The sequence below is a fragment of the Balaenoptera acutorostrata genome, chromosome 1 (assembly GCF_949987535.1).
Source record: "Balaenoptera acutorostrata chromosome 1, mBalAcu1.1, whole genome shotgun sequence".
NCBI lineage: Eukaryota > Metazoa > Chordata > Mammalia > Artiodactyla > Balaenopteridae > Balaenoptera > Balaenoptera acutorostrata.
In genome coordinates, this window is record NC_080064.1 from 32467192 (window position 1) to 32528139 (window position 60948).

General features: G+C 50.9%; 2 protein-coding genes across 2 annotated transcripts; both read right to left on the minus strand.

Annotated features, from left to right (window-relative positions):
* Positions 1 to 13329: 13329 nt before the first annotated feature.
* Positions 13330 to 35077, minus strand: NT5C1A (5'-nucleotidase, cytosolic IA). Its single transcript, XM_057529263.1, has 6 exons — positions 34870 to 35077; positions 27885 to 28052; positions 27289 to 27418; positions 25578 to 25700; positions 23141 to 23325; positions 13330 to 21097 (listed from the first exon to the last, which is right to left on the minus strand). Exons 1-6 carry the CDS (start codon positions 34993 to 34995, stop codon positions 20732 to 20734), a joined length of 1098 nt encoding a protein of 365 aa, XP_057385246.1. The 5' UTR covers positions 34996 to 35077; the 3' UTR covers positions 13330 to 20731.
* A 4736-nt stretch (positions 35078 to 39813) lies between these two features.
* On the minus strand, positions 39814 to 51532 carry HPCAL4 (hippocalcin like 4). Its single transcript, XM_007164719.3, has 4 exons — positions 51421 to 51532; positions 45544 to 45713; positions 45199 to 45414; positions 39814 to 43864 (listed from the first exon to the last, which is right to left on the minus strand). Exons 2-4 carry the CDS (start codon positions 45703 to 45705, stop codon positions 43667 to 43669), a joined length of 576 nt encoding a protein of 191 aa, XP_007164781.1. The 5' UTR covers positions 45706 to 45713; positions 51421 to 51532; the 3' UTR covers positions 39814 to 43666.
* Positions 51533 to 60948: the final 9416 nt, after the last annotated feature.

Below are 60948 nucleotides of genomic sequence, written 5' to 3' on the forward strand. Positions count from 1 at the left end.
TCCCCACTTTGTAAATGAGAAAAAAAGGCACAGAGAGGTGGAGTAACTCTACAGAGGGTAAATGGAAGGGCTGGAATTCAACAAGGTAGTTTGATTCCAGAGCCAAACCACCTGACTTTACTACCTGTATAGCTCTTAAACATCAGGCTATAGTATCTAGTACTGAGCCTAGAGCTGTGCCATCAATACAATAGCCACGAGACACATGTGGCTACTAAGCACTTGAAATGTGCCTGTATTGAATTGCTTTGTTAGTAAGTGAGATACCCACCAAATTCAAGAAAGAAAGAAAGAGATAGAGAGAGAGGAAGGAGGGGAGGAAGGAAGGGAGGGAGGGAGAAAGGGCGAGCTCTCATTTATATTTTTAATATTGATAACATGTTGAGATTATAATATTTTAAAAAATTAATTAATTTATTTATGGCTGCGTTGGGTCTTTGTTGCTGCGCGCAGGCTTTCTTTAGTTGCTGTGAGGGGGAGCTACTCTTTGTTTCAGTGCGCCGGCTTCTCACTGCGGTGGCTTCTCTTGTTGCAGAGCACGGGCTCTAGGCGCGCGGGCTTCAGTAGTTGTGGCACGCGGGCTCAGTAGTTGTGGCTCATGGGCTCTAGAGCGCAGGCTCAGTAGTTGTGGCACACGGGCTTAGTTGCTCCGTGGCATGTGGGATCTTCCCCGACCAGGGCTCGAACCCGTGTCCCCTGCATTGGCAGGCGGATTCTTAACCACTGTGCCACCAGGGAAGCCCCGAGATTATAATATTTTATACATATTGGATTAAATAAAACATATTATTAAAATTAACTTCACTTGTTTTCTTTTTAGTTTTTTTTAAATGAATTGTTTATGCTCCTCCGCATTCTATTTCTATTGGACAGTGCTAATCTAGTACAGGGGTGTCTTGACCTCAGTCCCATTTGACATGTCGGGTTGGAAAATTCTTTATCGGTGGGGCTGTTCTGTGCATTGTTGGATGTTTAGCAGCATCCCTGGCCTCTACTCACTACGTGCCAGTAGTACCTGCCCCAGTCGTGACAATTCAAAATGTCTCTAGATAATACCAAATGTCCCCTGGGGGAGAAATCACCCCCGCTTGAGAACCACTGGTCTAGAGAAACCCCAAGATTTAGATGTTGAGTAGAAGAGAAAGAGCTGCCAGAGGAGACTGAGAAGGAACAGCCGGGAGGTGGAGGAGAGCCAAGGGTGGGAATGACAGGAGCCAGAGAGCGTTTCACGTACTTGGTCATGATCATTTAAAATGTCAGTCAGATCACATCACTTCCTGCTCAAAACCAACCATAGACTTCCCATCACATTCAGAATAAAATGCCAACTGTTTACCGTGGCCTATACATAGGGTGACTCTATAATTTATCATCTAAGCCTGGGGCACCTCTGAGAGTGAAAGGAGGCAACACTAACTATGCCAGGACAGTCCAGGGCATTACTGGATGTATGTCCACCCTAAGCCCTGGGCCCTGCGCCTGCCCTCCTCACTCAGCCACTAGAGCCTTCCTGCCCTTCCACCAAAATTTCCTGCTTGTAGCTGCTGCAGGACTTCGAATTCATTGTTCCATCCATCTGGAAGCCTCTTCTCCTTGATGGTCTCAGATTAATTATCTCACTCTCTTCAGGTCTTGGCTCAAATGTTACATCCTTAGAGAGAACTCTCCTGACCCTCTGTCTAAAACAGCCACCGATTTCCTGCTCACTCTGTGTCCCCTGCTTCACATCATTTTATTTGGTTTGGCCAAAAAGTTCGTTCGGTTGTTTTTTTCCGTCAGATGGCTCTAGTGGCGTTTAGTTGTCTTTAACTTCATTCGAAACAATTTTGTTAGATTGTATTGTGACAGCTGTCGTATCAGCGTGCATTAAAAAAAAAAAAACTTATCAAAATTGGTGAATTTTTGTGTAGCCATTTTATGAAGATGGAAGAAAAAAAGCAACATTTTAAGCATATTATGCTTTATTATTTCAAGAAAGGTAAAAACACAACTGAAACGTAAAAAAAGATTTGTGCAGTGTATGGAGAAGGTGTTGTGACTGATCGGACATGTCAAAAGTGGTTTGGGAAGTTTCGTGCTGGAGATTTCTCACTGGACGATGCTCCATGGCCGGGTAGACCAGTTGAAGTTGATAGCGATCAAATCGAGACATTAATTGAGAACAATCAATGTTATACCACGCGGGAGATAGCCGACATACTCAAAATATCCAAATCAAGTGCTGAAAATCATTTGCACCAGTTCGATTATGTTAATCGCTTTGATGTTTGGGTTCCATGTAGGTTAAGCGAAAAAAAACTTCTTGACCGTATTTCCGCCTGTGATTCTCTACTGAAACGTAATGAAAATACCCCAATATTAAACAAATTTTGACAGGCAATGACAAGTGAATGCTGTACAATAATGTGGAACGGAAGAGATCGCGGAGCAAGCGAAATGAACCACCACCAACCACACCAAAGGCCGGTCTTCATCCAAAGAACGTGATGTTGTGTATATGGTGGGATTGGAAGGGAGTCCTCTATTATGAGCTCCTTCTGGAAAACCAAATGATTAATTCCAACAAGTACTGCTCCCAATTAGACCAACTGAAAGCAGCACTCGACGAAAAGCGTTCGGAATTAGTCAATAGAAAACGCAGAATCTTCCATCAGGATAACACAAAACCACATGTTTCTTTGATGACCAGGCAAAAACTGTTACAGCTGGGCTGGGAAGTTCTGATTCATGTGCTGTATTAGCCAGACATTGCACCTTTGGATTTCCATTTATTTCGGTCTTTACAAAATCCTCTTAATGGAAAAAATTTCGATTCCCTGGAAGACTATAAAAGGCACCTGGAACAGTTCTTTGCTCAAAAAGATAAAACGTTTTGGGAAGGTGGAATTATGAAGTTGCCTGAAAAATGGCAGAAGGTAGTGGAACAAAACGGTGAATACATTGTTAAATAAAGTTCTTGGTGAAAATGAAAAATGTCTTTTATTTTTACTTTAAAACCAGAGGAACTTTTTGGCCAACCCAATCCTTTATAGCATCTATTAATCTCACTGACATTATATGTTGATATATTTATCATCTGTGTCCTCCACCACAAGGTAAACTCATTGAGGGTAGACACTGGTTTCTCCTTTTCCCTGCTGACTCTCCAGCACCTAGCACAGTGCCTGGCATGCAATAGGTGTGCAATAAATACTTGCTGAGAATAAACTCATTTAAGAAGCTTGACTGTGATGGGAAAGTAAGCTAGGACAATAGCTGGAGGGAGATGGGGAGTCTGGGTTTGTTTGCTTTTGCTTTTGTTTTGTTTTATTTATTTATTTCTTTATTGAAAGGGAATTAAAAAAAAATAAACTTATTTATTTATTTTTGGCTGTGTTGCATCTTCGTCGCTGTGCACGGTCTTTCTCTAGTTGTGGAGAGCCGGGGCTACTCTTCATTGCAGTGTACAGGCTTCTCATTGCGGTGGCTTCTCCTGTTGCAGAGCATGGGCTCTAGGCACGCGGGCTTCAGTAGTTGTGGCACACGGGCTCAGTAGTTGTGGCTTACAGGCTCTAGAGCTCAGGCTCAGTAGTTGTGGTGCATGGGTTTAGTTGCTCCGTGGCATGTGGGATCTTCCCAGACCAGGGCTCGAACCCGTGTCCCATGAATTGGCAGGCGGATTCTTAACCACTACGCCACCAGGTAAGCCCTTTGGTTTTGTTTTAAAATGGAAGTGAGTAGGGCATGGTCCAAGCAGCAGGAAACCACCCCTCTGTGGGATTTTATGAAGAGGCTTCCACCTTGACTGTGAAGTTCTTGGGGGTAGGAATCATTTGTGTTGTTCATTATTATGTCCTTCAGTGCCTAGTAAAGTGTCTAGCGCATAGTAAGCATTTAACATGGTTGTGAAATAAATAAATGATAATAATAACAGCAATAAAAATAAATTCTTATTGCACCCTTACTGCACCATGTACCAGGCACTGTACTATTTGACATGTATTAACTCATTTAAACCTCACAACAACCCTATAACAGAAGTTACTATTATTATCTATTATAATCCCATTTTACTGAGACATAGGGAAGTTAAGCAACTTATCAGAGATCACACAGCTAGTAAGTGGTAGAGCTGGGACTCCACCCAGACAGGTTGGCACCAGAATCTTTTTTTCTTTTAAATACAGTTTTTTAAAAAATATTTATTTATTTATTTATTTATTTTTGGCTGCATCAGGTCTTAGTTGCCGCACGCGGGATCTTTGTTGCAGCATGCGGGATCTAGTTCTCCCACCAGGGATCGAACCTGGGCCTCCTGCATTGGGAGGGAGGAGTCTTACCCACTGGACTGCCAGGGAAGTCCCGGCACCAGATTCTTCCTGGTAACTGCGGCATTGTGCATTTAGAGTGGGGTAGACCAATCAGAAGCCTCCTACGATAGGCCAGGCAATAGGGACTGGTTTAGAGGGGAAGAATACAGAACAAATCCACGTGATGCTGGGCTCCTGTCTGGATGACTGAGTGGGTGAAGGTGACAGACAGCAATGGGAAACACAGGAGAAGGTAAGCTCAGTGTGGCCATGCTGTTTGTGAGACCCATGGGACACCCAGGAGGAGAGCCCGGGGAGATGTCTGGGCTGGAGTAGAGATTTGGGGTCTGGTAGCTGAAGCCACGGGGTACACGAGGTAACTCAAGGAGCTAGTGCAGAGCAAGAAGGAGGAGAACCTAGCATAGAACCCTGAGAAAAACAGCCAGAGAAACCCTGGGAGGAGGAGGAAAATTGAACAAGGATAGAGCACCTTGGGCTGAGGTCAGAGAATGCCGAGTAAAGGGCTCGGTGGCCAGTCCAGGGACTCTAAGAGGAAGACCTGCAAACGTGAGGTCACAGAGACCTTGGCAAGAATAAAGGAGTCAGAGGCAGGGGCCGTACCCCAGGGATCTGGAAGTGTCTGTGGAGGATGCAGAAGCAGGTTTGAAGAAGGAGCAGGTCAATGAGAGAGGGCAACACAGGCAACTGCAGAGGCCGGCAAGTCCTTAGGAGGGATTTGCTTGCTGATGGAGAGGGGTCAGGGGGAGGCAGAGGGCTGAGCCCAGAAGTAGCAACTAGCCTCAGCCCAAAGGGATGGAGGCAGAGAGGGAACCTGTACCCTCTCCACTTCCCTCATCCCCCCGCTCCAGAGCAGAATGAGCAGGAGAGATTTTCAGGGGCAGGTCTCAGCTCCAGTGACACTTTCTCAATCCCTGATCCCACACTAGGTCAGCCCCCTTCTTCTCCCAGGGCTGGTATTCAGATTAGTAGACTCACAGCGCCTGGGTGCCGAGGGTTGGGTTGCACGTGGACCATATGTTGGAACAGGGTTCCAGAGCCCTTTTCTGGGCCAGACACTGAGCACCTAACTGCTGAGTGATGGAGGTATTGGGGGTCCCAGAGGAGAGGATGGTTGTCACAGAGATACTCCGGGCAGTCGTTTGTAGTTATTAATTGTGCAATAATTTATGTCTGTCTCTGGGACATAAAGGCAAAACCCAAGCTGTTTGCTCCCCATCGTCTCCCCATGCCTAGCAGTGTTTGGCATGTAGTAGGTGTTTGGTAAATATTGGCGAGTGACTAGTGATGGGGAGGGGAGCTGGGGGGCTCCTGAAGGCCTCTACCTTCTCTGTGGAGGAGGTGGTGCCCAGTCCCAGGGAAAACAGCAGAGTTACAATGGGCAGAATCCTGGCCCAGGGCCTGGGGAGAGTGGCTGGAGCACCTGGGTGCCACTCAGCTCTCCCTCTGTAGGCCCTTGCCCCTCTCCTTGTGTCTGTGGACATTGAGACCCAGAGAGGGGCAAAACATCCTTAGGGCCACACAGTGAGGCAAGAGGTGAGCCAGGATAAGAAAGGACTTCCTGTGCCTTGGTTTTCTCATCTGTAAAATAGGATGATAACAAAGCTACTCACTCCATAAGCTTGTTGTGAGGATTAGATGAGGTAAGATGCATAGCACAGTGCCTGGTGTTTTTTTTTTTTATTTTTAAATTTATTTTTGAAAGTTTATTTTATTATATTTATTTTTGGCTGCATTGGGTCTTTGTTGCCATGTATGGGCTTTCTCTAGTTGCGGTGAGTGGGGGTGCTACTCTTCTCATTGCAGTGGCTTCTCTTGTTGCAGAGCACAGCCTCTAGGCACGCGGGCTCAGTAGTTGTGGCTTGGGGGCTCTAGAGCGCAGGCTCAGTAGTTGTGGCACACAGGCTTAGTTGCTCCGCGGCATGTGGGATCTTCCCGGACCAGGGCTCGAACCTGTGTCCCCTGCATTGGCAGGCATATTCTTAACGACTGCGCCACCAGGGAAGTCCCGTGCCTGGTGTTTAGAAAGAGCACTCGGTAATGTTAGCATTTGGGCCCAGCCTCTGTCTCTATGTGTTTTCTCGCTAGGTGATTCATCTACTCCCATGCCTTTACCTCCTATAAGCCAATGATTCCCCAATTTTTATCTCTAATGCAGACTTTTTCTCTGAGCTTCAGACTCATATATCCAACTGCACCGTCTTTCTCCTTACACTCAGTTTGGTCCACCTATATGCCAAGACCTAACCGGGTGTGCCAGGCCTGCCCTGGATGTCCCCCAGGCTCTCTTTGCCAAGGCCCACACCGACAGGGCCTCCAGCCCAGATGTCAGGTACCCCCATCACCACTTTCCTGCTCAGTGTTCTGTCCTGAGAACAAACTGAGCCTCCTTGCCTCACCCCCTCCCTGACCCCTGCTCCTCCCAGGCCCTTCCTGTCCTCCCCTTGCCCTCCTCCCCTGCTCCCCTGGGACCCATCAGTGCTCACTCCCCACCTCCCCAGCTGCCACCACAGCTGGTCACTGACGGAATGTGCAGCTGCTGAGAGCCACATGTGCGGAACAGGTGGTGCACATCCACCCCTGGGGCCAGCGGGGGTGGGGGCTGGGACCATCTGTCTGTGTCTGTTTGTCTGCCTACAACACACACACACACACACACACACACACACACACACAATGCACAGCTCCTTGTTCAGGGCAAGTGGTGGACAGTATTGCTTTGGTTCCCTTCCCCATCCCCAGGCTGCAGAATTCATGGGGGTCTTGCTCCATCTACAGGGGTCCAGCGGCCCCAGCTCAGGACCCCTGAAAGCAGACAGGCTGGGCTGGCCCAGCTGTCCTGATGCTCATATATTCCCCATGCCTGTGTGCAGGCAGCACAAAGCTCCACAGAGGCTGCCTGGGGCCAGAACGGCCAGCTGGGTGACTAGGGCCTTCCTAGCTTTCTCAGGCCCTGGGGGGTGGCCTGCAACAGAGGAATCCGGAGACCTCAGACACATCCCAGAGCCCCCTTGGCAGCTTCCAGAGGTTCCGCTGCTGGGGTGGCGCCAGCAGCATCTGTCCTGGTTCCCACACTCTGGCCTTTCTGGAATCTCCACAGATTTCTCTTCCGTGTGTACATGATGTCAGCAGGACAAGGACACTGGGAGTGGAGGGAGGGGAGGGACTGGGGACACCAAGCTCCCTGGAGTCAGATGGCCATGAGGGGGTGGCGTGGGGGAGAGCCTGGTCCTTGGTACTGCCCACCAAATAAGGAGTGGACGACTTGACCGGTGGCTCCCAAGCCTGACTGGGGCCTGACACTGCCCCGTGCGTTCCCGTCACAGCCCCTCACCATCTCTGGGGGCCTCAGTTTCCTCATCTGTAAAATGGAACTAAGACTAACATCTACTGTCTAAGGGCAATATAAAGGCTGTAAAATCCTCAGCCTTGATGGAGGTCCTTCATAGTCTGGGCACAGCTCACTCACTACTTCCCTGACCTCCACCCCAGTCCTGCCATTTCTCTTATGTTTTAGGACACATAACATAGGTTTATGTCTCTGTATGAGTCTTTGTATTCTGTCTATTTTGAAAGTCTTTCCTTTGTCTATCTGGAAAACTCCTACTCAGCCTCCAAAGCCCAGCACAAAAGTCTCTCTCTCTAGGAAGCCTGTCCAACCTCCCCTGGGCACTGGTACTGCCTCCTTGTACTTCTGTGTTTCCCTCCCCATACCGCTGCTGTCTGCTTACCTCCCCTGACTGTGGCTCCTCAGGGAGCTGTCCTTCCTGGGGTGGCCTCTCAGGAGCCCAGGCACAGCACTCTGCAACCTGCGGGTGTCAGACCATAATCAGGACATGGCTCTAGGCCTGGCCTCGGCCCTAATGCTGCCGGGTAGAACTTCCCACCTGTCCCTTCTGGTCTGGTCTTAACAAGCAGAAGAAAGAGCTTAGTCCTCACCAGCTGCCAAGGCATTTCTTAAACCCAGGGCCTTTAAATCCCCCTTCTCCCACCCAGGCCAGCCAAGCCAAAGTCCCACTGTACAGATGGGGACAACTGAAGCCCAGAGAAGGGAATTTAGCAGCAGGGACAGGATTAGAACTGAGGGCTCTTACCCCAGTCCAAAACCTCGAGGCCCTTTTCTCTACCCTGAACCTCCCTCCTGGACAGAGGATCTGGAGGCTGGGAAGTGATGATGGGGTCGAGGCAGGGCATGGGTTGGGTGGGAGCCCCAGGCTTGGAAAGCAACTGTCCCTCACCTCTGGCTATGGCTGGAATTGGATTCCACCATGTCCCCTGGTGGTGACAGGGAAACCACACTTCTATTCTGCCACTCAATAATGATGGAGAATTGTTAAGACCATCAGACAAGCTATCCCAAGGGGCAGATGGGTGTAGGGCTTACGGCCCAGAGAGGGTGTGTCATTCAGGTCTTCTAGAAGACAGATGCTAAGGTGAATTAGAGGTGCAAGAGATTTATTGAGGAAATGGCTTGTAAGGATAGAGGGAAAGAACAGGAGGAAGCAGGAAGAGCCTTCTGACCATGATGGAGGTCTGACACCTGTGAAGGGGAGGGAGCAAGAAGGAGGATTGGGTAGGAAGAGCCCCAGACTGCAATGCAGCTCTGAGAAAGTCTTGGTCAGGCCCAGGGTAAAAACTGTGCATTAGAGGAGCCCCATGTAGGGAAGAAATAGCCCCAGTCACTGACCCAGAGCAGCCCGGGGAACGCAAACTATATGCAGATCCACCGAGAGAGCAGCTGAAGGAGTTAATGACACTCCTTGCAGCCAGTCCTCTTGAAGGCGGGTACGAGTGATGCACCCTCCTGGTAGCTGCAGCGGGTATGTGCTTTGCAAGGTCACCCAGCCCAGCAAGCAGGTGACAAGTTCTCATGTCTGGGCTGTGGCTGCACTATCCTGACACAGGGGTGAGCTTTAAGGCACTTGGATCATCACAGGGCTTCTAAGGGGGACTTTGTCAGACAAATGAAAGAATGAAGATTCGGGTGAAGTTGGGTGAAATTATGGTGTTTCAGAGAGAATAGTGCTGAATTTGGAACAACAGCCTGGCATTAAATTTCCTTTTTGCATTCACTGATATGTGTCCTCAGACAAGTTGCTTCCTGTCTCTAAGACTGGGTTTTCACTTTTTTCTTGATGTGGTTGGAAATAGCTCACCCATGCTTCTCCTGCCCAGATCCAGAAACAATGGGGCAAGGGGAACCAATAGCTTTATCTTGGGAAAGATAGCTCGGCTTCTTACAGAGGCACCCATTAAAGACCAATTCTCAAACTTTTCCCCTGGAGTAACCCAAATTATTTGTACTACCTCTGAGATTCAGGGTGGCATATCTCAAACTAGCGATGTAAGCTCTGGGAATCCCTGGCTGTCCAAGGGTTAGGGCTCCGTGCTCTCACTGCAGAGGACCTGGGTTCAATCCCTGGTCAGGGAACTAAGATCCCACATACAAGCCTCGAGGCACGGACAAAAACAAACAAACAACAAACAAACAAAAAACAATGTAAGCTCAAATTTTCTTATGTGTGTTTAATCTTAAAATGTACATGAGAGAGTCAATATAGTGTAGCACTTAAGATACACAGTCTGGAGCCAGACAGCTTGAGTTTAAATTAAGCTCTGCAATTAACTAGCTATGGACCTTGAGTGAGTTACCTTACCTCTCTGAGCCTCAGTTTCCTCATCTGTAAAATGAGGATAACAGTAGTAACTGCTTCATAGCGTTATTGTGAGGATGAAATGAATTGGTTTGGATTAAGTGTTTAAAACAGAGTCTATTCTGTTCACTGTTAAGACATGAATTTGTAGTTTTATTTCTTGAGTGACCTGTTTATAAAAAATGGGTTTTTTTTTAAATGACTCATGGGAAAGTAAAACTAACCACCAATAAGAAAAAAAAAGACAAAGAAAGAAAACACATAGTTCTCAAGTCTTGGAAGAGCTTTGCAAGTGGAAAAGGGGGCGCACAGAGGAGGAGAAGGACTTGTGTCCCCGATTTCTCCATCCCATTGCTCCTTCTTTTTCTGTTCTAAGCCACAGCCACATCTCTACCATATTATGGGGGTTTTGCTCCCAAATCTGGTCCAAGATCATGTCAGAAAATAGAAGATTTAGTTCTGGCACCAGAGGGTTGAGTCTGTTCATCCAAGGTCCGGGTAGGAAAGGGTGTTAGGCCACCACCCCTCTCTTCTCCCCTCCCTCCACCCCTGCCTTTCCCCTCACCTTAAACATGGTCCATTGGCTACAAACCAGCGTAAGCAGCTCTGGTACCACCGGCCTTACGGACATTATAAAAACTTCACAGTGAGACCAAGACGTCTCAGAACACAAAGTTTCCATGACTTTCCCAAGTGGGTGACCCAAGGGCTCCTGAAAGAGTATGCTGGATGGGAGGTATCAGGAAGGAAGAAGATGAAGAGTCACATTTCTCCTTATCCCTGGTGACTGGGTGGGAAGTGGGGAACTTCAGGTTGGAGAATCAAGGAGGCACTTTTGGGTCTAGTCTTTATTTTTTTAAGTATTTTTAAAAATTTTATTTAATTTTTTGCATTTGGGTCTAGTCTTAACCAGCGGAAAGGAAATGATTAAGATAAATGTAGAGGCCCCTAGTTATACCAGGCTGATGGGGGTATAATAATACATGGGAGCCAGTCTCCAAGACAGCCCCTGATTATCTCCACTCCCTGGCATTTCATACCCTTGTGTCATCCCCTCTCACCCTGGATCAGGTTGCTCTTTGTGATCAATAGAATATGGTAGACGTGATAATATGTCACTTCTGAGGCTAGGTCATAAAAGACAGTTTTTTGTTTTTTGCTTTTTTGCCTCTTCAAAACTTTTTTTTTTTATTGGAGTATAGTTGCTTTATATTGCCGTCAGTTTCTGCTGTACAGCAAAGTGAATCAGCCATACATATACATATATCTCCTCTTTTTTTGGATTTCCTTCCCATTTAGGTCACCACAGAGCACTGAGTAGAGTTCCCTGTTCTATACAGCAGGTTCTCATTACTTATCTATTTTATACATAGTAGTGTATATATGTCAATCCCAATCTCCCAATTCATCCCACCACCACCCCCCCTTTTCCCCTTGGTATCCATACGTTTGTTCTCTACGTCTGAGTCTCTATTTCTGTTTTGCAAATGAGATCATCAATACCATTTTTCTAGATTCCACAAATATGCATTTAATATACAATATTTGTTTTTCTCTTTCTGACTTCACTCTGTATAAGAGTTCTAAGTCCATTGACGTCTCTGCAAATGACACAATTTCATTCCTTTTTATGGCTGAGTAATATTCCATTGTATATATGTACCACAAAAGACAGTTTTTAAAAGCAAGTTTGCCTTGCTCTCTCTTGGATTACTCTGGGGGAAGCTGACAGCTATGTTGTGAGGACACTCAGGCCATCCTGTGGCAAGGACTGAGGCCACCTGCCAATAGCCATGCGAGTGCACCATCTTGGAAGCAGATCCTCCATCCCCAGTCAAGTCTTCAGATGACTGCAGCCCCGCTGACAGCTTGACGACAACCTCATGAGACACTCTGAGCAAGAACCACCCAGCAGGACTTCCCTGGTGGCGCAGTGGTTAAGAATCCGCCTGCCAATGCAGGGGACATGGGTTCAAGCCCTGGTCCGGGAAGATCCCACATGCCGCGGAGCAGCTAAGCCCGTGTGCCACAACTACTGAGCCTGCACTCTAGAGCCCACAAGCCACAACTACTGAGCCCACGTGCCACAACTACTGAAGCCCGTGTGCCTAGAGCCCGTGCTCCACAACGAGAAGCCACTGCAATGAGAAGCCCGCACACCGCAATGAAGAGTAGCCCCCGCTCGCCACAACTAGAGAAAGCCCATGCACAGCAACAAAGACCCAATGCAGCCAAAAATAAATGAAATAAAATAACTTAAAAAACAAAAAAAAAAGAAAAGAAAGCACACTGCCTTAAAAAAAAAAAAAAAAAAGAACCACCCAGCAAAGCTGCTTCTGGATTCCTGCCCCATAAGACTGTGAGATAATAAATGTTTGTTGTTTTGAGCAGTTAAGTGTTGGACTAATTAGTTACATAGCAACAGATAACTAATTCACTGTAAGACTCCCATGCCTTTGGTTTACTTTTTAGAGAGATATTCAAAATACTTTACAACCAGTTCAGAAACGACATTGGCTGCAAAGAGCTGGACCAGTCCTATCAGCTCTGAATTCAATCATTCAGTTATAGGCAGGTTGATTCACAGCCACTTAGTCTGGCTCCCATAACTAATACTCTGTTGGGCTATGGGAGAAAGAACCGCAGACCTCAATATTGTTCAAGGGAGGAAGTGATCTGTCCCTCATGATACACAGAGTTTTGAGGGAGCCTAGTTGAGGAAGTTGTGTGTGAGATGAGCCTTGACGGGGCCTCAGCGGATGGAGGTGAAGGGAAGTGCAGGAGAAATGAGGGTGGTGGACAGAATGGAAGAGAGGTATCGGCCCTAGGTTGGGTTTGCTGTGGAGGGGGCTGAGGTGCCGGCGGAAGGATGATGTGAGGGCTGAGGCTGGAGTCTGAGTCACCCCCTTCCTCCTCCAGCTCACATGCTTTCTCAGCGCCTCTTCTTCCTCCCACTCCATCCCCCTGCCCCTCCGCCTTGGTAGTTCCAGATGGGGACGTTGAGTCCACGCCAAGAGCACTGCTGGAGGAAGCTTGCCTTCTGATGGGCTCAGGCTGCCGTCCATCACAGAATCTCCCCTCAGGGTGGTCTTCGTGTGGGTGGGGAGGGTCTACGGAGAGACACTGGCACCCACGGATGGAACCAATCCCAGGCCTGCTCACTCCTTGCGTCCCCAGTGGCATTTCTTTTTTAAAAAAATTTTTATTGGAGTACAGTTGATTTACAATGTAGTGTTAGTTTCAGGTATACAGCAAAGTGAATCAGTTATACATATACATATATTCACTCTTCCCATTGGCATTTCTTAAAGGGACCCTAAGCCAGTTTGTGAATACAATTGTGAGGGGGGACAAGAAGGCAACCTAAGTTTATTTTAAAAAGTCTTCTATTTATTTGAATGGCTTTTAAGAAGCAGAAGGCCAGGCTGTGACATTAGGTGTGGGACAAGCACGAGTAGTGAGGGGGATCCACACTGACCAGCACGTGGCATCCTTTATTGTGTGAGCTGGTAAATGCCGCAGAGCCGGACAGAGCTGGGGCCTTTGGAGGTTGAGGGCAGACCACGGAGGGACCAAGCTGGGAAAAGTGTGAGCAGTCTCACCCCCAGGCAAGGGAAGTCCCACAGATGAAGAAACACAGGGCCCAACTGTTTAAGGAGGCACTTATAGGTTTACCATGGAAAGCAACCCAGAGAAGTTAGGTTATAAGGAAGACCAGGGCGGCCCATGTTCGCAAAAGACAGAAGTAGACCTATCATAAAGCAAATGGTATAAAATAGGGCTTCTGACAGGTAGATCCAAGCCTACTATGTGTAGAGACTTCATTTTAAATCTTGTGCTAAATTGGGGGTACAGAGATGCTTTTAGGTAGAAACTAGAACTTAAGGATATGTGTGCTGTTAATGAAAAAGTTTGTATGTACACAGTTTAAAACACACAAGGAATGAACTAGGTTATCTTTAAGTTTTCTTAAAGATCCAAAGTTCTGTGAGTCTGAGTGTAATATCCTCATACTCAATTACTCAGTTCTGAAAAACCCCATTCACTGGGCCTGGGTCAGAGGGTGCACAATGGAAATTCAAAGGCCGGATTTGGCCTGTAAGATGTGGTTTATCTGGCATGCACAGTGTTTTCTAAATTCAGAATTCAGTTGCCAACATTTAAAAGTCCAGATTTCTAGCCTCTCTTGGAAAATGGGGAGGAATATCTGGCACCAGCAGGCCACATTCCCACACGGCAGCAACCGTGTCGGACTACAGCATATGTGTTCCGCATTTTGCTACAGCCCTTGCCTAATCCTCTTCGCTCATTGATGTTTCCCGCCCAGCCCTTGGAGGCATCAGAGTTTGTGACCTGGCACAGGTGTCCAGTCTATGGCGACCTCACGATTTTCTACCTGGTGCAGCTATAAACCTAGACTTGAGGCTTCTACCCTAATTCCATAGCAGAGCCATCTTAACAGCTGGCCCGTGAAGGCGTACTCACCAGCAGGCCAGGAGTGTGGGAATCAGCGACCCCATCTGCAGAGTTTTGGTTTGTCTTACAGTAACTGAAAGTAATTTCATTTTCATAAATGGAACCCAAAGGCCTCTTGGGGATGGCCCATCAGGGAGATACTTCCTGATCAAGGCCAAGGGTAAGTCACTTCTGGGCCAGACTAGAACACCCAAGCAGAGGAAAGAATCCCAGCCTAGGCTGGGCTGGGGCAGGAGGGCAGGGAAGAAGGCAGCTTTCCTAGCCATGGCCATGAGATGACCAGGGCAGCTGGGTACAGTTGGCAGCTTTTATAGATGCCTAGGAGGTATCACTCATGGTGTGAATGGTTCCATCTGCCTTTGTTCAGTGCACAATCTGCCCAACTGTACATGTTGGACTCAGGACTGTCAAGGGGAGGGAAGAAATAAATGTAGATGGTGAGGCAGGTGCAGCCAAAAGTGATTCTACCACTTTGTCCCCAAGGCTGCAGGGATAAGGGCGGGGGAGGCAGAGGGTTAGGAGCCAAGACCTTGTTGGCCAGAGTCTAGAAGCTGGAGAGATAGATAAGGGCCTCAGAGAGCCCCGCACTGCATATGTGCAAATGCCCATGAGATGATAGGAAGAGCCAGAACTAGTCCCAGGAAGCAGGGCTGGCCATCAGTATGTGGGGTCCAGGACCCTTAGTTAGCAGAGATAACCAACTTGTATACACACACACACACACACACACACAGTCGTCAGCAGAGATATCTGCCCCATTACATACACCCAAAAAAGCATGCATACATGCAGTTTTAATCCTGTTGCACACACTCATATGAGTGTGTCAATACATGCAATCACAGTGGCTGTTGGTAAGAGCTGTCAGCTCATCACACAGTTATGTTTAGCAGCACCTAAAGTCCTTTTTGGCTAAGCTACTTGCGGGAGTCCAGCACAGCACCAAGTAACATGGAAGGAGAGAAAAGTAACCAGGGAAGAAAACCATTAACTATGGCCAGCAGCGGAGTGTTGGCCTGCAGTGCCACCTACTGGTAGGAGGGGTAACTGAAAAGTTGCCAGCCGTATTGTACTTTGCTTGAAGACCATGAAACCTGGGACACTGCTTCTCAGGCACCTCTACTAAGGAAGCCACCAACACAGGATGCCATTCTTCCTCCTTTTTGTGTTCTGCCTGAGTGGGGTGAGACCCTGGCATCCTCAGAGTTGCAGCACAACATTGGGGAATGAACATTCAGGGCCTTGCACTCCCCCCTGGAAAGCAGTATCCAACACCAATAGGGATGGCAACATAGGTTTTTCATCTTTCATGCCAACTCCAACCCACTGGTAGTAGCTGCCTGGAATGCTGGGTTGAGAAGGATTCCGAGGTCAAGTCTGGGCTTAGCGTAGAAGAGTATCCTGATGGAACAATGCCAGCAACCATGGCGGTAGGTAGGACCACTTCTACACTTGCCATTCCCTACATTGGCAGATTCCTCCTGATTCACTATTCCATCATAAGGGTATGCGTGTTTGTTGCTCACTCCCTAATACCACAAGAAAACTGTCATTCCAACTTTCACTGGAGTTTTATCTCTCACTTGATCAGTAACTTCTGAGCCAGCTGAAGTCCTCACTGGGACCGTCTTCGTGAAGAGCTTGTTCTTGCTTCCACAGAGAGCATATGGATGACTTGTTAGATCTGTGTCCTTAAGTCAACGTGGGGCACTTCACTTTATCCAAAATTAATATTTACCTAAGGCCCATCCATCTACCAGCACTTACTACTTCTCAAGATGCCCCTCAAAGGCAATGATGAGCTGAGAACAACATAGCCGTGCTGAGCAGAGGCCAGACAGCTGGGCTCAGCCCTAGCCAGGGGCCCCGCTCCCTGCCCCTCACCCAGCAGCTTGGGAGAGCACACTAAAATCAAATGTGTGCATCAACATTCCAAATCACAACAGGCCATGGGTCATTTGAAAATGGTCAAACTTTGAAATCTTCAATCCTCAGATGCCAAGGGTCTGCTGGGTTTAGCATCAAGGTTCTCAGCTAGTGCCTGCCATCCCTGACAATGCCTGCAGATGGGCACAGAGACGTCTCGTGCTGCCCCCTCTGCAAACGAGCCAGCCTCTACCTCCGAATGCTTAGGTGGATGTAAGCTGGACTCTCCCACAGAGGAGCGGGCCAGGGATGTTTGCCTTAACCCAGGGGTCAGCAAACTCTTTCTGCAAACAGCCAGAGAAATATTGGGTCGGCCAAAAAGTTCATTCGGGTTTTTTGTAGGCTGGAACTGAAAAACCCGGACGAACTTTCTGGCTGACCCAGTATTTTCAGCTCCTTGGTCTCTATTGAAACAATTCAACTCCATTGCTATAGTTTGAAAGCTGAAGACAGATGTAAACAAATGGGCATGACTGTATTCCAATAAAAGTTTCTTTGCAAAAACGTGGTGGGCTATATTTGGCCAAGGAGCTGCGTTTGCCAAACCCAGCATTAGCCCAATAAGAACCGGGTTCCACAGAACTTGGGGTTGTCTGGAGGTGCTTTAGAAGATCTGCAAATGTTTGGCCCTAGTCTAAATTCCTCTTAGCTATTTAGAAAGCTATAACAAAGATGTACCCTCTCAAGTCTATTATAGTATCTTAACATGCAGGGGGTCAACATGTTAACAGACTGTCAAGGGAACGCCATTGCTATGAAGCTTCTCTTGCTTCGTCTATGCACATATGGGCCGTATGGCAAAAGAGTCAAGGGCCTGAGTCCCAGCATCAGACAGACATGAGCTCGAGTCCTCCCATTGCCACTTACCAGCTGTGTGACTTTGGGCAACTTACTTAACCTCTCCAAGCCAGCATGGCCAGGGGACCCCCAAACAGAGTGGACAGTGGCCATCATGCTGGCACAGACTCCCGGACCCCCTTTTTGCTGGATCGTGGGAAGACGAAGGGGCCAGGGCAGCTGAGTCCATGGGGAGGGGGAAGTCAGAGGCTCAGGCCAGCGCTATTTACAACTGTTATGGAGGCATTTCAATATTTTACTCACTAGTTTAGCTGCTGGTGCACACCAGTTGAGTATCATTATAATGCTGGATCCAGCTTGGATTTACACTTCTTGCTGGTTTCAACTCCTTCTGCTACATCCCCATCATTCTGATTGGGCTCTCAGAAAGCGGAGAGGGCTATTTTGCAGCGACCTTGGCAATCTCAGTGCATAGTAACAGGGCTTCTGTTTTTCTAAGTGGCAGTTTCCATTGGGTCTGGGACTTGGCTGGCAAGAATTGCCTGGGACGTGCTCTGCAGGCGCTGTTGGGGTACCATGCTTTGGGCTCCAGGGGTTCTGCATGTCAGGAGCTGTGGCTCTTCTGGCCCAGTGCTGCGGTCCATGGCTGGGCCTGGGGCTTTGGTGCTCGCATGGCTTTTTAATTTGCCTGCTGATACAATAAACGATGTTCTTTTCCCCAGGACGCCTCCTCATCACTTGAAACAATCAGAAGGTGTGTCTGGCAGCTGTCTAAGCCTGCCCCCAGGACTTCTGGCCTTTTATTCCAGACACTGAAAGCTTTTTTCCAGGCCTGAAATGCTCATTTATGGTTTCAATAATAGAATTTGGACCCTGGTGTCTCTCATCGCTGAGGGCTGTCCAAGTCTATTAACAGTGCTCCAGTGAAATACACAGCTTTTATGGCGCCTTATCTTGCTGCTTCCCACATCACGTTTTCCTGGTTCCTGAGAGACCTGGAAGAATCAGGGGTGTTTATCGCGAGGCCCTGGGGGCAGGACCTCTTGGTCTCAGCATCCCTCGGTGCATCTTAATTAGGTGACATCTGGTGCTGCCCTCGCAGAGCATGTGTCCACCCTGGTCACACAGCCTAGTGCCATGCAGTGAGCCTCAGCTGTGCTCAGCCTTGCAGGCTTCTCATGGCTACCAGCTGGCTCTGTGAGCCCTGGAGGCTCACCCAAGGGGTGATTCTGACCCAAGAGGAAGGAGAAGCAGGTCTTTGTGTGGTTCGGCCAAGATCAAGAGTGACTGGGGTTGAGTTCCTTCTCTCACTTCCTTTTGGTTTCCTGGAGGCTGTCCTTAGGTCTCACAGTATCTCTGTCTGGGCTGGGAGCTTTGGCAGAGGAAAGAGTTCCAAACCAGATCCTCTGCCCTGAGGCCTCCTCTGTTGGCCAGAAGGATCCTGGCTGTTGATGGGATGACCCTGTGCAAGGACATCCTCGTCACCTGCCCGTCCCCTGGCGGTGCCCAGCCACTCAGCACAGCCTTGCCCTTCCTCCCCACGGCCAGCCTCTCAGCCGCTCCAGCACTGACAGGACAAGCCCAGCCCAGGACTCTCTTCTCACCCAAACTGTTGCTCATTTCCAGAACCACCTCAGTCTTCTGACTTCGTTCTCCCTCCTGCGTTATCTTTCTGACATTACGATCCTGCCCTCCACTGCCCAGAACCTGTGCCCATTCAGACACTGGGCTGAGTCCTCCAAAGGATAAAGGTCAGGCCCCACGTGGCCTGTCACCCCTTTTCCTGCCCCCAGAAGTGTTCCAGCTCCCCTGCACACACCTCCGATGATACCTTTGGCTTTCTTCATAAAGTGATTGCTCTCAGCTGGGATTCGCCCGGGAGGCTGGGCAATCAGTCCCCACCACTGACATCTCCTCACCCCTTCTGGGTCTTCCTGAGGGACCAGCCTTTGGAGGTCCCACCCTCTCTCTGGAGAAAGCCAAGCTGGTCAGCAAAGGAGGAGGCTGACTCATCAAGCAGTGAGAGTTCTTCCCTGGAAGTGGTGACAAAGAGGCTGCAGGGGCTCCTGCAAGGATGGAGAGTTCACCAGTGCACCGCAGGGGGAGGTCACCTCATCCTGGAGTCCCTTTGACAGCATCCTAGTGACGAAGAGCTCGCTACCTCCAATCACAATCCCATAGCTGGAGAATCTTGCTAATGCACATTGCAGCTCCTTCCTCTCTAACCAGTCACTGCATCAGACCTGACCTCCCCACACTTCCTATATCACTCCAGGCAGGCCTTCCCTTGGGCTCAGCCTGAACCACCTCCCACTTCAGCCCCTAAGGTTTCTCCCCTTGCATTTGAGCTCACAACAATAAACACCAATTCTCCACCTCTTCCACCCAGCAGGGCTGCTTGGCAAGCAGAGTAGGACACAGTCATTGAGGGAGTGAGGGTTGAGGTGAGGGGGTTGATAGGCAGGAACAAATTAACTTTGGCTAAAAAGCAAAAGTGAAGGAAGCACTGAGCAGGTCTAGTAAAGCGCCTTCCCAGGGAGAGCCTGCAGTGCCCCCTGCTGGCAGGAGGAGAGTCTGCATGCAGGTTAAATTCACTCCCTCCCTCCTTCCACAAACCCTGCACCTGGCAGCTGACCCTTGATGACTCAGATTAAGGCATCGCAGGAAGTAGACAGGTCATCTCATCCAGTGGTTTTCAAACGTGTAAAATTATAGGGATGGTTGCTGTGGATGATTGTGTGCCTTGCCCATTTGACAAAGGCCTCTGGGCTGAGGAGCCGGTAGGGGCCAAAATCCAGCCTATAGCCTGCTAACCAAGCTGTGTGCCCCAGCGTGGTCCGGGTCAGCCCAGAGGAAGGGCAGTCTTTTCACAATTCATTCTAGAGACGGCATCCTTCTATAATTTGTATGAAGGTGCCATATATATCAGGAGAAGCCCTGGCTCAGAATCCTTCCTTCAAAGAGGGCAATCTTATAAAACCAAGCCTTTTTAGCTAAAGGAGAGTTTGAAAACCCCCTAAATGATGGGGAAACTGACTCATCAAGCAGTGAGAGTTCTCCCTTGGAAGTGGTGACAAAGGGGCTGCAGGGGCTCCTGCAAGGATGGAGAGTTCACCAGTGCACCACAGGGGGAAGTCACCTCATCCTAGAGTCCCTTGCAAGGGAACTTAAAGACATGGACAATGCCTGGACAAAGCTTAGAAGCCAGATCCCATCTCTCTCAAAGCAGTGTTCTTTGTACTACACTGAGCTAGTTTCATAAGCCCCTTTTGAGGCACCCTGCTGCTCTGACCCTCTCACCCTTAGTCCCATCAACTTCCCCCTGAAACCCAGCTTTTCTGCACAGTCTTACTTTCTGAGCCAGGATCATGGCACAGTGTTTGCCCAGAAGGGGAGCTGGTGAGAATGCCGGACCAGTCTGCATAATTTCCTACAAGTACCTCACTCATAGGGATGAGGGCGGACATGCAGAAGGGCAGAGAGGTGAGGAACTAGAAGGGTCCATTGGGCGACGTGTATGACATGGAGCCATGCCTGGAGCAATGTGGGTCAGCAAAGCTGGTGGTTCAGCTACAGTGCAGAGGTGGCTTGCTTCGTGGGTGTGGTCCGCCGGGGTGTCTGCGCCACACCGTAAGGCACGTGGGCGGCCACTGTGCCCATCTCCTGAGCCCCAGCCACGTGGAACATCTGGTCATCAAAGAAGATATGTGGGCGGATCTTCTCCAGGAGGGGGCCCTTGGGTGCTCCCGCAAGGAACAGGGCCTCATCCGTCTCCAGGCCCCAGGTGCGCAGGGTCTTGAGAGCTCGGGCTCCAGAACTGGCTGCACTGCGTGCCGTCACCAAGTAGGTGCGGATTGGACACTCCAGCCGCAGGCCCTTGGAGTAGAACTTCTTCTGCAGCCTACCCAGAGCCTCCAGAAAACCCTTTAAGGGGCCCTATGAGAAGGCAAAGGAACACTGTGAGCTCACCCCTCTCCCAGACACTTGCCCCCTCCCCTGCTGGGCTCCTACCTATAACACTAGGATCTTGCTGTTTGGGGTGGGAAAGCTTCTCAGGATCTCTAAATCTCTCAGTTCTGCTATGCCTGCTCGGGCCACTGCATGCATCAACTGGACTGTAGGTCCCTATGGCAGTCTAGGTGTCCATACTGCTGTGATTGGGGATGTCTGCGTCAGAAAAACTATACCAGGGCTGTGACTATAGCAGCCCACCAGGTACATGGGTGTCTGCCCTGCAACTCCGTTAAGTGTGGCCTTTGTGCTCATCAGCAGGGAGGATATTAAGAATATTTAGTGGGCTTCCCTGGTGGCGCAGTGGTTGAGAATCTGCCTGCCAATGCAGGGGACACGGGTTCGAGCCCTGGTCTGGGAAGATCCCACATGCCACGGAGCAACTAGGCCCATGAGCCACAACTACTGAGCCTGCGCGTCTGGAGCTTGTGCTCCGCAACAGGAGAGGCCGCGATAGTGAGAGGCCCGCGCACCGCGATGAAGAGTGGCCCCCGCTCGCCGCAACTAGAGAAAGCCCTCACACAGAAACGAAGACCCAACACAGCCAAAAATAAATGAACAAAAATAAGTAAATAATTTTTTTAAAAAAAGGAATTCCTAAAAAAAAAAAAGAATATTTAGTAACTATGGCATGGGCACCCTTCAATCAGAATGGACTCTAGCTGGGACAGACAGACCAATGTGTCACTGCCCAATGTCAACCCTGCCCCTGGGGCAGGCGAGTGGCTCAGGGTGTTGTGCTCCAGCTCTGTAGGGTCAGGGGAAGGGTTTATTCTTCACAGTGCCTGGAGCAATGAAGCTTCATGAGGAGATGTGAATAAAGAACCAGAGGATGATGAAGAAGAAAACTGTAACGCAGCTGGAAATCAGGAACGGTGGGTTTCTAATCTTGGAGACCCCTCACTTGGTGGGTGACCTGGGGCAAGCAGTGGTCTCCTGGGGCTCTGCCTACCACTTAGTGGAAAAACTGTCCCGCTCTGGATTCCCAAGGATTTCAGAGGGAACCAACAAGAGAGAAAGTGAAATGAATACTCTGGAGTCATAGCTGAAGCCTGCTGAGCTCTTGGAGAGAGAGGCTTTGGGGTTATTGAGCACCCAGATTTTTGTTAAAAGCACAGATAGGAGCTCCCTGGAGGGCTGGAGAATCCCAGTCGCTCCAACCCCAGGGAATTTCCACCAGCTCTAGGGCGTATTCTGCTCTCAGTGAGACTCTGAGCAGTTTAAGGGTGAGTGAGGGTCTCTGAGCCCCTGGCCAAAGGATGGATGGCAGGAGGTGTGAAGGGCTGGTGTGGCCCAAAGCAGATGGGCTGCCCAGACCCCACACTAGCTGGATCTCCTTGCCCCAATGAAGGGCGCCAGCCCAGCTCTTCCTTTCCTCCAGTGAGGGAAGCAGGGACTTCTTGGGAGGATGGGATCCCTCTCAGAGGGGTGGGGGAATCTCTCAGAGGGGACAAGTGTTCCAGAGAGAGGATGGCAGCTTCAGAGAGAGAGCATGAGGCCTTCAGAGTGGGATGGGGACTTTAGAGATGGGATGGAGACCTCAGAAAGAGGATGGAGGCTTCAGAGAGGAGCTGGAAGCTTAGAGGGAGGATGGGGGTTTCAGGAAGGGGATAGAGACCTACACTTGATTTTAGCCAAAAGGCCGAGAAGCAGTGGGGATGGAGACCTCATAACGGAGCTGCAAAGAAGAGGTAGGGGCTTCAGAGAGGGGCTTAGAGAGAGAATGTGGGCTTCAAAGGGGGGATGGGAATGCAGTGAGAGAGATGGGAGCTCAAAGAAGAGGTAGAAACTCACTGAGGGGACCCAGGGGTCAGGTGAGAGGGAGGAAGGCTGGAGGCCTAGGGAGGGGAGCTGGCTGGATTCTGGGCTGAGCTTGGGGTTTGGTTCTGGGCTGGAGGTTCCAGCCAAGGGCAGGTTCTGGGGAGCTTCCTTGCTCCACCCAAGGGTTCCGGGGAGTGTGTGGAGCACCTGGGCCAAAGGTTTGTTCTCGTGGGCCTTCTCATGCTCGAAGAACCTGTCCAGCCCGTGGGCCTTCACGATGCGTTCCGACTCATCTGAGAAGAGCACAGCATCCCCATCGAAGGCCACCCGCAGCTGACTCTGGGATACAGCCACGTCCCTGCTGGGGCTGAAGATGGTGGCGGCTGCGATCCCTGGGCAGAGAAAGGCAAGCATTGTCTGCCTTCGTCTAGGTAATAGGGCCCCGACACCCGCCTCAGCTGCCTGGGGGCCAGGAGGGGGCTATCTCAGGCTCTCCTTGCCCTGCTTGCCTCACCTAGGACTCAGGGGCCGGCTAACGAGGGCTAATATTCAGAATATTTCAAAACAGGCCAGTAAGAATGGATAGTGGCTTTTGCTCTGAGTAGGGCTCTGAAGGCCCCAGCCTATGCCAGGGTTTCCCTTTTAGTTGCTGCTTTGAGGGAAGGTCTGGGAGGTGTCCCAGGGAACAGGGGGGCACTCAGAGGACTCAGGGCAGGAGCTATTTATCAATCGGCATGGGGGAATTTCAATACTTTAATATCTAGTAAGTTCATGCTGGTATGCACCAGACAAACATCAGTCCTGGATGGAAGGGAGGGTTCCCCAGGCCACCACTGTCCTTCCTGGAGTTCCTCACAGGCCCCTGATGTAGATCTACAGGGGGGCTGGGAAGGAGCCCCGACCCTGGCTGGGCCTCAGTTACTCTCTTGCTGTTGATTCTGCCAAGTCCCTCACCCTCTCTGGACCAAGATAAAATTAAGGGTGCTCAGCTCTGTCTGGGGCTGAGATTGTAGGCTGCAGTCTGTGGTGAGGTGGGTGTGGGCACCCCCTCAGTCTGCCGCCACAGTGGCACAGACTCTGGGCTTCTCCAGAGGGCCCAGTATGCCTGTTGGGAGCCCTGGCTCCAACTAGAGCTCACTGGACAACAAAAAGCAGTACCAGGAGGCTGGAGACCCAGGCAGTGGGCTCAGCGCAACCCCGATTCTTCACCTCTCCAAAGGCCATGTCAGCCCTGCTCTTTGGGAATCTAGGGTCGCAGGCCTGGACAGAGGCAGAGCTTTGGGAGGAAAGAGCAATGCCAGCCTCCCCACAACTTCACTAGCCTGAGGATGTGTAAGTAGGCCCAGGCCCTGGACATCAGGCCAGGCACCTTCTCAGCTTTGCCAGTGCTGGAAGCAAGATGAACCAGAACCACCGGACCTGGGGAAGGCCTGCCTCCTGACCATCCCCTGCTCCCTAGCCTGGGCTTAAATTATAGACATACAGAGGCACACATGTGGACCCATGCCAAGACCCCAACCAGAGGGAGTGACATCTGTCTAGGGAAATGGCTTCCGCTTCCTGGTTAAAGAAAGTCTCTTGGAACCCCAAGCAGCACAGGGGAGTGAGGCATCAGCGGGAGAGAGGCCAGGCTTCCAGGCAGGAGACAGCATGAAAGAGGAAGAGGAAAGTAAACATATCGTTGGTTGATAAACAAACTTATGGTTACCAAAGGGGAAACACCGGGGGGAAGGATAAATCAGGAGCTTGGGATTAACATACACACACTACTATATATAAGATAGATAACCAACAAGGACCTACTGTATAGCACAGGGAACTCTACTCAATATTCTGTGATAACCTATATGAGAAAAGAATCTGAAAAAGAATGAATGTATATATGTATAACTGAATCACTTTCCTGTACACCTGAAACTAACACAACATTGTAAATCAACTATACTCCAATAAAATGTCAAAATAAATAAAAAACAGTAGCGTTCAGCCTGAGGAGCCGTCTCAGGCAGTGGGGCAGTCCTTCCTCCCCTGTGAGCCTGTCTTCTTCCATGAACAATAGGGAAACACACCTTGTCAGGAGACTGGATACCATCCCCAGAACTGCCCCTTGAAAGAGACACGTGGAGGGAAATTCTCTTTGTCAGCACTTGCAGCCGTGTCTCTAACCTCACCTCAGCACTGGCCGGCCCAGCTGCTGGAATGCTGCCCATTTCCCAGACTCTACTGCTCAGGATGGACTAGGTACTGATTTCCCCCCTCATTGGCCCAGAGAAGGACAGAGGCTGCCCATGGTCACACAGGAATTAGAACTCCTACTGACCTGGAAGATTCTTGGAAGGGAGTAGCTTTCTGGACTGTAAGGAGGGTTCCCATGGAAACGGAAGGCTGGGTGATGCTGATGAGTAAAAGCATCCTTAACATGGTAGGGCAGGAGGTGGGACAGTGGAATAGATGGCCAATAAGTGAAATAGGTGAGGCCTTGTTCTCAGAGTTTACAGGACAGGTCATAGGAATTAAGGAAGGTACTCCCCTTCCAGTTACCATGGCAACCCCTAGTGCCTGCTCAGAGCTTTGGGACCAGGCTTCCTATCTCTAAGACCCCTTAGCCAGACTCCCCACGCTCTCCTTCCCCAGTTTGACTCACCTTCATCGATGGCTTCCTGCACTTTTTCTGCATCAGCCGACAAATAGAGATTGGTGTGATAGGCCTTGAGGTAGCAGATGGGGCTGTTCCCGCCTGTCATGCAGAACCTCTCAATGGACAGGTCTGGAGAGGAGATAGAGAGTACCCAAGTGATGCCTGGGTCAACCCTCAGGACCTCAGAGTGGTCCCTCCGTGTTCAGTGGACGCCATCTTGGTTCTGAGTGGTGGTGGGGCAGCAGAGTGAGTCTCTGAGTGATTTTAGGCCAGCGTTCTCCCTCTCTGAGATCCTCCATTCTTCAACCATGAAATGGGGATGATCACATCTCTGGAGGGGTTGCCTGGCTCGCAGTAATATCCCCTTGTCAGGGGATCACAGTACTACAAAAGGTAGGTCCCAGCCTTGTGGCTCGTGGTCCCACCTGGTCATAGCTGACTGGATAGGGGTAGGCACCTGACTCAAGCTGGGCCAATTAGATTCCCTCCCAGCCTGGGCTGAGAGTCACCTAGTACCTATGTCTGTGCAGGTTGTAAAACTTTGCTTGTTGATAAATGGCTGCTGCTCTGAGCCCACTGAGTTACCCCATCACTACCCCAGCCCCTCACACAGGAGGGTCCACAGTGGAAGGGCATGGTAGGGGTCCTTCAGGACTCTGCCCCAGTACCATAGGTGGTGTCTGTCCTGATTCCTCGGTACTTATGTCACAAGGTGGTTAAATATTTTGAATATCACCCTTGCTCCTAACAATTTGAAATTAGGATTGAAAAATGCCAACTGGCTTCTCTTGGTTGCTGAAAACAAGGACTTGTAAACTTGTAAATTTTGGCCATATTCATGAAAAGCAGAGAAACCTAGTTTGAGGAAAGAGAAAAAGAGACAGAAAAAAAAGAAAAAAAAAAGGAACAGATTTGCTGAGAGAAGCAGAAATAAGGGCTCATGTGGTCCAGAGAGAAAAAAAAACCCTGGAGAGATTTCCAGTACTTGGATTCAGGCCTTTGTGGGCCCAATTTCACTTCCTTCCCTGTGGTTCCAAGAGGCACACCTGTAACCTAATAAGAAATCATTTTCGGGAATTTCCTGGCAGTCTAGTGGTTAAGACTCCACGCTTCCATGCAGGGGGCACAGGTTCAATCCCTGGTCAGGGAACTAAGATCCCGCATGCCATGCAGCACAGCCAAAAAAAAAAAAAAAAAAATCATTTTCTTCAGCTTAGGCTGGCTCTGGAGGGTCTATTACTTTCAATCAAGAGTTTGGACTAAGACACAAAGTCCCTTCACTCTGATGACTGCACCTGCTTCCGCCAGCAGACTTTAAGGCCTGTCAGCCCTCTTGCAGAGAGAGAAACTGAGGCACAGGGGCAGCAAGTGCCCTGCCCAATCACATAGAGAGTGGGGCCTGTGCAGCGATGTGCTGGAGCCGGCTTGTACCAGCTTGCAAGAGCCAAATGTTAAACATCCAGGGACTTTTGGAGCCAGTTAGATTGTTCAACTATTGGTAGCTTGACATCAGCCATGGTGGGAATATTTACACCCTGAATATGGCAATGCTACACAAGCAGGGTTTTGGGGGTTTGTTTTGTTTCTTGAAAGGGCCTGTTTACCAGCACCCCTCTGAGCTCGAGGTTCCAGTGGGTTTACCTGCACCCTGCAGAGTTGTGACCCCAACCCCGGGTGTCCAGTAGGGGTCGGTCATGGCCAAAGCCCTCATGCTCACCATAGTGGTTGATGCTGTTGATGAGACGGACGCCCACCTGAGCGTGGTTGTTGGTCACGAGGACGATGTCGAAGACGTCCTCGCTCTCAGGGTACAGCTCCCGCAGACGCCTGTTCACAGCCTCCAGAGCCTGGATGGGAGAGGGGACCCTCGGGCTCAGACCCCCAGGGACTGGTGCCTGGAGTTGGTAGCCAGGGTTGGGGAGGAGGGGTGAGTTGGGATCCAACACGGGGAGGAGAGGGGAGGTCAGGGGCCAGGCTCGGGGTGAGACCGGTGGACGCGGGCTATCTCCTCCTAGTCTCTGCCATTGTGCGGGTTGATTATTGCCCAGGGGTGCCTCACTAAAAGGGTGAGTGGGGGTCGAAATCCAGCTCAGGTTCCACGCACTAAGCTGGTCACCTGGAGTGGGGTTGCGTTAGTCCAGAGGATGGGGTGGCCTCTTCTTCCCACAATGGCTGTCCCCTTGCCAAACTAAGCTCCTGTGTGGTGGCATCTGCCCAGAGAGGACCCCTTTTCCTTACTCATACACCCATGGGAGTGCTTTTCTCTAATGCCCATGAAGGCACTGTACGGCCAGTGGTGGAACTGCCCCTCACCTTCACAAAGGGGAAGGCCGGCCCAGGGCTGAAGGGCTCGTTCTCGTGTTCCAGCTGGTAGCGCACGTACTCCTCCACACCCTGCTCTGTGTAGATCCGCTGCTCCTCGTCCATGCGGAACAGGGCTCGGGAAGACACGGCAATGGTGACTGCATTCTGAGGCTTGGGCTGCAGGGGTGCAGGAGAAGGGGCTGACTCTCAGATTCTCTTGCGGAAGGTCTCATGTGTCAGCCCCTCCGGGGACTGGGGACAGGGAGAAGACACAGGTCCAGCCTCTGCCCTAAGGAGCTCAGCCTTGGGCAGAGGCAGACCTAGATCAGGACCCCTTCTGTGCAGGACCCAACTGGGGACTGAGGGAGTTGATGGCTCCCCACGGAGGAGGACAATCGGATGGGAGGCACATGCCCTCAGGGAGTCTGCAATCTAGCCAGCTATCTGGACTTGACAGAAAAATGAATACAGTGTATGCAGCCAAAGTATGACAGATGCTCAAGACGGTCTCCACATGGTTTCCATCACAAAATGGGAGCTACATGCCCTTAGGAAGAAGTGGTGCCCAGAAACATGACAATTATATAAGAACATCTATCTCCAGCCCAAATCTTTCTCCTGAGCTCCAGACTCATATATCTAACTGCCCCAGTTGACTAATAGACACTTAAACTCATCACGCCCAAGGCTGAATTCCCAGCATTCTCTGCACCCCCAAACCTGGTCCCCTCCCCGCTTTCCTCATCTCAATGCTTGGCACCACCAACCACTCATCACCTAGACCAGAAGCCTGGAAGTCAACCGCAAGTCTTCCCTCTTCCTCCACCCCCTTCCCCCATCAATCAGTCACCAAAACATGCCAACTCTACTAGAATCCATTCACTTCTTTCTGTCTTCCCTACCATGGTCTGGCCCATCACCATCTCTCATTCCATCCAATATGTGGTCCATACTGTTGTCAGGGGATTGTTCCCAGATTCAGATCTGATCATGCCCTGCTTCCCCCTTCAGTGGTACCCACTCTTCTCACATTCTGATCGGCAGCCTTCAATATGGAGTAGGAAGCCCTTCATGACAGACCCTACCTCTGTCTCCACTGTCACCTTCCTATTACCCCGTTTTGCTCAATCTGACCTTTCTCATGTCTGAGCACACCTCCCCGCTACCTTCTCTGAGCCTTCGCACATGATGTTTCCTCTGCCTGATGTGCTCTTTCCCTGATTGCCCTTCCAGCTGACTTCTATCCAACCTTCAAGTCTCAAACTACAAGTCACCTCTAGGAAGCCTTCCCCTACCTCTAGTCATGGGCTTGCTACCTCTCCTAAGGATTTCCTTTTTGGTAAAATTTAACACTAAATTATAATTACTTATTTAACTATTTCTATTTCTAGACAGAGCTCTAGAAGTAGGAACCATGCTTAAGTTCTCAGGGAGCAGGAACCGGGACTATGCTGTTCATTTATAGTATCTCTAGTGCTCAGAACTGTGCTTAGCACATAGTAGGTGCTCAGTAAATATTTAATGTCTCTGAACTTTTAAGCCATATAGTTTAATGAGAGACAGTATTTGCCATGCCAAATTTAACATGAACTAGAAACTCCAGCGCAGTGCCCTCATCTGTTCAAGTTGCTTGAAATATAGTAGATGCTCAGAGAATATTGTTTCGGTTGATGCAAATTTGACAAACATTTACTGGTTCTTTGTGCCAAGCACCTGGGCTCTGTCTGGTAATGATACTGGTAGAGATTTGGCTCCTGCCCTCAGAGTCACAGGCTGGTAGGGGAGAAAGAAGGAGATGCAAAGGGGACTGAAATGAGTGCTAGAACCAGGTGAAAGCAAAGTCTCGATGACAAGTGTTCAGAGGAAGTTGTCATAGGACAGGAGGCATTTCAGCAAAGCTTTGAAGGAGGAGTGGGGTGAAGGAAGGCACGAGGAGGTGTGCACATACGCCGTGCCTTCACAAAGGTGAGCAGAGCTCTGTGCATGGGAGCAGAGTGTAGTTGAGCCCAGAAGAGTAGGCAGGTGCTAGATTGCAGAAGGCCTTCTTTCAGGGGCCCGGGAGGGCCTCAGAACTCCTTCGGCACCTCCAGCAGAATGGGGAGAGAGGAATGCCACCACAGGCAGCAGCTGGACCCTTCATAATCCCTGGGGTCCCCAAGGAACTCACAGACACCCAGAGAGTCCCACCACATCTTTGTGACTTGAGCAATCCTGGGACTATGATTCCCACTTTACAGATGAGGAAACAGGGACTCAAGTTGGGGGCAAGACTCATAAATGAACCTTGCATTCTGGCCTGCTCCTTATAGCCCTGCAGGTCATGCACTCAATCCCATTTCTTCTCTCTGGAGTTAAGCCTGGGTCCCAATCAGTTGACAGCATTGAGTGATGACCATGTGACAGGCACTGTGCTGGGGACATGGCAGGGATCATACAGTTGTGATCCCTGCCCCCATGGAGCTTATGATCTACCCCCAAGGCGGAGATTTGTGCATGCTTTAGAAGAGCACTGTCCAATAGACCTTTCTGTGATAATGGAAATGTCCAGTGCTCTCCGTGTGGCTGCATGTGGCTAGGGAGCCACTTGAAATATGGCCAGTGAGACAGAGGAACTGAATCTTTAATTGTATTGAATTTTAAGTTTAATCAATTTAAATTTAAGTAGCCAAAAATGGCTAGTGGCTAATGAAGATTTAGAACCTCAAGATAGGAATAGAAGACCAGAGTCCCCAAACTCAGGAGGTGGACCTCAGTTTGCATTTGACTTTTATCCCAACCAAGATGGTGTGTGGGCCCAGCAGGCTGAGTATAAGGCATTGGCAGGACAGGCGCCTGTCCTCTGGGGCTCAGCCCAGTAACTCTCCCAGCTGCCAACCGCCCCCAAGTGTCTGTATGTTCTTGGGCTGGGTACCTCCCAAACCTCTCAGCCACCGTGAGCCTTCAAGGAAGGAAGATAAAAATTAAAGAAAAGGGTGATAGAGGGATGGCCAGGGATGGTAAGGGTATGATTGGGGGGGTGGGGAGGCCCACTCTCATAAACCCAGGAAGCCTGCTGGCCTTCAGGGCAAGGGCTAAGACCGCCTAGCCCCCTGGGCTTACTGCCCCAGGGACAGGCCCAACACCCCTTCAAGGACAGAGAGCCAGCTACCCTCCAGCTCGTTCAGGCAGGTTCCCAAGCCCGCTGCTCCAGCTCAGGCAGCCAGCCAAGGTCTCGCTCGTCACTTTCTGTCCCACAGTCCCTGCCAGACTGCTATGTTCTGGGTCTCCTCCGGCTGACCGGCCCAGACCCCATCCCATCCCACCTCTGGCCACTGCAAGAAAAATATCCCAGCTGCCTTGGTCCCAGGAGTCTCCACTTCCTTCTTTTACAGATGGGGAAATAGGCCCAGAGAGGGGCAGAGTATTACTCTTGGTCATCCAGCAAAGGCAAGGCAGAGCCAGGATAAGATCCCAAGTCTCTGGCCTCCAGCCTGGCCTCTGTCCACACAGCAGCACTCTACTCCCATATGCCCCTCCTCAACCACTCCCAGAAGACCCCAACCCCTGCTACTTCCGGCACTTCCCTGGGACACTCCCCACACCCCAGCCCTCCCTTCCCAGATCTGGGAGAATTGGTGAGGGGCACCATGCCCTCAGAGTGAGGTTTCTCAGGGCAGGGCTCTCTTTACCCCCAGAATGGAGGGCCCCAGGGCAAGGACCCTGCTTCCCTGCTCAGCCTGCTCTGACTCTGTACAAGTGAGGAGCAGTCTAAGGGCCTAGTGGGCATGAGCTGCTGCGGGAAATGTGGAATCCCAGCTGGGAGAGAGAAGCAGCCTGTCTGGGCTCCAGGCGGAGCTGAAGGAACAAGTGAAAGGGGCTGGTCGGAGCTGGGGAGAAGCCAAGCACTTAGACACCCCATTGGACCTCGCTGCAGAGGGAGGCCACCCTGTCACGTGATGTCAGGTGCATCTAGAGACAGTTCCTCCAGAAATCAGAAAGAAGTCCGGATGCCAGACTGAAGCTTGGGTCAGAAAGACCCCCTACCCCAGACCAGGAACTCAGCCTGGGAACACTGGGCTCCAGGGAGCCAAGGTCCTGCCAGCTCTCCCTGTCTTTCACTGGAGGGGGGTGGTATTGGGGGGTCCAGCTGATTACTCCTGCTTCGGGGACAGGAATGGAGGGATAAAGGAGGGCAGTCCAGCCCCACCCAGCCTGCCTGAGGAGCTCTCACTGAGGCCAAAGTGATTTTGCCTGTTGGGCCCAAGATAGGAACATAGCCAAAAGCTGTTATTTCTAGAAGGACTTAGAGTGAGAAGGGCTGCCGGAGGAGAGAGGAACAAAACAGGTTTGGACTGAGGAAGTCCTCTGACCTCATGAGGTGAGGGCCTCCTATAGGCCTTAGGGGGTTAAATATTTCACTCAGGCTCCTGGGGATGAGAATAAGCCTAGGCCAGGCCCTGATGGGGCCCAGGAGGCCCAAAGCCCCCAGAATAGCTTTTACGGGGGAGGGGTTTCTGCAGGAAGGAGTAGGGCCCAAGAAGCCACCAGTCTCCTTGCCTCCCAGAGAACAGTGAGGGCCAGGGGCTGACCGAGAGGTCATAACTGATGACTGGGCCTGAGCTCCTGGGTTCCTTGGTGCTTGGGGAGGAAACAGATTGACGTGCTCCACTCACCACCCTAGTTCCCAATGTCCAACCCCTCCTTTCCATTCCCCAGGGCGTGACATTAGTCCAGCTTCCTCCCCAGGCAGAGACCAGCCTCCTCACGGATCTGCCTGCTACCAGACACACCCTCTCCAATCCATCCACCAACACAGCCTCAGAGTGACCTTTCTAAAATGAAAATGGACCGAGTTAATCCCTTGCTGAAAAGTCCTGCGATAGCTCCATAATGGTTTTCATACTTTTTTAAAAAGTAGGTTAACATTTTATGCAAATGAACTCTTGGGAGGAGCCCCAATATGTAAACCATATAGTACCATATTTTATTGGTATAAATTTATACTACAAATTCAAATGTATTACATATTCATGATATGTTTATTATAATGTCAACCAATGAATACAGGAGACCAGTGTGGATTTAAGCTTCATCATCTAGTCAGTTTGTTTCTGTTTCAGTTTGTTGGTTTTTGCGCAGCATTGAGAAAGCCCTGATTCACACCAATAAGTGGCTGCAAACAGTAAAAGCCTTTATTTTTTTTTTTTAACGTTTGCTGTGTTTTGTTTTTTTAATTTATTTTAGGCTGCATTGCTGCGCGCAGGCTTTCTCTAGTTGCGCAAGCGGGGGCTACTCTTAGTTGAGGCGCATGGGCTTAGTTGCTCCGTGGCATGTGGGATCTTCCTGGGCCAGGGCTCGAACCCATGTCCCCTGCATTGGCAGGTGGATTCTTAACCACTGCGCCACCAGGGAAGCCCCAGGTAAAAGCCTTTTTTGTTTTGTTCTGTTTTAAACTACAACCCTCAGGAGACTCAGCAACGATTGTCAGCAATCTCAAGATACTCTTCTATTAAAACAGATCACAGGAAAAGCTTTATTCTGAGGTTTGCTAAAAAGATAATCAACCTGTAGCATAAGTTAATATGTGGGCAGTCTCCAAGGTGCTAAAATGTCCAATAACACATTTGAGTAAGTTGAGTTTTATCACCTATTTTTACTTGTGTAAAACATAGTTTGAGGAAGAAAGAAAATGAATTGGCTTCACATGTGAGTAGACCCCCTGAAACATGGGGCTTCATGGAGCCTAGGTTTAAGACCCCTAACCCCACTGAATAAGGTTCAGACTCCTTAATGTGGCATTCAAGGCCCTCTGTGGGTCTCGGGCATCACTTCAACTCTTCTCCTTAAGATCCTGCATCCTCTCAGTTTCAAAGACATCAGTCATGCTTTTTGCCCAGCCTGTTTCCCTCTCTGCCTGGGAAAGTCCACCTAGTCAGGCTTTAAAATCAGCTCAAATGCCACCTCTAAAAGACTTCCTGAGTTGGCAGTCACTCCCGCCTCTATGCTCCCAGGGCTAGGGTCTCTCACCTGAGCACTCACCATGTCCAGGGTCTCTGTGAGCTCCTGAGGTGGGGACTCAGTCTAATTCATTCTCAATCCCCACTGCTGGGCAGGCCTGGAGGTGCTCTGGGGGAATGACTATTGACAGGGTGGGCCTTACGGGAAGGGTCTCAGGCTGGAGCTCTTTGGAGGATGCACTGAGTCAGCTTCGATCCTCTATCCCCTTCCCAAGCTCTGAGATCTGGGAGGCTGGAGTGAGCAAGGCCCAGGGACCAACCAGGGCATCATGAATCTGTCCAATGGGGAGACGAGCTCCCTCCTCTGTGTGAATCCCCAAGGGCTGAGACGACCACTGAGGTCGTAGAGATGTCGATGCCAGCGAGGGCTCCCCTGTGAGGCGAGCAGAGCCCGGAGCTGGGAAGCAGAGTCCAGCGTCGGGATCCCAGAACCAGGGACGCAGAGCCCTAAGCGCAGAGAGCAGATTCCAGTGCAGCTCCCTTCTCTTAAGACGCGGGGAACCCGGCACCCCGAGCCCAGGGCGCAGGACCTTGACTCAGACCCTAAACGCAGAGGTTCGGGTCTGGAGCCCGGTGCCCAGATGGCAGAAACCGGAGCGCACGGCAAGGAGCCGGGTTTTCAGAGTCGGGTTACCTGAGCCCGGGGCGCTTCCGCAGGCGCCGCTGACCGGCTTTGCCAACAAATGCCGTCCGCTCGCCCCAGGCTGCCCGCAAGGGGAGGGGCTGGGCCGCGGCCTGGAGCTGGGCCCTGATGACAGCATGAGGGAGGGGGGTCCTGGCGTGCAACCCGAGCCCCAAGATAAAAGAAACACCGGAGCAGAGCTCCAAAAATAAACCCGAGCCCGTGCCAACGGCCTGGCGCATTCTGGTGCTGAGGAGCTGCGTCCCTTCTCGGAGGGGCACCACGGGTCCCTCTCCAGAGGGCTGACGACCCCCTCTCCGGTGACCCTCCCCCTGCCCTCCCCCTGCCCTCCCCCATACCCATGCCCTGCTTTTACCGATTTGGGTTTCTTCTTGGGCGCGAGGTTGTCGTGGAAAGTCTTGGCTTCCTCCCAGCGCGGGGCCGCGGCGGTCTCTGCCCCCGGCCCGGGCTCGCGGGGCTCCCGGGTCTCCCCAGGCTCCATGCTCGGCTCTGACCCGGCCCAGCCGGAGAAGGCGGCTGCGGAGAGCGGAGCCGGCGGGGCTGGGCTGCGGGAGGGAGGCGCGTCCCGGGGGTGAGAAGGGGGCGGGCAGCGGTGGAGAGTGCGCGTGCGGGCCGGCCGGAGGGCGGGGTGGGGGGGGGCCGGCCGCTGGGGTGCTCAGCTCGCCCTGTCGGCAGCCGGTGCGTTGCTGCTGTTGCTGGTGGATGTGTATTTCAGGACAGCTGCGCTCTCCTTCCCCGAAATGAGGCGGGTGGGGGGAGGGGGGGCGGGGAGGCGGGCGGTTGGACCCTCGGGATCGCAGGAGGAGGGGGCCTAAGCCGGGCCTGCGGGCTGCTGCGGGTTCGGGATTGCGGGGATCGTGTTCTTCGCAGGAGCTATTCGGCACCGAGAGAAGGGGAGGCCTGCCAACTTTTTTCCTCTGGGGTGGTGATCCACAAAGAAGAAAATGCAAAGCTAGCCGCCCCCACAAAACAAAAGCTAGTCCCCGTCTTTCCCCTCTGATGCCAGGACAGTGGGACCCTGAGCGGCGTCCTCTTCCCTCAAACCCTAGTCCATTCCGCAGAGGGGGAGGAGGTGGTGGATGGACAGCTCCTTCCACGAGCAGGAGCCTGCTCCTAGCTGGGGACACAGTGGAGGGCCCAGCCGGGCAGCTCTTCCCCACCAAGGCGGAGGGGCCCTTGAAGTCGGTGGCGAGACCAGGCTCCCCTTGGCCTGGCGGGGGACCCAGACCAGGGAGACTCCCGGGGACCCCGGTTCCTGCTGGCCCCTTGATGGCCAGCAGGGGGAGCGCACTCCCAGGTACCACCTGCTGAGCTTGGTTAGTTCAATCCACGAAGTGGCTGGATTGAAAGAGGATAGAAAAGGAGCCTAGGAACCCAAGAGTCTTGGACCAACATCCTGGAGTTCTAGGGCATTGCCCTCCTTGGTGCAGACCCCGAGGTGCAGACATTAATGCCCCTCATTCCAAGGCACAGGCTAGGAAGCAGACAAGGGGCATCTCTGTGTGTGTCTAGAAGTGTGCAAAGGTGGGTGGGAGAAAATACTGGCTTAGCCTGGTGGACGTCTGACTGGGATGGGGTACAGAATAGAGGGGTCTTCCCAGCCTCCTTCATGACCTGGGAGGAACCAACCAAACCTTGCATGGGAGAAAAGGAGAAATAATCATAACAGAAAGTTTTAGGATTGGGGGTAGTATGTTTAGACTTGTCCTTCTCCAGGCTTGGTAGATTGTTTCTATAGATGGCCTCAAACTCTCTCCCATCCTGCTTGCTCTTTGGCAATGTGACTTGGACACTTCTCCCATCCAGAGGTGGAGCTGAATCTGAGTTGACCCAGCGTCTTGCTTTGACTTGCTTTGACTAATAGAATGCTGTAGAAGTGATGCTGTGTGATTTCTAAACTTAAGCCTTAAGAGGCCTTGCAGCTTCCATTTTTGCCCTCTTGAGAGCCAGCTACTATGTAAAGGAGTCTGGAAAGGCCACATGGAGAGGCAGAGAGGTCCTGGAGGATAAGAAGCCAGTGGAGAACAGTGGTTTCCCAGGCAACTGTCAGCATCAATTGCCAGACATGTGAGTGAGGTCATCTTACTGTTCCAGCCCCAGCCCAGCTCCTAGTGGGGTGCAGCAGGAGGAGTGACCTCCACCGACAGCACATAAAGTAGCAAAACCTCCCAGCTGAGCCCAGCCAACCCAAAGAATCATGAAAAATGATACGTTTTTATCGTTTTAAGCATTACATTTTGGGGTGGCTTGTTACACAGCAATAAATAATGAAACTCTAGGAAGGGGTCAATTATTCTCAGGTGCCTCATGGAGGAGGAGGAGGAGGAGGAGGTCATCAGGGAGAATGTATAGAGTTATTTGGATAGCAGTGAGCACCTGACCCAAAGGTGAACCATCCCCATGCTGTCCAGTGACCTTTGACTTGTGTAGTAGCCTGGGTTGAAAAGATGATCTGGGCCAACCAGATTCCTCTTTCTCAGGAATTTAGAATTGGGAAACAGGGGCTGGATAGTCAACTGTAAGAACAGAAGCCAAGGATGCTGCGAAATACAGTTGGCTTCCAAGAGGCCTGGATGGGCCTTAGCAAGCTGCAGTTACGTGCAACATAAATCTAAGAGGGGGCAGAAACTCTGTATGCAGAATGAGCCCATCAGCATAAAGATGGAAAAGGGTTTCTGCAGAGGGCAGCAGAGACCCCATGAAAGAGAAGCCGTGCTGCCCTGAGAGGGAGCTGCTGCTGGTCCTGATAGTTTCCCAAGTCCTAGCTGAAGCCTGGCTATAATGCCCATCTCTAAATTTCCATGAGATTCTCCACATTGCTTCAACAAATGCCCCTCAAAAAGGTGGTGGCTATTGGATTTGCTTGACTAGCAACTTTTCCCACCCTCTCCTCCTAGCAACAGGCCCTGCCTCCCTGGTCACAGGAATAGGCATGTGACGCTGCCCAGTCATATAACTCTATTTCCCTGGTCACAGTGATTGAGCCACAATGGGGATGCGACCTCAGCTGCGCCACTCTCCCGGACTCTTGTACAGGGATGCTGGGAGATGTGGCTCTGTCTTCTCTGGGGTTATTAATCTGGGACAATGTGAGCTGAGACCCATCTTTCCCTGTGGCAGGAGAAGCCCATCTGAAGAGGACTCAGGATCCCCACACTTGAACTGCTCCCCCTGTGGGCTGGTCTTTAGCAAGACCAGGGGTGGAAGCCACCTCCTCCATGAAGCCTCCCTTCATCCTTTACCTGTCCCCCTCCCCTTCTCCTCCCCTACCTCCTGGCCCCCCCAGGCAAGACCCTCCCTCCTCTGATGCCCAGAGCTCAAGGTTTGTTACCTCCCTTTTCACATCTAGATTTGGATTCCCTCCCGTGGATGAGGAAGCACTATGAGCAGTGGCCTTGAAGTTAGGAGACCTGAGTTCAGGTCCCAGCCTTACCATCCATTCTCTAAGCCTTCATTTCCTGTCTTTTTTTTTTCTTTCTTTCTTTTTTAAACAGAGACTTAAATGTGTGTTCAGTTCAGCTGACAGGGAATCACATGGGAAGCTCTTTGGTTACTCTGATGGACTGTGTACACATGAGGGGCCAATTGTTTGAGGTCTGGGAGGGCTTCACAGAGGAGGAGATCATTGAGACAGGGGCACGGGTGGCCCAGGGAGGGGCAATGGCTTGTGCACAGGCACAGAAGCCTAAGAGATCCCTTAGGGAAACAGAGGGCAATTCAGGGTGGCTCAAGTGCAGGAGGGGGAGGTGGGGGTTAGAGCAGACTTCTGAGGTCAGCAAGGGACAGATCATGCAGGGCTGTGAGGGACTTCGAAGGAGCTTATTATACTGAGGGAAGAAGGGGGGCATTGGAGAGTTGACATGGTCAGATTGGTGCTTTAGGAAGATCACTCTGGTTCCTTAGGGGCAGATGGTCCAGAGGGCAAACTTGAAAGCAGAAGCTGGACTGACCTGTGACCTCAAGACAGGCAGGAACTAGACTCCCTTTCCCCTCAGTGTGGTTTCAGCTGCAAGTAGCAGACCCCCCCAGTTCTCAGGCTTCTGAGTCACCTCCTTAGGTTCATGGTTGCCCTGAGGCCAGGTCAGCCTCATTCCTCTGTCCTAATTGCTTCCTGTCAAGGGAGCTGGCCCCCTCCAAGTGTCCTTGAGAAAACCCTTGTAAAAGTAATTGAGCGTTTCAGGAGGAAGCAGGCACCTCCAGCTGCCACTGCACCTGCCCCCCGCCCCCACCCCGGACTCCCTGCAGAGAATAGCGCTTCTCTGGCTTTAGCGGGGGCGTTCTGAGAAAAACACTTCACCACCAATTCCCATCCCCACCCCACCACATTTGGGCCAGTGTAGGGTGCCTCAGGGCTCTGGGCTCCTGTGGACGGTGGAACAGTGTCTGCACTACACAACACCCTTGACCAGGAGGGCAGGTAGAGGCTGAGATCCAGGCTGGCTGCCACTTGCCAAGCTGTGCATCGTGGCATGACAAGGCTGTATTTGTTCAGAAAAGGGGTATATTTTTCTCATTAGCCCAAAGGTGCCATCCATTGGCCCAGCTGAATGCTTATGGGACTGTTACACTCAAAGGGGCACCTTTTCCTAATTCGTGCAAAGAGCCCCAGATGGACTACTTGTAATCCTGCCTCTCAGCCTTTCTCCCCGCTGCCCACTATCCACTCATCTGGGCTCTCACGATGCCTTCCACTGGACACAAGGAGAAACTGAGTCCAAGGTCTCCTGCCACTAGCTCCCTTATGGGGGAACTGCTCTGCCCACAGACCCCGCAAATCAGTTCTGGTCTGGCCATCGATGAATGGACCATGGGCTCCCACCAAAAGCTAATCAGATTCTTTCTCCTGAGAACTGGATTAAGAGACACAGAAGGGAATTGTCAGTCGCTGGTGAGCCTGGATACAGAGTTGGAGACGCAGCCGCTTTGTGTTGGGAAACCATGGATGTCTGAAGAGAAATTAAAGAAGAGAGCACAGATGTGAATGTTGCCAAAGGGATGAGAACCCGCAGGCCCAGAGATGAGAGGACACAGGCCCCACTGACAGCTCCAGTTCTCCTGAGGCCCAGACATTCTTGAATTTCCATCTTTAGGGTCCCTTGTAATCTGCTCACCCCTTTCTCTGAACTAGCTCGAGTGCGTCTCTGTTCCACGTAACCTAGAACAAGGCCCTCAGCCCCAAGAAGGATGCTGAGCTTCCCCCACTGTGCGAGCTCCCTCAGGCCTCTTCTCCCCCTTTCCCCTCACCCCAGCCCCATCTCAGCTTAGGGAAGAGAAGGAGCCCTCGGTACGGTCACACCTTTTATTCACTGTCAGTGAAAAAAAAAAATACACCACACAGCACAGGGTCGAACACCGAGGACATTCACTGCAGGCACAGCCTGGAGAAGCACATCTGAAGGGGAGAGGGGGCCACGCTGGAGAATGAGCTGGGAGCCCCCCCTTCTGCCACCCAGCCCCCCTGCTTCTCCAGGCCTCCACACTCCTGCAGCCTCCAACAAAGCAGGAAGGGCCATACACCCTGGGAGGCCCAATCCTGCCCCCAACACTCTGGCAAAGGTAAAAGAAAACGCTGAAAAGTTCAGAAAAAAAAAAATTCCATATTTTTCTGAGACTTTTCAATTGCATATTTGAATTATTTGTTTTTCAAAACTGATGAATAAAATATGTAAGAAATGTATTCATGCCCCCACAGTGATCTCTAAGGTCAGCACAAAACCTCACCCAGGGTGGATCTTCAGGAAATATTTGTTGCTTTAGTAAATTTTTGTGTAAAAATATTTAGTGTCAGCTTTCTACCCTGCCCAGCTTCTTCTCTTCTTCTTTCTCTTTCCCTTCTCTCCCCTCTCCTCCTTCTCTCTCTTTGCAGCAGGATGAATTTCTACCTCTAGGGACTCTGCCATTATCAGGAAAACATTCAGTGCCTTTGCTTATGGGCTTCCTTTTTCTTAACTTTTGATTTAAACGTAAGTCATATAATCTTGAGTACAGCTCAAAAGACTAGAGTGGCCATCTGAAGTTGCCCTTGGTGGTGACTTTTAGAGATAAGAAATAAGGGCCCCCCTTCAATTAGCCCAAAAGGATGAATGAAGACAGAATATAGTTAGAAGGCAGATTTGGGGACCTTGTAATTCAGAGTTGCTGCAAGAAGATACAGAACTTCAAAAGAGAGTTTGGATATTTCAGCATTTTAACTGTCTGTATATTTTTGTGTCTAGGCAAGTCATACTTCAGTCTCTGCTAACCCTGTGTTCTGTGGCAAGTCCCTCTTAGCTGGGGCAGGGATGGGAGGCCTGTCTCTCTTCTCAAGGCAGGGCCGGTGCTCTACCACAGGAATTCCCAAGCACACAGTCCCTGGGGACATCCAGGAGCAAGTGGGAGCAAGGTCTGGCCCACCTGTGGCTCTTCCCATCAGCAAGGTGGTGGTCCCAGTTCCCAGCCTGGCACTATGCGTTCACACTGCTGGGATGTCTGAGAATCTCTGGCCTGACCATCAAATATCACCCATGGGTATATGTCCAGAAGCGTGAAGTGATCAAACATGCCTTCATGGGTAGGACTTGCCCACCATCTAGGAAAAAACAAAACAGTTCTCTCAGGGAGGAAGATAATAAAGACAGCGAAAGAGGCTTCCCGGGTTGAGTCAGAGGTCTCCTAGGACAGCACTCACCTGTTAGCAGGGCTGCCCAGAAATAGAAAATAAGACGCTTGAAAATGTGGGGACTTCAGTCAAGCTCCTATTTCTTTATGGAAGACCATAGCCTCAGAAACTTCTTAGCAGGAAGCTTGTAAAAGACCAAAACCAACTTAGCTTGTCCTACAGTCAACCTCTGTACAACTCAGAGTCAGAGGAATGAGCAGGGAAGACACTCTGAAGGGAAGAAACCCTTGTAGAGCCCTGGGTTCAAGTCTTGGCACTGTGCCACCTCCTGATTGTGCTCTTGCACAAGGAACTCTACTCTGTGCCTCAGCTTCTACATCTGGAGAAATGGAATGAAAAATCCTATTTCCCTAGGCTGTGAGGATAGAATGAGAGGGGTCAATGCAAGCCTTCGAAAGCCATGAAGTTCTGTGTGATTGTGAGTTAGGTTAGAGTCAACGTTGGGGGGATAAGAACCCCACTTTGTAAAAAGCCTTCCACTGGAAGTCTCAGCTGAGCTGGGCTGTTGAGTCCCTATGTATCTCTGGTGCTGACTGACAGCACAAGACACACTTAATGGCCAGCTCCTGAGAGCAATGAAACATCCCTTGAGACATTACTGGATAAAAACTTGCTGGTTACTGCCCAAGGATGTGAATTCCCCAGTCTTACCATGTGGCTGGTCATTGGCAGGATAAAAAGAGGGTGGCAACCCAGCGGACTTGCCACCCCTAACGGCAGCAAGAAGGAAAGTCTAATAGAATTTGAGACCACAGGTCAGCATCCCCAAGAGTTTCTACCTGCAGAGAGGGAGGACAGGTGAGCACTCAAAAGTAAGAGATATGCTGCATCTCTTTCCTGAAGATACAATCCCGCACCACCCAACCCAGCAATCATTCCCTGCTCCCACCCTGGGCTGACAGCACCTGTGTACTAGACTATTTTCACCAGCAGTTCAAGAGAAAATCCACTGTCACTGCACATTGAAGCTAATTTCTGATTACAAGCACAGGAGAAAGTAAAGTGAAAGACTTGATGAAGAAGCAAGATTAATTTTCTGGCAGCCAAGGCATGCAGCTGTATAGCTCATGGATCCAAAATTGGAAAGCAGACATTGGAAAGCAAAGCCAGTGCACTTGGAAGATGATAAATTACCTGGTGGACTTAGGATTTGGGGTTAGAAAAAGCCTTTCAATGGAGCATGCCCAGCACATTTTTAGGCATTTGGTCCATAAATGCAGCCTGGCAGCCAAAACAGCGGCCGGCTGGTCCTCTTCTTCTAGCTCTGTCTGCTTCTGTAGCAGTGAAAGAATAAGCCCATCCTTAAACTAGACCAAATCCAGATGTGGGAACTACACTTGTCTCACTCTTGGCAAACCTTGTGTTCTCTGTTTCTGAAGTCAGCACCTAACCAGAATAAATGCACAGTAGAGACTTGCTCACTGAATTGAAAAAGATCATTAAAAAGGAAGCAGCAGCAACTGCTGACTGTGGCAGCTCAGGACTTAGCCTGATAAGAAAAAGTGTCATCTGGTAAGTTGGGTGATATTTTCTCTCTTTTTTTCTCAGTTCTTTTTTCTCCCTGAAAATTAGCATTTTCTGTATTCATTTAATCATTTTACAAGAAACCAAGTAATATAAAGTATGTTTTAATATCCTCGACTAATAAAATGATTTTAGCTCTTTTAAAGGGTACTAAAAATATAAGTATTACATAAATTTCAATTTTTCTTAAAATTCCCCCTGACACGGTTCCTAGACTTCCAAACACTTTTCATTTCATCCTTCTGCAGCTCTGTGTGGCGCTGAGCAGAAAGATGTAATAGTTCCTCTCAAACTAACCAGCCTCACCGCACCCTCGGCTCACCTGTGCTCAACATCCCTGTCTGAGACCCTGACCACTAACTACCCTACGAGCTGCCGGAGGGCACAGAATGAGTCTTGTAAACTACCATAGCCTTAGCACCTAGAGGTGCCTGGCACTGAACAGGTGCTCAATAAATGTTAGCTGAAGAAAGGACTGAATGAACACTCCAAAGGCTGGGGCCAGAGGGGCCAGGTAGAGTTGTGGGGGCAGGACACAGACCACCTTTAAGGGATCTGGGTCCTCAGCAAAGGACAGACCCAATTTGGCCCTTTAACCAGGGTCTGTGGGACCACATCCTATAAAGCACAATCCCAGGAAGAACAGAATTTCAAAGCAGAACCAAGCCCCCCTCCTTCACCCTGCACCTTGGGGCAAAAACCAACTCCCCTATGCCCAGTGGATATTGATTCTGGGCCAAGACTGGGGCTGGGGCTAGACCATAGGGTACCTGAGGATCTGTCTCTATTCCAGAGTCAGGTGGTCCCTCAAGAATCTTGACTGAGGGGAGCAAGGACTTGGGCAGAGGGGTGGGTGGGCCAGAGAGTGAGGCTGGAGTCCCCCTCCCCTTGGGGAAGGGCCAGCCAGAGGTCACTGGGTTGGGAGGTGGCCACGCCCCTCCTGGCCAGGGGCCCTGCCCCTCACCAGCCTCTACTTCTGCATGTCACACTGCAGCAGCAGCACAATGGACGGGTCACTCTTGGCCGCCTCCTTGAACTCCTCCAGTGTAATCTGGTCGTCCTTATCCTGGTCCATCTTCTTGAAGATCTTGTCCACACGCTGCTGGGGCGTGAGCCCATCCTGGTTCATGCGCATCATGATCACGGTGCCCACCATCTTGTAGATAGCCTGGTGGGGCAAGGAGGGAGGGGTGAACACTCACAATGGGGAGGGAGGATTGGGGGTGAACGAAAGGGCCTGGGGGTGGGCATGGAGAACACTGGGAGATGTGAGGATACTGGAAGGTGACAAATGGTCATTAAGACTGGATGTTTAATGAGCATCTCACACCAAACATGTCTACTATCCAACTCTTCACCTCCAACCTGCTCCTGCCCCAGCATGCCCTGTCTCAGTGAACAGCAAATTCATTCTTCTAGATGTTCAGATCAAAAACCTTGATGCCATTCTCGACGCTCCTTTTCTCACACCCATATCCAATCTTTCAGCAAATCTTGTCAGCCTTAATTTTGTAATAGGTCCAATAACCAGCCACTGCCTACTACCTCCACTGCTCCATGGTTGTTGCCTCCATCCCCTCCTGACCGGACTGCTGTGGAAGTCTCCAAACGGGTCTCCCTACTTCTGCTGCCCTCCCACCCCCTATTCCACACAGAGAATAGAGAGAGCCCTTAAGGGCCTCCCATCTCACTCAGAAGAAAGTCAAGTCTCTACCCCAGACTATGATGCTAAGAGATGGACTCCTGGCTACCTATCTGACCCCCTTCCTACCACTCTCCCCTTGCTGACTTCTCTCCCACCACCCTGGCCTCCTGGCCACTCCTTGAACACTGAAAACACAGTCTAACCTCAGGGTCTTTGCAGTTATTGTTCCCCATGCACAGATCACTCTTCCCCCAGACACCTACGTGGTTAGCTCCCTCACCTTATCCAGGTCGCTGCTCACCTTTCACCTTACACAAAATTGCTTTTCCTCCATCGCTCTCTCCCCTCACTTTGCTTTGCTTACCTTCTTCATAACACTTACTGCCTGACACAGCATAAGTTTTGTTGTTGTTAAATTTTCTCACTAGAAGGAATGTCCCATGAAACCAAGAACTTTGAACAGTGCTTGGCACGTGGCAGGCACTCAGTATACATTTGTTGAAATAATAATGAGTTAAGAACTTAGACTCTGGAGTCAGACTCCTTAGACTGGAATCATGAACCGCCACTTGATTCATCTCCTCATCCGTAAAATGGGATTTCTAACAGTACCTACCCCCTGGACTTGTTGGGTAAAGCACTATAGCACAAGACCTGTCCCACACTGAGCGCCCAACCAATGCTACCCACTGGATCCTGGGAGGAGGGAGGAGGGGAGTGATGGGGTGTCCCGAGGTGGCTCCCGAGGCCTGAGTGGAGGGTGGCTGGAGAAGGCGGTGCCAGGGAAGCCCCCGCAGCGAAGACAGATAGCGCGTCACCCCAGCACACCCCGCTCTCTGGGATCCGCCCCAGCGCACCTCGATGATCTCCAGCATCTCGAGGCGCGTGATGCGCCCATCGCCGTCCAGGTCGTACATCTCAAAGGCCCAGTTGAGTTTCTGCTCGAAGCTGCCGCGGGAGGTGACCGAAAGGGCGCAGATGAACTCCCGGAAGTCGATGGTGCCGTCGCCGTTCTTGTCGAAGGTGCGGAAAGCGTGCTGCGCAAACTTGGAGGCGTCGCCGTAGGGGAAGAACTGAGGCGGGGACGCTGGAGTTGCGGCACAGCAACGGCCTCGCGCTCCCGGCCCGCCCCCGCCCCGCAGAGTGCCTGGCCCCGCCCCCGCCCGTCCGGCCCGCCCCCCGGAGTGCCTGGCTCCGCCTACCTTGATGTAGAGCTGCTGGAACTCCTCCAGGTTGAGGATGCCGCTGGGGCAGTCCTTCAGGAAGCCCTTGTACCACTGCTTCAGCTCCTGCTCACTGAACTCGGTGTTTTGAACCAGGTCTTCCAGCACCTCTGGGGCCAGCTTGCTGTTGGTCTTCCCCATGGCAGGGCCTGAGGGGGCAGGGAGCTCCCTCAGTTTGGTCCAGGGCAAGGCCCTCACCTCAGCAGCCTTCCCCCAGGTCTCTGTAGGACAAGGCTCCCTTTCTCCACCACAGCGCCCTCCCATAACACACTCCACAGCCCCACAGCCAGGACCCCTCCTTCCATAGCAGGGTGGGTCCCCCTCCTCTCACCACCACCCTGGACAACCCCCAACTCCTACAGCTGGGCTGTGTCCTTTCACCACACCTCTTCCCATAGGAGCTCCTACCTGCCCCGCCCCTTCCCCTACACACAACTGGGCTGGGGGCTTCTCCTCATTACAGGGCCTCCTCTGTCTACAGCAGGCCCCGCCCCTCTCCTCACAGCAGGGTTCCTCCCCTGGAAACCAGGATCTCTAGCCTTCCAGGTCTCAGAGCTCCTCCTTCTCACTGACCAGTCTGCATGCTACAATCGTCATCCTCTCCACTCCTCTTTACACCTGCCATAGCTCCCTACACCCGTAGGAGAGAGTCTTAATCCTCTCCTTGCTATTCAGAGCTTTCCGCGCTCAGCCCCTACCCACCTCTGCAGGCTCCTCTCCTACCAGGCAGTTTCCTCACATGCTCCCCCTGCATGTCTCCCAAGTTCTTCCTCAAGGCCTTCCAGGCCACCCCAGCAAGAAACTTCTCTCCCTCCTTCCTCTGTACAAATAGAAGTCCTAGCTGGTAGCACTGATGACGCTGATTGCATTCTCCTTTTCATTAGTTCATTCATTCCCTGAGCATTTATTGAGGTTGTGTGCTAGGCCCTGTGCCGATGATGGGGATAAAGTCGACATGAGCCAACCTTCACTAACTCATAACGGGGTCAAAGAGGTAGACGGCTGATTGTAAAGGGCCTTCAGTCCATACCAAGTAGTTTGGCCTTTACCCATGGGGGACAGAAGCTCCTGGGGTTTTAAAGCAAGGGTTAAGAGGACCGCATTCGTTCCACAAACACTTATAGATTGCTTACAATATGGTGCTGGGGACCCAGAGAGAAGGAGTGTGTTTTAGGATTTTTCCTTTGGCTACAGTGTGCAAGATGACCTGGGTGGGGGAAGAAGGGACAGCAGAGAGGTTCTGCTGCAGAGTTCAGGTGAGAGACGATGACACTAGGGTAGGGGTGGTGGAGGGATGTGGATGGACTGAGAGATGTTAGGAGGGGGCCTTGGCAGGACTTGGGGACTGACTGGATGTGGGGGTGAGAGGGACAGAGGAATTGCGGCAAATGCTCAGATTTGGGGCTGAATAGATAGAGGTGGTGTTGCTGAAAAACAGGTTTGGAGAGGATGAAGAGTCAGTCCCCAGTGGGAACATGAGCCCCTCAAGTAGCCTGTGCCCAAGGAATTTTTTGCAGAGGGAGGTACAGGTCCTCCCCATGAAGCCTGGCTAGAGTGAGGCCCCCACCAGACCTGGAAGTCTGAGTGGACATTCAGGAATGTCCCACTAGAGCCCAAGTTTCCCAGGACATGGCCTGGGAGGTGAATTTGACCGGCCTGGAGTCTCTTTGGAAGGATGCCCGACTCCAACCGCAGGGTAGCTTGTCATGAAGACACTCTGGAAAAGGAAGCCCTCAGGCTGGCAGAAGGAATTCTACTTCCACAGCCCAGTGCATGCCACTGTGTCTTCTAATCCTTACTGCTGGGAGTGCCCTGGACAACTAGATCTGAGATCGGTCAGGTCCATGCCCCTTCCCTTGCTGTGTGACCTCAGTGAGTTACAGGATAGCTCTGGGCCTCAGATTCCTCTACTGGGCCATGAGGCAGATCAAGGAGCAGTAGGGGTAGCAACATCCTCTCCCACTTACCAACCCCAGAGATGAGGACTCCTATACGCTCCCAGAAGAAGGCAGCGAGGGGGAGGTGTGCCATCTTCAGGAGCCTAGGACTGTGGGGTCCAAAACGGCTGCCCTGGGGCCAGAGTCAAGGGTACATGTGGAACACGCATGGGCAGAAGTAGGCAGGCTCCATCCTCAGCTGCCCCCTCCTCCAGCCCAGAGCACACTGAGGGCTCAGGGTATAGTCAAGAAAGCTCAAGAACCCAGGGGTGGAAGCGTCTTACGGGGAAGGCAGAGCCTCTCCCTCCGCTGCTGTGGGATGTGCCTGAGTGTCTGCGTAAAGGGCTGGGAGTGGGTGGGAGCACATCAGCGTATGAGACTGCAAATCTGCCAGAGTGCACGCGTCTGTGTGTGTGTGTATGTGTGTGTGTGTGTGAGATGGCGTCTGTGTGGCTCTCACTTCCTGCCCCTTTTCTCCTCCTTCCCTGTGCTGCCTTCCTACCATTTTCTATCTCCTGGGGCCATACCTGTTCTCAGTGCCCATTTGATCCCAGGCCCACCAAGGACTATGACTCCTCCTTCATCTCTCTTCATTCCTTCTAGTGCTCTTAGGTCAGCAAGCCAAAGCTGGTGATGCCCTTTAAGATCATCCCCTCATTTTAGTGAAAACTGGAACCCAGAGAGAGGAGAAAACTGGCTGAGTTACACCAGCCTGGACCACCCTCTCCAAATCATGGCTACTCTTGTCTAGTACAGACTCCTACCTGCCTTCCAGGAAAACCATAGCTCTGATCTCCCCCTTGGCCTCAGTGGGACCATCTTGGTGGCTCCAGGCCACAGTATCTGATACCCAGGGAATATCGACCCTTTGTGGTGGCCCACCAGTGCTTCTGACTCAGCACATCTACAGCCAGACTCACCTCAACCTGTGATGGTCCTTCTCTCTCCATTGCCCTTCCTTCCTTCCCTCCCTCATCCCAGTGGGGAAACGCGATCATAGTTACCCTTAGTTTCCCCTCTCCCTTTTCCCTAGGTTCAACTTGCTACCAAGTCCTATTGTTCCTTCTTTTGAAGTGTTCCTGGAACCTTCACCATGTCGTCTCTCCCCACATAGTCAGGGCCAGGGGCACAGCCAAGGGGGCTGAAACCCAGCTGGGGCACTGCTTGCCAAGCCATCCTGTGGGCTCAACTGCCTCGGAGGGAATGTGTTTCTTTCTGATTCCTCTGTTCTATGAGAATGTCTTTTCTAGTTTTGCCCAGAAGTACAATATAGGCTAGGGGTGGCCATGCCCATGGGCCCCTGAAACTCCAGAATCCTCTAGAATCTGATGTCAAGGTGTCCACCTGTCTTGCCTCACCTCCCATTGCTCCCCTCACAACTACATACTTTCAAGTTAGTCTTCTCACAGCCAGAACCTACTTCAACTATTGCTTAGCTGTTTCCATCTTCCTTAATATCCTCTCTTCTCTTCGGGGCTGATGCAGCTATAATCAGCCTTCAGGCCTGATGAAGCCCACTTCCTTATGATCAGCCTCTCCCAGCCTGGAGAGTGAACAGTCAGAAGCATGGACTTGGCATTCTGGGCATAAGTAGACCCCGTGAGGCCATTGACTTGAGCCCCACAGGTGCGTAGACTCCAGAGCTCTCTGACCCTCACCTGCTGCTCTAGAATTCCAGAATGGAGCCTGATTTGGCAGAGACTTTTGCGTTATACTCTTGTCTGAGCCAGAAAAAGTTCTCCAGGCCTTTTGCTCCATGGCAAAGAGCTTATTCCCTCCCGATATAACCCAGTCTGTTTGGGAGCAGCTTGGACAGTGAGAAAGGTACTTCTCCCCTTGTTTCTACTTGCCCTCTTGTAGCTGCCCCACACAGGTTGCCTCTCTGCCCTCTGTGGCAACACAGAACTGCTCTGCAGAGACCTAAAGGCCACATCTGGAACACAGAGATGTTCAGTGAATGTCCCTTTGTGGATTATATGCAAGGAGCAGAACCCCCTTCTTTCTCCTTGGAATGGCGTCAGGCTGTTTTGTTTATCTGTGTTCTCCTGCCATTGCTCCCACTTAGAGACAACGGAACCCAGACCCTAGGAAAGGAAGAGTTCACCCAAGGTCAAGTAGAGCCTATCAGCAGAAAGGCGAAGGCCAGAACCCACTGGGGGCATGTTCTGTTGGAGCTGTGGCCTGGCTGCACGTGGGCAGGCTCTTCTTGAGAGCTGCCCTCCAGCTGTGAAGGAGCTGGCACTGCCCCATACACAAAGCCGCTGCCCTTCTGGGCTCAGAGGCTTCTTTCAGAGGGCAGGACTCAGGGTTGTGGGCTCCAAATGGGGAGGTGGCAGGGAGGGTGGGAGGGACTGAGGGAGGCAATAAGCCCACACCCTCACCCAGCTTCAGAGGAGCTGGTGCTGAGACTGTTGCCATGGTGACAACAGCTCCCTGGTCAGGAGATTTTTCTCTTTCCTCTCCTGCCTTTGCTCTTCTCCAAGCAACGGCCATAGCAGCAAAAGCCAGGTCTTCTTCCTCTCCTTATTAGTGAGAGACAGGGAATGATAAACAAAAGGTGGGCCCTGTTGAGCACCTCCACCTTGGAGCTGCCCATGCCATGTGGGCTGATGGTCTAGGAGGGACTCCGAACTGCTAAGGAGGAGCCTGGGCCTGGACAGTATGTGGGAAGGGGTTGGCCCGTACCCAGGCCTGGGTAAGAAGCAATGTCCTTTTGGTGAAGACTAAAACCTCCTCTCTGAAATGTCCTAATGGTTCAGGGTAAGAGAGAAAGGGTCCTGTTTTCTCATAATCAACCACAGAACCAGAGTGCGTCAGTGTTGGAAGGCTGTCCAAGATCATCTCATCAAGTCCACTCTCTGTCCTGCCCACCCTGCCCCCTGTTCCCCATCTCACGAAGGATCAGAGAGGGAAGTGACTTGGCCAAAGTCAAACAGCAACTGAGGCAAAGGCAAGATTTGAACCCCGCTCTTCTGTCCTCCAGGTTCAGGCTGCCTTAGGGAAGGAGCAATACAGTCCACACGGAATTTTGGCACGATCCCTACTGAGACACAAGAAGATAGGAGAGAGGGAGTGGCTGGGAGCAAGAAGGCCGGAGAGGGTACGAATTAGAAAGATATTTGAGAGGTGGAATGAGAAAACTTGGTGCTTTGGCCATGAGAAGTCAGGGGAACGGAGGAGGTTGGGACCTTGGCAGTGGTGACTGAAAGGTATGGATGGTCTGCTGGGGAATGGTGTCCCTGATTTATCCTGAAGCCAGGTGAAAGAGGCCAAGCATGGGGCCTCTGCCTTGCACTGAGACCATGGGCAGGGGGCCTGTTGAGAGAGCGTCACAAGGAGGAGAACTGGGTGGTGAGCCTCTTCCCTCCCCCAGGTATGCTGTGAGCTCTGTCACCTTGAGGGGTGGAGGTGGGGACAGTCTGAGGGGACAGTGTGAAGTGGGAGTGGGCTCTCTTTGGAGGTGGAGGCTGTCTTTTGGGGCAGGGACATTGCGATGTGACGTGCAGTAAGCTGCCGGTGGGGCTGGGTAGGGTGTGGGTAGGGGCTATCTGTGGAAGTGGGAGGTTGCCATGGGGCTGAGCGGACTACCCACCTGCAAAGGAGGGAGGGTGATGGGTTCCTCTCTAGCACCAGCAACACCACACCCCTGTGTGTGTGTGTGCGCGTGTGACTGTGTATTGGGGGCCAGAGCAGTTGTTGCTCGGGGGGTAAGGAGGCAGCTTGGCCTCCTTCCCTGGGACCTGTGGGGCGTGGACTGGAGTGGGGGTCCCCTGGCCAGGGGCGAGCCTTCCACATGCTGCCGCCTATGCTGGAACCAGGGGCCAGGGAGATGAATCAGAGGGGGCAGGAGACGAGGGAATGGGAATGAAGAGTGGAGGGGGAAGGGACAAGGGCCTCCACCCGGCCCTGCCCACGTTACCTGAGGCCGTTCGCCGGGTCGCTGGATGACTCTGAGCCTCGGCGGGCCGCGGAGACCGAGACTGGCTCGCGGGCCGGCGGCCAGGTTCTCCAAGGTCCGCGCCCGAGCCGCCTCCCAGCTCTTGTATCACTATGTGTCTCTCAGAGGCGACACGATTTGCATAAGCCCCGCCTCATCCCGGGCAGATTGGGCGTTGATTGGGTCGGCTGAGGCGGAGTGGCAGGCGGGGTTTCAGGTGGGGACCTGGTGCCCAGTGAGTCCCGGCTGCAGGAGAGCGCTCCGCCCGCCCGCCCTGAGCTTCCCAGATTAGCGAGGAAAGAGCGGAGAGCTGTACCCCCATCTGTACCCCGTCCTGAGGCTCAGACCCCGGGCCATCGTCTCAGGTTAAAAGTGTCCACGATTGAATTAGATTCGCAAAAACAACCGCATGGTTGCTATGGAAACGGAAGAGCCAAAGCTGAGTCTCTAAGCCTTTCCTTCTTGGGCCCCAGCGGGGGTGGGGATGGAAAAGAGGATGAGTCACAAGATGTGACCCCCCACCCCCACCCCATATCCCACCCAAAATCGGAGGAGGGCAGCGAGGAGCTGAGTTGGGGAGGGAAGAGATGAGGTGGTCAGCAGCCCACGCCTTCGCATCATCCCCTCCCCCAACACACCCACTCCCCTCAAGCCATGGCGGGTGGGCGAGGATGGCGAAGTAGCCAGCCTCTACCTAGCCCCATGCTAGCCGTGGGCCCCCTACAGCCTCTAATTCCGATCCCTCCCTTCCTTATTTCTCACGGAGTCCCAGAGGCCTCCCGGAATCTCCCCCAGAAGGATCTGCCTACCTCATGAACCCCTCCATTCCCCACCCTCCCGTCTTCCCGTCGCGTAGACGAAGCCTGTCCCCAGCCGCCAGTCTCCGGCCTCTGATGTTGACACAAGCCAGAGGCGGTTTACACTGAGTGGGTCTGGAAGGTTTCAGGGCCCTGGGAACACCTCCTTCCCGCACTTGGGGGTCTCCCCAAAGCCGGCCCGGCCGCCCCAGCTGCAGTGGCAGCTGAGAGCTCCTGACCCAAGGCAATGAGAAGGAATCCTTTTATTCCAAACTGTGGGCGAAAGGGGAGCAGATAGCCTCAGGTTGGGCCACGTGCGGGGGAGGCACTTCTAGGCATCTGACAAAAGTAGGGCGGGGCATCTGGGGATTGGTTGAATCTGAGCCCGGATGTTGAAGAGCTGGGGCGGGGCGGGGGGGGGGGAAGGCGGGGCTTCTGCCAATTGAGCAATTGAGCGAGTGTTGAGGTGGGCTGCGCGATAGGGGATGAGGACCAGCTTGCCAAGAGGGGAGGCTAGGTTTCTCTGGCTGATCCCAGAAACTTCAGGGCCAGGCTCGCTGGGGAGGAGCCAGTGGAGTTCTCTCTTTTTCTTTAGGAATCGTCCCGTTCCCCCTGAAAACTGTTTTGCTGTCCATCCTCCCAGCTGCAGGCTATGTCTTCTCTCTGGGGTCCTAGCAGGATGAGAGCATACCTGGGGCACCGATTAGCAGGCACGTCCCTGGCCCCTTTGTTTGGTGATTTACGAGAGACAGGTGTTTGAAAGCCCTGACTCTGTCACGTTCTGAGCACCTGGCCCTGGGGACCCAGAGACAGGCAAAAGCTCATCCCTGCTCACAGATACCATAATCTAAGGCATGAACAAGTGGGGAGAGGCAGCATGAGATGCTGGAAGTGGTCTCTGGAACTCTAAAATAAAATCCCATCTTTGCCAATGACCCCACATGTGACCATGGGCAAGACCCTTCTCTCTCTGTGCCTCCCGGTCTGTAAAATGTGGGAGCTGGTACAGGAGGCCCAGGAGAGCAGGGGAAGAGTTTCAACTAGGAGGGTGAAGAAAGATTGTCACCCTGGACAAAATTATGTGGGCATGAATCTGACTGCTCCCCTACACCTGTGAGCTTCTTAACAATAGGTAACATACAGATAGCTTACTTTGTGCCAAATGCTCTTCTAACACTTTATATGTATTGCCTAATTTATTTCTCATAAGAACTCTTCGAGGCAGGTACTTTTATCACTCCCATTTAACAGATGAGGACATTGAGGCACAGAACAGTTAAGTGACTAGCCCAAGTTCACATAGCTAGTAAAGCTGCAGAGCTGGGATGTGAACCCAAGCAGTCTGGCTCCAGAGCCCAGACTAGTTGCCAGTACACAATACCGCCTCTCTTTAAGATCATTCAAGTCCTCAACGGGAGGGGCCTTGGATTGGAATATTCTTTTCTGATCCCCCAAGGCATTAAACAGACAAAGCCCAGCAGGATATATTGGTCCTGCTCTGGCTCTTTAAACCAGGTAGGACCACCCACACAGCTTTGCCCTTGACTCATCCCAGGCCCTGTGACTGTTCCTGAACTGCCAGTCATAACCCATCTTCACAAGCTTATAATACTTGAGACCCTGATCTTGATCCTGCCTCTGCCCTTTAGGTTCGATGTTTAAAGCAATAGCAACTGACATTGACTGAGTTGCTTCACTATGTCCCAGACTCTCTGTTAGGGGAAACACTGACTGAAACCGCCCGCCCTGGCCAGGCAAAGACAGTAACAATTTGCATGACTTAGTTTACGACAGGAGATCCTGGTAAGGAACGTGGAACTAATAAGCCACCACCAATGGGAAGAATATGGGAAAGGTCAAAAGGAGAGAGGAGACGCCAGTCCACATGTCCTACCAACCTCCCAGACTCCTCCTCGCTGGAATCCATCTTGGCTGAGCGGTTGTGCGTGCCACCAGAAAGGACCCTGAGTCAGAATGATTGGCCAGAGACAACCCGGAAACTAATCCCATCACCCTAAAACCTGAGACTGTGAGCTACGTGGCAGAGCAGTCCTCCTGGATTCCCTTACCCTCCTGCTCTCCGCCTGGGCGCCCCTTCCCAATAAAGTCTCTTGCTGTGTCAGCACGTGTGTCTCCTCGGACAATTCATTTCCAAATGTGAGATAAGAGCCCACTCTCGGGCCCGGGAAGGGGTTCCCCTTCCCGCAACAACTCTGCCCAGTCCTTTATCTGCATCATCCCAGAAATGACCTCTGCCAGGGGTCATTTCTGTTGAGGCACAGGTGTTACCAATCAGAACAGATGCTGGCCTTAGTGCTAGATCAAGGACTCTGTTCTGCCAAGAGTGAACACTTTAGTTACTGGATCAAGGGGAGCAGGCAGGAGAGAAGCTAGGGAGGTAGGGACCCAAGGCTATGGCTATTTACCAATCAATTTGCAAATATTTTGATGTTTTAACAACCAGCTGTACCAGTATGTAGGGACAGAATTTCAGTGCTGGTATCATTACTTTATTTCATGGCAGTGGATGGCGGCTCAGAGATGTTAGACAACTTGCCCATTGTAACACAGCCCACTAGTGACGGAATTGGGATTCCAACCTAGGTCTGACTCCAGAGCACACAGTCTTAACCACTAACTGACCTGTATTCCTGGGAAAGGAGAGTGTCCAGAACAAGAGTTGTTGTTTCCACTGTTCTGCAGCTAAAGGCTGAGCCAGAGGAATGAGGTTTAAGTTCTGAAACTTTGTTGTGGCCTCTCTGTTCTCAGGCTTGGCAATACCTACTACGTATGTTGAGAGAGTGGGCTCTGCAGAATAAGGAGGGTGGAGCATGCTGCAAGGAAGAAGGAACAGTGTGTCTGTGTGGGAGACCCCAAAAAGGAGGCGCAGAAGGCACTGAGCCCATCAGGGTTTCGATGAGGGCAGAAGTTTGCAGGCTGTGGCCACTTCAGTTTGCTTCACCAAAATGCTAGCATTCCTCCCCTTGTTGGTCCCAAACTGTGCCTTTATGATGGATAATGCCTTCCTGACTCCCTGGGTTTCCTCAGCCTTGGCTAGTGCAGCCTAGTTTGACAGCTGGAATTCACCTTGGTTCTAGATATTTCATAGTCTTCTTAGTAGCTGGGAGAGAGTAAGATCACCAGCTTTGGGCTCTTTCGCTTTCTCTATTGGCTAAGCAGGATTTTTTTTTTTTTTTAATTTCCAAAATAGAAATCTATTAATTTTTTTTTTCCTGTTAATGCATAGTGGCTAAAAAAATAATACAGAGAGGGTGGAAGTTCCCCATACTCTCTCCCTTGAGCATTACCTGCAGGGGACCTTGTGTTTTGGCTGGCCCTGCCCTCACTCACTTTCTGCTGGAGAAGCCCTATAGTGTAATGGGTCAAATGTATAGACCCTGGGGCCAGGCTGCCTGAGTTTGCATCCCAGCTCTATCACTTTCCAGCTGTATGACCACAGGCAGTTTACTTTATCTATGTCTCAATTTCCTCATCTGTAAAATAGGGATAGTAATAACAGTACCTATTTCAAAGTGCTACTCTAAGGATTAAAATGAGTTAATATATGCAAAACGCTTAGAACCGATTCTGCTTTGGGGAATTAGCCCCCATTGTACACAGTCTTGGTGGGACTATCAATCCGGTGTCCTGCCTTCCCATGGGCAAGTGTTGGGCATGAGACGCAGGTAAGGCTAAATAGTCTCTCTCTCTCTCCCAAGCTAATCTGAATCTTGAGTAAGGTGACTCAAAGCTGGTAGATAATTAGCTCTGATTTATTCCAGAGCAGTGCCCTGATGACACTGTACATTCATTCCTGTTCTCTGAATCCCCAGGGATCACTTTGGTACACATGTCTTCCAAGACCTACTTCTGCTTTTCCTTTGTCTCTGTGAGCCATTTCACATCCCTCCCCCCAAATTTATTTTCTTTCTTTTTTTTAAACTTAAGCTATCTAGAGGTGACTTCTGTTTACTTGCAGAAAGTTCATATGAGTTTGTCATATTTCTCTATCGGTTATGACTCTTGGTTGCAAATGACAGAAAATCCAGCCCACAATGGGCTAAGCAAAAAAAAGGATGTAGTGGCTCCAGTAAGGGAAAACCCCAGGAGTAGATTGGACTTCAGGGGTGGCTTGATTCAGGGGCTTAAACAATGTGATTAATATCTGACCTCTTTCTAGGGCTTCGCTTTGCTCACTTGTGTCAATGTCAATTTTGTTCTTGGGATCCATATAAAGGCAAGATATCTGCCATCATCTCTAGCCAACATCCTTTCAGGTGGAGTCCCACAGAAAAGAAGAGAGTTTCTCTTCCCTAGGGCAGCTAGTCAACATCCTGGGCTGGTTCTCATCGGCCTGATTTGGGACAGGCTAAGTTCAGAATCAATTGCTGAAAACAGGGGGATGCAGTGCTTTCATTGGCTAGGGCTGAGTCACTTGTCTACCCCTAGAACTGGGAGGTAAGGTCAACTCCTCCCAAAGGATGTGTGTATCCAGAGTAGGGAAGGAGGGTGTTCTTACCAAGGACAACAGAAGTTCCTAAATTATAAAAACACATACAAGTCATACTATCAGAGTACTGACAGGAAACAGATGGTATTCAAAGAGATAACTAAGATAGGTCAATGGGGGAACTATTTACACAGATATGGGCAGGGTTGAGAAATCAGCAAGGTATTGTCAAGCATCCTGGGGCTAGCGCCAGTGGAGAGTCATGACCATTTCTAGGCCTCACGTGGCAAGAAAGGGAACAGCGCTGTTACTTTAGGAGAGTCTTCCAGTGGGATCCATGGCCTTTGGTAAAGGAACAGAGTCACTGCCAACACCTGGCCTGGTACAGAGAGACTGAGGGTGGGTGGAATAAATACACTGACCTCCTTCTATTCCCATGTGCCATTCTCGTACTCATGTCTTCCATTGGCCAAACACAACAAGAAGCCAGAGGGCAAAGTAGCCCAGTTGATGCAAGTTCACAAGTCAGTCTCCAGGGGCAGCACAGAGAGGGTAGAAAGTGGGGGCAAGCAGAGAACAAACCTAATGGGGGAAATAAATAGATGATATAGATATGGATACACACACATATATATGTATACTAAGTAGCTCTCTATATATAGATTTTCAAGTGCATTGATTTTCAAGTTCGACAGCCCTTGGACAAGTTACTTAACTTCTCTGCAATTCTTTTTTCCTCGTGTGGGATTGGGCATAATAAGATGAATGACTTGTTATGTGAGGCATTCAAGGAGGATAAATTGCTTAGCAGAGTGCCTGGCACAAGTAAGCACTATGTTCACATAAATATATAAACCATAGTTAAGGTGCTATATTTGTTGGGGCAGAGGCTAAGCTGCTGTAACAAATAGATCCAACCATACCATAACTCAAACGCAATAGAAATTTTTTCTTGTTTATGTACAGTCTAGGGTCAGTGTCAGGTTGGTGAGTGGCTCTCCTTCTTATAGGAATTTGGGACTGAGGCTCCTTCTACATTGTGATTCTACCATTTCCTAAGGTCTCCAGCCAGTGAAAAGGGAAAGAGAATGGAGGAAGCTGGAAATGGCTCATATCGCTTCCTTTCATGTACCAGGGAAAACAAAAATGAGTCTAGTATTTCCGAGAGTGTACTTAATACAAGAGATTGGACACAAAAATGTTAGAAGGGCTCTAGGAACAAAACACAGACAGCGAGGTTACCCAGAGATGTCTAATTAGGGGACGCCATTACCACCAGTGGGCTGGAGGGGTAAAAAGGAAGACGATGCTCTCCAGAGCCCATGTTCATTGCATTGCGAAGGCAGCTGGTGCACCTGCTGCTGTCACTACCAGAACCACCACCACTGCTGCCCTGCAGGAGGCCAGGAGCTCACACCCTTGCTGAAGTCACTTGCTGCTGCTGTTGACACTGCCAGACTTAGAGTTCAAGAGCACCATGCTGCTGAGGCTGCTGGAGTGCCAGCCACCTCTACCACCTCTGGAAGAGTGCTGCTTGAGCAGGAACCCAGGAGCCTGCAGCCACTCATTGTTTTTGCTGCTTTTATAACTGCTGGAGAAAGAAAAAAAAGGCTTCTCCCTTCTGTCTTCCAAACTCCCACCAGTGCCTCTGATTGGCCAAACCTAAGGGGAAGCCAGTTGAAAAAGGAGTCTAAGAAATGTAGTTTACAGGCTTCCAGCTCCAGGCTATACAGAGGAGGGCAGAGTAGGATGAGAACAGAGTTAGAGCAAGCACATAAGTGGCTGGTATTATAAATTCAGAGTACCGAGGACTGTAGTTTCAGCCACCTTCCTGCAGTGTTTACTGAGAGATGCTCAACTTCAAAACTAGCCCAAGACTCTCTCTACCCTCCCAATAGATTTCTACAAAGAGGATGGAAACCGGAGATTATGATTGTAAAGGGAGACAGATTGCCCTCGCCCCTCATTCCTTGTGAGTGTGTTCATCTGGTTCCCTTCCTGATAGCTCTTGGAGGGGGATCCCAGAAATTAGCTCATGAAGTTTTGGGGTATCCTCAATATAAAAGAAAAACCTGTTTTCTGCTTCCTGTGTCTTTCTTTCCTGTGTGTCTCCTTTACTCTCACATCACTACCACACTCACACAGAACACTTCACTTTTGACCCTTCTGGTCCCCACACCAAAACAATTCTCTGGGACACAAGCTGGGTGTCTTAAAATTTAACTCAATTCTGATGCTATCTACCTGGAGATAGAACCTGTAAGATCCCACGGTTAAGGGCTCAGTCTTACAAACTGCTCCCATCTGAATCTCCCATTCAGATGCCAATCACAAGTAGTAGGTCCCCACGTCACCCAAAATTTCTATCCCACTTGGTTACAAATCATGGGTTTCCATGACCCCCTCCTTGAGATTGATTAATTTGCTAGAGCCACATGCAGAACTCAGGGAAATACTTACATTTACCACTTTATTAAAGGATATGATAAAGGATACAGATGAACAGCCAGATGAAGAGATGGATGGGGCAAGGTATGTGGGAAGGGCGCAGAACTTCCGTGTCCTTTCCAGGCGGCGCATCACTCTCCCAGCACCTCCAGGTGTTCACCAACCTGGAAGCTCTCCAAACCCTCTCATTTTGGGGTTTTTATGGAGGCTTCCTTACATAGGCATGATTGACTATGTAATTGGTGATCAATTCAACCTCCAGCTGATCTCGGGTGGCCTCGTCCTGCAGCGGCTTGAGGCAGGGTTTCAGTTCCTGGCCAGAGAGTGAGGTCTGGTCTCGTCAGTCAGAGCACCAGATCCTAGCCACTAGACCAGTGGTCAGTGACAAAGCCCTGGCCCTTCAGCTTTGCAGAAAAGAATTCCCACAAAGATGGAAAGTAGTGAAACAAGTAAAGTATTTATTAGGAGGAAAAAGAGTACAGTATGTGGATAGACACACAGGTGGACTCAGAGAGAGAGAAAGTCGCGCCCTCGTGGTAGCTTAAATCACTTATATGGGGCATTTCTTCCAGGTTTCCTTTGGCCAATCATTTTGATTTGCCTGGTTCAGAGTCCATATTTGGTATATCTCAGAGTCCTCACATGTGTGTGCGTGCATCTCCAGCCAAGATGGATTCCACCAAAGAGGACTATGGGTAGTTGACATCACTTACTATGGGGTGGCACGCCCTCCCTTTTTGACCTCCAGGAAGCCTTTCTGCGCATGTGTAGTCAGGGAGGTCTCCTTGATTTTCGAGAATGAGAAATAGGTGGTCTCTTATCTTTTATCTGGGCAGGGCCCAACCTCCTCTCTCAATTGTGCTGCCATTCTCATCTTGGAGTATCCGTCCACAGGGAACGAATCTCCAATTGCTTTCCTTGGGGGGCCCATCTACCTCCTGCCTCACAGCCCCTCTCCCCTCCCAGGAAGTCAAAGGATGGGAAAGAAAGTTCCAAACCTACAACCAAAGGGTTGGTTCCCCTGGCAACCAGCCCCATCCTTAGGTAACCCGAGGGCCTGCCAAAAGTCACCTCATTAACATGACAAAAGACACCATTCTCTATCCATTTAGGAAATTCCAAGTGTTTTAGAAACTGCTGTCAACGAAGACCAAATATATATTTCTTATTATAATTCACAATATCACACTCAGGAAGGGGAATTGACTCATTTGTCAGTTCTCTCTCAGCTGACCCATAATATCATCTGCCTCATTGCTGCAACGGCAAGGGTGGGATGATGTAGGAAAAGGTATCGGGGAGAGATGATGTAGTGACAGTGCCAACTGGAGAGAGAAAAGAGCATGCCCTGGAGTGGTCAGTTCCTGAGAGTTACGGAAGACAGATCTCACAGTCCAGCACTGATTCACTGAACTTTTCGCGACAGTGGGAATGTTCTACCTCCATGCTTATCGCTTATCCAATATGGTAGCTATTAGCCACTCGTGACTAGCACTTGAAATGTGGGTAGTGTGAATGAAGAAACAGAATTTAAAATTTTTATTTAACTTTAATCAATTTTTTTTTAAAGAAATTCACGTTCTTTTTATTTATTTATTTATTTATGACTGTATTGGGTCTTCGTTTCTGTGCGAGGGCTTTCTCTAGTTGTGGCAAGTGGGGACCACTCTTCATTGCAGTGCGTGGGCCTCTCACCATCACGGCCTCTCTTGTTGTGGAGCACAGGCTCCAGACGCGCAGGCTCAGTAATTGTGGCTCACGGGCCCAGTTGCTCCGTGGCATGTGGGATCTTCCCAGACCAGGGCTCGAACCCGT

Coding starts and splice junctions, on each gene's coding strand:
- NT5C1A (XM_057529263.1), bottom strand. CDS start 34,995: ATGGAGCCTGGGGAGACCCGGGAGCCCCGCGAGCCCGGGCCGGGGGCA. Junction 23,326..25,577: donor GCAGGAAGCCATCGATGAAG/GTGAGTCAAACT, acceptor TTCTCTGCCCAG/GGATCGCAGCCGCCACCATC. Junction 21,098..23,140: donor AGAACAAACCTTTGGCCCAG/GTGCTCCACACA, acceptor GCCTTCTCATAG/GGCCCCTTAAAGGGTTTTCT.
- HPCAL4 (XM_007164719.3), bottom strand. CDS start 45,705: ATGGGGAAGACCAACAGCAAGCTGGCCCCAGAGGTGCTGGAAGACCTG. Junction 45,415..45,543: donor TCCAGCAGCTCTACATCAAG/GTAGGCGGAGCC, acceptor TCCCCGCCTCAG/TTCTTCCCCTACGGCGACGC. Junction 43,865..45,198: donor AGATGCTGGAGATCATCGAG/GTGCGCTGGGGC, acceptor TTGCCCCACCAG/GCTATCTACAAGATGGTGGG.